At 39.1% G+C, this 72,000-nt stretch overlaps 7 protein-coding genes across 7 annotated transcripts; 3 read left to right on the top strand and 4 right to left on the bottom strand.

Moving 5' to 3' along the window:
- The first annotated feature begins 476 nt into the window (after positions 1 to 476).
- On the top strand, positions 477 to 2,155 carry LOC129808607 (uncharacterized). Its single transcript, XM_055858391.1, has 2 exons — positions 477 to 2,040; positions 2,136 to 2,155. Exons 1-2 carry the CDS (start codon positions 477 to 479, stop codon positions 2,153 to 2,155), a joined length of 1,584 nt encoding a protein of 527 aa, XP_055714366.1.
- Positions 2,156 to 32,732: 30,577 nt separating this feature from the next.
- On the bottom strand, positions 32,733 to 36,872 carry LOC129808606 (uncharacterized). The gene has a single exon (XM_055858390.1). It carries the CDS (start codon positions 36,870 to 36,872, stop codon positions 32,733 to 32,735), a length of 4,140 nt encoding a protein of 1,379 aa, XP_055714365.1.
- A 60-nt stretch (positions 36,873 to 36,932) lies between these two features.
- Positions 36,933 to 38,093, bottom strand: LOC129808605 (uncharacterized). The gene has a single exon (XM_055858388.1). The coding sequence runs from the start codon at positions 38,091 to 38,093 to the stop codon at positions 36,933 to 36,935; it is 1,161 nt and encodes a 386-aa protein (XP_055714363.1).
- Positions 38,094 to 44,228: 6,135 nt separating this feature from the next.
- LOC129808604 (uncharacterized) lies at positions 44,229 to 45,602 on the top strand. Its single transcript, XM_055858387.1, has one exon. It carries the CDS (start codon positions 44,229 to 44,231, stop codon positions 45,600 to 45,602), a length of 1,374 nt encoding a protein of 457 aa, XP_055714362.1.
- A 224-nt stretch (positions 45,603 to 45,826) lies between these two features.
- Positions 45,827 to 47,002, top strand: LOC129808603 (uncharacterized). The gene is made up of 2 exons (XM_055858386.1): positions 45,827 to 46,509; positions 46,579 to 47,002. Exons 1-2 carry the CDS (start codon positions 45,827 to 45,829, stop codon positions 47,000 to 47,002), a joined length of 1,107 nt encoding a protein of 368 aa, XP_055714361.1.
- A 7,962-nt stretch (positions 47,003 to 54,964) lies between these two features.
- Positions 54,965 to 57,676, bottom strand: LOC129808602 (uncharacterized). Its single transcript, XM_055858385.1, has one exon. It carries the CDS (start codon positions 57,674 to 57,676, stop codon positions 54,965 to 54,967), a length of 2,712 nt encoding a protein of 903 aa, XP_055714360.1.
- Positions 57,677 to 60,452: 2,776 nt separating this feature from the next.
- LOC129808601 (uncharacterized protein K02A2.6-like) lies at positions 60,453 to 63,093 on the bottom strand. Its single transcript, XM_055858384.1, has 4 exons — positions 62,931 to 63,093; positions 62,142 to 62,334; positions 60,606 to 61,951; positions 60,453 to 60,490 (listed from the first exon to the last, which is right to left on the bottom strand). The coding sequence occupies exons 1-4, from the start codon at positions 63,091 to 63,093 to the stop codon at positions 60,453 to 60,455; spliced, it is 1,740 nt and encodes a 579-aa protein (XP_055714359.1).
- Positions 63,094 to 72,000: the final 8,907 nt, after the last annotated feature.

Here is a 72,000-nt window from a genome sequence, read left to right as displayed (position 1 = left end):
GTAATCTACCGAAAATTCAACGGTTACCGGAGAAAACCATGACGCATCCGGCAAGAGGTAGGGAAAACTTTTATGAGACAGTGGGAATTGAATATGGGACTGAAAATGCTTCTATGTTGAGGACATACGCGCAATCAATGGAAAAATTAGCAGGTTATGAGGCTAGAAGATGGTTTCTCACAGAATGCAGAAGAACAGGGATATTCCCTCGTCATATAGCCTCGAATGTTGAATGTGTTCTTAATTTGGTTCTTGAAGATAGTCCCTTCAGAGCCAAAGCATCTCGTCTCATGACTTCTTTTAAGTCACAGATCTTGAAATTAGAATTGAGCATAACATATTGGAGGCTCAAAAAGATGAGAAGAGAAAACCATCATAGAAAGCAAATTATCTTACGAAATTTTCATTATAACGACTTGTGTAGAGACTTTCTGCAAAGACAGGATCAGAAATATGTGAGAATTCTTGGGGAGAGAATGGGGGTTGTGCAAAGAAAACTATACCGATTGCAGGGTAGAGTACGTACTGAGGAGGGTGATAAATCGGGGTTTCTTACGAATATCAGTGGCGTAGAGATTCCTCCGGAAGTGGTGCAGTTGCTCCAGTTAGGGCCCAAATTTTCTCTTCCCCCTTGTGGACTCCCGCTTCTCCATCTCATTGCCGACATAGAAGAGGTGGTGGGTAGTGCTGAGTGTGTGGGGAGAAGGGATGTCCTGCGGGCTGATCTGGTAAATATTCTACAAAATGCCATTCACGGTACTTCTCCAGCTGATCCATTCGAAAGAAGACTTCGTGAATGGATGAAGAAAACGGCTGAATTTGGCCGGGAACAGGGGAGTGGCTTGGCAATCCTGCAATCCGACAAGGGTAATAGAACTGTGATCATGAGCAGGACTGAGTACGATGAAAAAATGAGAGTATTAGTACAGGACACTAGCACCTATGAAGAAATTAGCAGGGATCCAACTTCAAGATTCCAATTGAGAAATAATGATCTGGTGAGAGCTGTGTATAATAAGGAGAAGATAAATAGTTATCAAAAATCACAATTAACTACTTACAAGGCAATTGCCCCTCGGATTTATGGTCTCCCAAAGGTCCATAAACCAGGAGTACCGCTGAGACCTGTCGTTTCCTATATAGGAAGCCCTAATTATGCTCTCGCCAAGTTTGTGGCCTCCCTGCTCTCACCCCTAACGGATAGTCCATATAATGTAAAGAATTCCCTGGAGGTTTCACGTTTTGTTACGGGGCAGGTCCTGCCTGAGGGATACATCGTGGTGAGTTTGGACGTTGTCTCCTTGTTCACAAATGTCCCCATTGACTTGGTTATGAGCGAGATTGAGGTACGATTCCACGAAATAGAACCCCACACGCCATTAGAAAAATCAGAGGTGCTGCAACTCGCGGAATTTTGCCTGAGATCAGGGTATTTTACCTATGCAGGTAAATTTTATCTTCAGAAGGATGGTGTGGCTATGGGATCCCCTATAGGCCCAATCGCGGCGGACATAGCAATGCAAAAGGCACTGAACACGATATTGGAGGACCCTCCGTTTCGCATAGGTTTCGTGAGAAAGTATGTGGATGACCTCCTGGTGTCGGTGCATGTGGATGATGTGGGCCCTCTGATGTCACAATTTAATGCTTTTCACCCTAAAATTCAATTTACGGTGGAGAAGGAATGTGAGGGTGTCCTGCCCTACCTTGACTTAACAATACATAGAGATGCGACAAATACCCTTAGCACTGTCTGGTATTGCAAGCCAAATTCCTCCCAAAGGATGCTAAACTATTATAGTGCACATCCACAAAGCACCATCATCAATGTGGGGAGGAACCTCATAGGCAGGGCACGTTTAGTCACCACGAAATCTGGAGTAAATTTGGATCCCGTCATGAGAGATATTCTCAAGAGAAATGATTTTCCTGAGAGAATTATTAGGAGACTACTCAGGGAGTCCTCACCACAATCGGGTAGATCATCCCCGGCTCAGATCCTACAGTCTGAGAGATTCTTCACTCTCACCTACATCAAAGGCATTTCTGAGCGCATGAAGACGAGGATCTCGAGGACTACTGGAGCCAAAGTGGCCTTCAAACCAGCTAAGAAAGTGAAGGAATACTTCACCAAGGTGAAAGACCCAGTTCCTAAGCTCCAGAGATCGGATGTGGTCTATTCAGTGCCTTGTGGAGATTGTGGACGTAGCTACATTGGGACTACGGGACAGCTCCTGCACAAAAGAATGCAACAACATAAAAATGATACGAAACCACCAATAAGAAATACCAATGCAACTTCACTGTGCGCCCATGTAGCCGACACCGGACACTCCTTCGACTTTGATGAAGTCAAAATCATTGACTCCCACAAATGCTATGCAAAGAGGATGATGTTAGAATCACTGCACATAAAAAGACATCTCCCGGACACTGTAAACAAACGCTCCGACATCTCTGGGGTACATAATGCATATGCAGGATTGCTCAGATGATTGCATGACAAGGAGAGAATGATTGCTAAGACGGTTGCCTATGATCTAGGGGAATTATAAAAATTGAAGAAGGTCAACAACTGCCACAAAGGCTTGAAAAATAGTTGTTAAATAATTTATACAGAAAACAGTTGGCCTCATATCAATGTCCAATAAGGAGTACCCGCGACGAATTCCCAATTTTCCCTGGTAATTATAGTGAAAAATTAGAGTAATTGTAGAAAGTCGTGCACATTATTGTTATTTATGTTATGTATATATTTTTAATGTTTAGTAAATCCTCATTTGGAGTAGTAGACAGACAGTGCGGACAAAATTTCAGAGACAAATCACAGATTTGAGTGAGTTATAAGACAAAGAAATGTAAGAACATTGTCTAAATAAAATTTCCCGCCTTTTTAGCCACTGAGGAAGACGCGTTGAAGCGTCGAAAGCTTTGGCAAAGAATTTTGTGTTTTCCTGTCCTGAAAGGATTGCACCCCCTGACGCATCCGGAGGGAGTTCATCTCCTTGACCTTCGTATATGAATTGCCGTCAGTAATCTACCGAAAATTAAGTATATATTGAAATTTAGGATGATGGAGGACGGAATTGGAAAATTTTAAATATTTTTTTCAACTGTGTATTTCCACATCCAAACAAATTATCTTAGGTCTTCACATTGTTACGAATATAGATAGGGAAGCTCTCACTCCTGTAACGTTTACACCCTGGAGGATTTACGACCCTTTCCTTATGACGGAGATAATTACTAGAATGACTATTTAGAAAAAGTACCTTTATTTCTAATAAGTGGTAAAGCTACAAAGAGGCTGGTGTTTAGGGGTGGGACTTCTCTTCTCCAGTGATCAGTAGGGCACTTCCTCACAATCAGTCCTATCATACACGTCTTCAGGCGCCCTAAAGATCTGATAAGCTTTTTCATTCCCACTACGGTTAAGGTATTCTGGCCCCTTCAATTTCCTGGCCACCACCATCTTCTCCTGTCACTCACTCACTTAAGGAAGACAGGCAATAACTTCACTTTCTCCAAGGTGATCTTCTGCTTCTGGTTCCTCAGCGCTTGCCTATAATAAGGGTAAAGACGAGGAGCTCCTTTCTGGCGATTTTTGTGAAGTTTTCAGATGGAAAGACAGGGTATTCAACGGGGAATTGTCCGTCACCAGTAGATCCTAACTTTTAGGTGATACTTCTCCATCTCTATCTTTCTTTCTGTCATATGAAAATTGAATCCCTAAGCGAGGTATAAAGGGTTATTGGCGTGATAAAAACCTTGTTATCTGAAATGATGGGAGGTACCTAATCTCTGAGTTGAATCGCTAGAGGGTCTACACCTTTCCTCTGACTCTCCAAACACTCTTTTCTTATGCTGGAAGGAACTGGAGGATTTCTCTCGTAGTACACGGTGCCTCAGATATCTCTTGAGTTCCTTGGACCGCCGGCAAAGATGAATTCCTAACCGTATGATCCTTTTCTGTTGCATGGATATCGTGTGCTTCAGGTAGAGTAATGCATTACATATCCGGGAACGGCTTAGGCTACCCTTACAGGCTATCAAGCTCTGTGATAGTTTCTTGGTCAGGCAGATTCGCTCTGTCTTTTTGTCTCTGGTGTACACAGTTCAGGGCTCCACTCGTCACCGGTTGTGACTTCCGCGTCGGGTTTTGAGGCTTCCAGTACTACTGCCCAAGCTTTTGATTTACCTTGACTCTCATCCATCCAGCTCGAGAAATTTTATGCCAAGTTCCGTATATACTCGCCCGAATTATAGAGCAAGACTGAACCATTCTACCATTCATCAGAAGCTCACCCACTGATGCTTCATAGATAATTTGCTATAGCACTAGTAGTAGTATGTATCGCGCACGGGAATAACAAGAACAAAACGAAGGTCAACAAACTATGTGGTGTGCGATCAGCATACTACCAACAACAACAACAACAGTGATTACGTCACCACGTCTTCGGGATGATTTTTGTTGATTCTTAGAATTTTACCCCACCTCCTCTTTCAGTTTTTTTTTGTTTTGTGGATGAAATATGATACTTTTCAAGCCCCCACCACCCGCCCAAGCGATGTAATTATCGTTTTTAGTTTTAAATACTTTATTGTTCAGAACCCTTTACAAGACTGGTCCTAAATTTTTATTAATTTAATATTTAACTTTTCATTTGACATTTCTCCACAAGTGTATTTCACAATTTTGAGCAATAGGAAATTTGATTCCTTTTAGTGTGTGTATTATAGTGCAAAAATAAGAGAATCTTCATGAGCAAGTGGAATTCTCATGCGCACTGGAATGCTTCATTCATAGTGTGAAGGAGGAATAGCAAAAAGGTGTCATATGTCCACTTGCATTTTTATGATGAATAATCAAGTTCGCACTCTATTTTGCAGTCACTAATTTCTACATTATAATTGTATAGGAAAAAGTGTTCTTATTGATGTTTTATTAGTGTACGATTTTATTATACTCACCAACTCTAGATCTCAATAAAATCCATTTTTTGTATTTAGAGAATGTCACGTCAAACACGATATTCAAGAAATGATGAAAAAACGGACAATCAATAACCAACCAAAATTGTGAAAAAAACAGAAATTGATTAAATAATTCAATGAGAGGACAAACCACAAGAATTAGTAAAAAGAAACATTTTTAAATGTTTTACATTTATTTTTTCATATAATTATATTAGCATTCTACATTACAATATATTGTAACGAACCTCGATTGCAAAGGGAAGAAAATAAATTCACCGCGTAGAAAAAATGAGCGCGTGCTTGTGACCGTTGAGTGCCTTAAAAATATGCGCCAAAAATTCCTAGTGTTTGCTACGCGAGGGCGCTGCGGAGAAGCAGATTTCCCACAATTTTAGTTTTTGGCGCCACATGTGCTTCAATCCTAGAGTGGGGACGTGTGAAAAAGGCACCGTTAGAATTTCAGTATAAAAAGAGCAGCGCAGCAATCGAGAGTTCAATTCGTCGGAGCCCCAGGAAGGAGCCAGCAGCAGAAAGAACCATCCAGCAGCAGAAAGGACCATCCAGTAGCAAGGAGGACCACCCATCTGAAAAGAGGACCATCGAGCAGCCAACGTCAGCGGACACCGAGGGGGAATTTATTCCACACCGGGAGGCTGCCGAATCATCCAGCGAGGAAATTTTATTCCACGCCGGAAGGCTGCTCAATCAACGTGGCGCACCGACAAGAGCTTCGCTGGAGAGAAGAGGACGGACGGAGGCTCCGGAGGAGTGAGGAGCGTTTCCGAGGTCGCCCAAGAGTAGAGAACTTTTCCCATGGAAGCGAAAGGAGGAACGATAGATCGCCCCGAGGAAGATTCGAGTGGGAAGAACGACGCCATCTCCAGCATTCCCCGGGAGGAAACGAGAAAGGAGCACCACAGTGCGTCTCCCCATCGCATACAGCAAGAGGAAGAGAGAGGAAAGGATCGCACTACGTCTCCCCATCACCTTCAGCGCGAGGAAGATAAAGGAAAGGATCGTACTACGTGTCTCCCTCACCACCAGCGCGAGGAAGCGAGAGGCGAACATCCCGCCGAATATCTCCCCCATCACCAGAGCGAGGAAGCAAGAGGCGATCATCACGCCACATATCTCCCTCACCAACAACGAGGAGAAACTCCACATCAGCTCCGTGGACTCCATCAACATGAGGAAGAGGATTGAGCTAGCGACGGGTATCCCGTTACACTCCTCTGTCTACTCCAACGAGAGAAAGAACTTCGTTGTCACCAAGAGCGGGAAGAGGACGACAGACTCAACAGCGGACGTCTGGCTATGCATCTCCTTCCCCCACAGTAGCGGATCAGGCGTCATTATCATCAGAAGAAAAGAGAGGAAATCGAGTTGAACGTCAGAGGATCTGCTACGCGTCCCTTTCCCCCCCAGCAAGCAGCCACTTTAAACAAGTGCCATCTCAGCTAGAGGAGAGGTCACGCCAGCCACTCATTGCTGAACCCAGCAGAAGTCAAGCCAGGAAAACATCTCCAACTGTCCAGGAGAGGAACTCCAGACCCAAGGAGGAAGCCCGGATAGAGCGCAACGGCCATCCGAAGACACCCCCGGCTGCAGTACCCCCAAGAGAATCAGCTGTAGAGATCCCGGCGAGAATTGCCACTAGGCCCAGAAGAGTGAGCGCGCAGTGTCCCCCGAAACGGCCTTCCAACTCAATTCCAGACGCCAACCAGTGTCTTCCCAGCAAGGCCTCTATTAAGCGCCCAGTAGAGCGATTGAAGACAGAGGAGTTCCCCCAGTCCTACCAGAAAAAGGAAGGCGTCCGGCTCCGTGCGACATACGCGGAAACACGAATTCCAGATCAACCGGCCGTTCTTCCCCAAGAAGTATCTCCCAGTTGGAGGGACTGGAAAAGGACACTCTCAGCACCTCCGGCCTTAATAAGTCCTTTGCCACCGACTCCACAACAGCGTAGTCGATTGGGACGAGCGAAGCAGGTGATAACACCTCCCCTGGGAAGCAACTGTGTGAATCACCGTGGCGGGGAAGCGTCAGCAACACAGGGAAAAGATATCAGCTGCACAGCGCGTCCGTGCTATCCGCCCTCCTTATACCGGCGCTCGGAGTGGCACCAAGTACTATTCAAGGCGCATTATCTTGCCCTTGAATACGCCATCGAGAACGGGTTCGAGCCCCGTGTGCCCCTCTGGCCCACCTTTGGACCGCCCGCCACACCGCCAAGTCGAAGCCTCGACACCCTCATCAAGGGTCTCACGATTGGCTACCAACAGACAGCCGGAACCCCGCGGACAATCGCCCAATCACCCCCGAAGAAGAAGACTCGGGCAGCCGCCCCACGCAGCAAAAAAGTCACCTTTTGCTGCCAACCCGCCAGCCAGAAGGGTGACTCTGGTGGAGGAGCACCCAAAACGAATAGTGCTGCCTCCCAGGTGTCCGGAAAGGCTCCCTAAGCCATCCCAGGAGGCAGAGAGGGAGGAAAGTCCCCCAGTTCTCTTTATTGTGAATTTAAAATAATTACTAAAAAGTTGAAATAAATGAAGTAAAAATTTGGACGTCTTTTTCTTAAGCTTTTCTGGACATCGTCGCAATTGTCTCCACTCGTTTTCTTGGGTCAGGGTGTTTTTCCACGAACCCGGGGTACCTTCTCCCCTAGTTTCGTAACAATATGAAATTAATTTCTCCCATTTCTCCCAACACTTTCGGAGGCGTGCACTTTTATGCACTTTTTCCCCAATTTTCTCCCACCTCAATTTGTATATTTTAGAACTAAGTACCTTTGTATAAATAAGCAATTATGCCGAATAAAGACACCTTTTGATCATAAAACCCCGAAGACTTCTCATTGCAGAGCTAAGCATAGAAACCCATATTTGGGCGATGCTGTAGGAGTTTTAAGAGAAAGAGGTCAAGACAAGCAGTTAAGTGAAGTTGAGAGAAGTAAGACGTCTAAAATCCCTAGCAGATGAACTCCAGAGGACTAAGAAGCCGAAGGAGTTACCAGAGACATCAAGATTTGAGTAAGATATTCCTCCCAAGAATAATTTTTGTGAGACGCTTTGCGCTCTTGAAATTATTCTCTTCCCCCCATTTCAAGTGTAGCGATACACGCTCCTTAAATTGGGTCCTAGCTCACGGGAGCACATCCCTACACTTTCCCTTTATTAGCTCTGCCACTGAACAAGTCTAGTACTCATAACCAAAAAACTTCACGAAAAAAATCAAAATTTTCATTCGCTTAAATGTATTTTAAGTATACTTTTGAGGTAATTATAAAGCCCTAAAACCTATACTTCAATGTCACATAACGCGTGGCATTTTAAAATGTTAAAAATATTTTGGATTGAGCTAAAAACCCGGAAATATTTATCAAGAAAACTATTTGAAATGGGGTGTAAGACCCTGTCACTTTCAGCATAAATGGTTAAAATTTTGTACAAAACTCGCATAGCGTAAACAAAAAATCGTTAAATTCGTGAATAAAACTCAAATGACATCAGCATAAGGCGGTAAAAATTTAGAGGATAACCCGCTAAGGTCTAGTATAAAACGATTAGGATTGTGCATAGAAATCGCGCAATTGAAACATAAAATGGCAAAATTATGCTTAAAACCCTCACAGGACCAGGATAAAACTTTCTAAAATTGTGAAAAACATATGCATATCGCAAAATTCACACCGCTTGAGCATGAATAAACGTTGTACGATTGAGCGTAAGTGTTTAAAGTGTTTTAAAAAGTGAATTAGTGAAATTGTGAACTCTCACACTATATTGCCCCTCTCCCTCTTACAATTTATTTTTCTTTTTACACATTGCTATTAATACATACGAAGTTCTCCTAAAACGCGCAGCTTTATCATATAACGGGTAATATAGTGCTCAAAACACGCACTGCTTCAGCAAAAACGGTTAAAATTATGCTAAAAACTTGCTCATCTCAATCACAAAACGGTTTGGATTGTGCTTGAAATTCACAATTCTCGAGCGTGAATCATTCTAAATACAGATTTTTGTGTGTTTTAAGCAATTGCTGAACATTTTCATGTTTAAAATGTTTCTGTAATGTTGTTGCGCTTTTAAACCATTGTCAATAAATAAAATATCTATCTATCTATTTTAAGAATAACGAGAATAGTTATTTTATGCTTATGCTGTGCGTCTTTTGAGCACAATATTATGCCCTAGACAGACTTGCGGCTTAAGCCGGGGACGGCTTATTGGAAAACTGATGGGAATACAGTGTAAACATTATTCTGATTATAATTACGTTAAATAGTTTTTCGACTTGAGCTGTGAATCTATCCAGCACATTAATCATTTTATGATGAAGTTCTGCGTGTTTATGCACAATAGTAAACCGTTTAATGGTGAAGCTGCGCGTCTGTACTTTGGAGCACTAAGGCCATTATATCCTCGACCCGAGCGGGTTTTGTACATAATTATATGCAGTTCTTACCTCAATCCAAAATATTTTTAACATTTTAAAATGCCACGCGTTATGAGACATTGAAGTATAGGTTTTAGGGCTTTATAATTACCTCAAAAGTTTACTTAAAATACATTTAAGCGAATGAAAATTCTGATTTTAAATTGTTTTAAATGGTCCTGCGTTGTATAATCAATTAGCAATATCAAAATATTTTACAAAACAAATCGAAATTATGCATAAAAATGTGATTTTTTTCATGAAGTTTTTTGGTTATGAGTATTAGACTCCTGGCTAAAGTGGTGGGAAACAGAAAATTTTATAAAAATTGGCTTTTTCTTGAGGAAATTCAACGCAAAATCCTCAAGAAAATATGAAAATCTGGAAAATCTTTTTAATATGTTTTTAGTATTAAGACTTCCATAAAAAAAACAACTCAAAATATCAAAATACGTTTTTTGTTGGGAAAATAAATTTACCAACATAAAAAAAAACATTTTCACTCAAGATATAGAAAAATAATTTTTGACAAAATTCATGAGGGAAATATTAACTGCTCGAACTCCAAGAGAGAGCAGTTTTCACAATCGACGTTTTTTCAACTTTGCAACATCCTAGCTGCTAAACGGTAAGAGATATTGACTTCCGGTCTTCGGTGACCCCCCCAGAAATCAATACATTCTATCTAACTAACTTACCCAAATTACCCCCCACCCCTTCATGTGCTCCCTATCCCACAAAAATTGGCAAAAAATTAGGTTTTTCCAATTTAGAAAAAAATTGGCCCTGACGATTTCCTTCATTTTTGGATATGAGTAGTTCCAATGGGGGAATGGATTATGCTACCGCAGAGTCCCGTATCCCATGTCACATGAGAAGTGTGACTATGCGCATGGGTTGATAGGTAAATGCACATATGTTTATGTGTATTTGTATGTATAGGTAAGGGAATCTATGCAAATAGAAAATTTATTGATGATATTTTTAATTATTATTTTATCAATAAGTGCAATGTATTGGTAAAAAGCATTTTTTAGGTAAAAAGTATAATGTGTCATTAAGTCAGAAAAATTCGTAGTGTTTTTGTTAAGTGAAGGTGGATACTTGATAGTATGCTTATGCACAATATATCCACCAATTCTCACAGCTGATTCAAATGCATTGCTTAGTGGAATATCTTCCTGCACTTAACATATGGATGAATGGACTATCGTCCTCTACTCTCATAAATAGAGAGAAATGGAGTATCTGCCTGCGTTTTATCATTTAGCTGACTAAGACACTTCTCATTGCAAAAGGTGTCATGTGTTTCTCCAGATGATTCAGATGAGGAAGCGAAATAAAATTATTCATGAAAAAATACAATTTTTTTTCTAATAATATCACCAAGTTTTATTTATTTGCTTTTTTTGTTACATTTTTCTGTTATGACAAAATAACATTTCTATTTTTGTCTATTTCAAGTTTCGTGTCATATTCAGCATATACTATACATGTTATAGTTTTTGCTAATGCTTGTGCAAATCGAGCTTCAATTCTTATTGAACCTTGTTCTAGAAGTGATAAGCATGAATCTGTGGAAGAATCTGGATCCAAATCAAATGCTAATAAGAAGAAACCATTTTTAAAATCTTCTTTGGAAATTTGATGTGATCGGAAATCATGTTGAATACCTGTGCCAGTAAATAGCGTTTGATAAGCTCGAGCATATTGATCGTTATCAAAATTCATTTGAAGTGGCTGTGAAGGGTACGGTATTCCATTCACAAGGAGAGAGAAGTCTGTCATATTAAAATGTTGAAAATTAAATGGATTTAGTGACTTTTTTCCATTATACGCCGAATTATCAACCATGCAAAATATAATTCTGCGTGGAAGAACACCGTGTATTATGTTATCTAAATTAATTGAGTTGTAACCAGAACTAATAGTAACTCTTTTGATCTCAACTTTTTTATAATGATAAACAGCATTTCTTTTAGCTAATACAGAATTATGTGCCATTAAAATATTTGGATTGATTGTAAGTTGCTTGATGTACATTGTTGCTTCCAATACTCTGTATATAGAGTTATCATCATAGTTAGAAGCCATTATAAAAAATGCTGGCTTCTCAAGTGTTAATACAACACGTAAATCTACAATATTAATTAAAAATACGGGTTGATTTAATAAATCACATTGTAATCGCCCCTTAACTTCAACAATCTTGCTATTTTTAAAAAGTTATGATCGTTTGGTCAAACCTGAATTTCCATTAGTATCATTAAGATTACCATTATCGCGAATCCATCCACTGTTTTGTAGAAATGTATTTGAAGCATCATTACCATATGATAAAACTGTTTCTATATAGCTACGGTAATGATAATCTCCTTCATTTTGGGAAATTGTAGTTCCATTTAAAGATAATGAACATGATCTAATTATTGAATGTAAAATATTATTAACGACCCCTGGCTGCACAGCATCCGTAGATCTAAATTTTTCTCCACTTTCATTTAACAGTTGAATTTTGAATCGTATTTGAATTGATGAGAGATCTCTATAACAATCACCATGTGCAACAGAAAGAAATTCTATCACTGAAGGGTTATCGAGACTGGCGAGAGGCTGGTAAGAGACCTCATCTGAACGCAAGATGGATGTTTGAATAGGAGGTGTATCAAAAATGTCTAGTTCTGATTTCATGCATTCCTTATATGCCATAATGAAAATATATCTAGAGTGCGTTCCTTATTTTTGCTTCTTCTTTTCTTTTTAAACTTAGTGGACTTGTGTTTACCAAATTTTTTTTCCTTTGAAATTGATGATACAAATTTTTTAAGTATTTTTTTCCTACTCTTGCTTACGTCAGGTTTGGCGTCCCTATGATGAATGATTTTATTTTGTCTTTTTCTTGAATTTAAACCTTTTCCTTTCATTGATTGAATTTTTTTCATTGCTCTGTCACGTATATTACCACGAGCTTCCATACCTCTTTGAAGTAATATACCTTTCAGAGGCTTTTTGTTAGCCGCAATATCTTGAAGAACACCAATTCCTGATTTTATAGCTTGATCTTTTACTGCATTTATACCTGATTTTAAAAGAGGTCTTAAAAATCTCATTAGTCCTCCAAATATCGATCCAAGTCCTCTTCCTCTTTGTATACGTATATTTGGTATTTGTAAATGTGTTCTATCAAACCTCCACCTGATTGGTTGAGGTAATACGATGTGTATGGGTTTGACATATTGTTAGTTATGACAATTTGTAATTCTATGACTGTGTATTTATATGTTTCTAGTGTTGTTTAAAATGAAGTACTACCATAGTTGGGGTAGCACTAGGTTCAAAAACATATGGCAATCCATCCTGTGTTTCATATCACACAAATCTATTTCCCAAAGTTCGTCAATAGAAAATACTCTATACATGTTCCTTTTAAATTTTTTTTATAACAGGATAATGTAATGTATAAACATCCTATTCTTTTAAAAAGTTTTGTACATCATTTTGAGTAATGTTATGTGCTGTAACAGATTTATATAACTGATCAGGTCGTTTATATAAATTTTTACTTTTCAAATTTAAATATTCGTTATCTAAGGTATTTCTTGCCATTTCAATTTTTTTACTGTTGGAAAATTAATCTGTGACTGTGTCTTTTTTACTGACCTTGTTACGTAAGTATGAGTTTTTTCGTTGGTTTCTTATCCTTTAAGGTCTTCCTCTTAGATTTGGATATTCCAGCTATATATTCTTCAGGAAAACTATAAACAACACCATCTGAACTTGTAATACTTTTTCTATTTAAATTTTCACCTTTGAGTAGTACCTGTTTAACATCATTTGGCAAAGATTCAAATTCTTTTTCAGGCAAAAGAATTTCATCTGATCCATCTTTATTTTCATCTTGACTTTCTACACTAGTATTTTCATAAACATCTTCATCATGCAGAAATAAGGGTTCAGACGGTTTCTCATTGGTAATGTTCAATTCTTCAATTGATTCATCAGGATATGTGTGTTGTTCATTAAAATTGTCCCAAAAAAGAGATTGATCACCAGTAGGTGTCTTGCTTCCAGTGTTTTTCTTAGGTGTCATACTTGTTGACTGATTTTCTTTAAATATCATTTTTGTTTGTGTTCCTATTTGAGAATGATATTTTTGTCTTTCAGCTTTTGGAATTTTATCAGGTTCTTTACGAGATCTCCGGTTTAGCTCTGCTTGTCTATGCAATACCTGACGGTATCTATACCATTTGTCAATGGAATTAAGATTTTTAATTTTCAATACATTAAACATCTCAGAGTCCAGACTGTTTTGTATATTTGTTAAATGCAATAAAGGTCGTATCTTTTCAAATATTTCTGGTGTAATTATTATCATTCGCTGTAACTTATTAGTTTTTTTTGCATTCATTGTGACAGAACTTTTCCTAACAAACCAGAGAAAACTGTACTCAAAAGTGTTGGTAGGAAACCTCCTTTCTGAATGAGGATTTTCCTCTTTGAACACAAAGATCCTTTTGAACAAGTTAAACTTCGAATCTTGTTTTTATACTTTCTTAACCCTTGAATTTCTTTTGAAGTCAACGGGTAGTTACCATTTAATACATTGAGAGCAATTTCACAAATAGACTTAATAGTTGAAGGCTCACAATATTTCAGAATTATATTTCTTAATTTTGAATTAGAATTTTTAATCGTATATAAAATATATTTGTTGCTCTTTATTCGCTTTAACCCACCACCCATTGATCTTGTAATATGTCTCTGCTTCTTCGTCATTTTTTAATTTTCCTATTTCGTCTGTAGGCGCAAAACAGATTGTACAATTTTCATCAAAAATATTTGTGCAAAATCTGGCTATCTCAGGTATTTTCTGCTTAAGATCAACAAATAAATAACCAAAAGGTTTATTTGTAACTTCTTTATATACTCTCAATAATTCGGATGGATTTTCTGAAAATAATTGTCGTGCTAAAGGCATAAATTGGGATTTGTCACGAATGTTTTTAAATATAGCCATATATTTTGTATTTAAAGATATAGTTCTCGAAAAACGTGACTGATAAAAAACATTTTGGCACATAAAAATTACCGAAATATTTCTGTGGTGTGATTCCTTAATGAATAAATCACATATCCTTCCTTCACTTCCTTTATCAGCCATCAAGTCATCAATTATAACTAGTTTAGGTAATTTATCATATTCACCTTTTCCTATTATCTCAGGAATGCCTTTAGAAATGTGTAAATTCTTAATTTTTGGAAATTTTCCAATACTTCCTGTTTCAGAGAAACACCACAATATTGCATCGAAATTCGTTTTAGTTATATTGTTGAGATTTTTCAGTAATTCAAGAGCAAATGTAGTTTTTCCGCAACCTGATGGACCTGCCAGAATTAGAGTAAATGGAACGCATAATTGTAGCATTTTTCTGTCGAATACTTCGCCACTCGAAGAAAAGTAAATTGGAACTCCAAACAACAACTCCTATTTATAATATTTTTTAAAAAAATAAAACAAATTATTATATTTTTAAAATACACTTTTATTTTAAACATATTTTACAATTTTATTTTAAATTATTTAACTTAATTGCAAGTATTATTATTCATGTCCAAACGGAAGTCTGTCATAATTATCAACAACTTTGCGTTTATTAATCGTAAATTGTAACCTTTTTGTTACATCCTTACAAACTATTGCAAAATTATTTGTCCTTATAATTTTATTTTCACGGGTAATGTCTCTATATCCAATATCTTGAGAATCACTAACCATATTTTTCATTGTTTCAAAATTTACAATATCAGATGCTAATTTATTCAAAGTTATTCCTTTACAAATCGTTTTATAGAAATATTTTTGTGTAGTTGGTGCATATATTTTAAGAGAATAAGTTTTAGGACCTAATGATACATATTCTTCAATATATGCGTTTTCTCCATATATAGTTAATTCGTCAGTTAGGTCCCCTAAAAATGATCCAGTTTTTAATGGAATTTCTTCGTCTTTAGGTACAATAAATATTACAGAGTCAGTATCGCAGTATAACAAATTTTTGGCCTAGTTTAGACATTGTCTCATATAATTTGATTCTGGCACTTGTTGTTGTGCGTATACCTACGCCAATACTGACATGTTTTACATATGGTGCGGCTTCAGATATGTATGAGTATTGTATCAACATTTGCTCTTTGCCACATGGATGAATATCACTTATAATAATCCCGGGGGAGTGCATATAGTAAATAAATTCCTCTGTTGAATTAACAATAACAGTTTTCGTCATATTGTCTCTCTGCACAAATTTGCCCCATAGACTATTGAGCATGATTTTTGCCAAACTACGTAAACCCTTATTTTCCGTTATTTGTTCTTCATTTAATTTAATTCCTTCTCTTTTCAAATAATCTTCAATATAAGATGCTTTATCTTCTTCTGTGGAGCAATTATTTGGCCATCCATTCGATTCTTGTTTTATTTTTAAAAATGTATCAACATATTCGGCAAAAAGTCCCTTTTCCCCTGTTTCTCTATTGTACGTCGTAGTTTCGTATGACCAAATTTCTTGACAATTTATAATTTTATAACCGTGTTTTACTGCCAATTTAATTTCTTTAATGCACCAATATCCGGTCAAAACCCTTTCTTCATCATTGTGAGTGCAATGAAATACATTCATCAATTCAGCACATTTTGCGCATAATGGAAATGACAATTTTGCTCCACATCTATAAGGAAGACAAGGGATGTACAATTTTTTTGGAGGAAGCACAGAACATTTTGCAATTCCATTATACATCAAAAGATCATGAGGATTTTCTATATCTTTTACTATTTTTGGGTGACCTTTAAAATATGTTGAATACTTATTTGCCCACGGGTAAAGACTTGTAAAATCGTAGTACATGATCTTTTCACCCTCCTTTATTTTATGTTAAAGACGAAAAACTTCCGTTCTTCCACCATAAACTGCTGACCGTAAATTAAATGTTTCATTTTCAATATCTGGATGATTTTCTAAATTTGATGAAATGTCTTTATCTTTTAAAACTTCATTAAATTTACATTCCCAAATATAATTATATGAATATCCCATTTTCTCAATTTGCTTCTTCCTGAAATTTCTGCGTTTAAGTCTGTTATCGAAGGTATCTTGTGGATCGGAACTGCATTGGTGTAATCTGTTTAAAATACAATAATGTCCGTGGGTGTAACACCCTTCAAATTCATAGACAGTATTGTTTTTTTCATCATACCCATCTACAATAATGTTTGAATGTGGTAGTTTATATTCAAATTGAAGTTGAATTCCGTAAAAATCATTTAAGGCAGTCAACCATTTTCTACCAATTTTGCTTTGTAATTTTAAATAAGAAGACTTATAATTGTTTTTTGGAAGTATCGGTAAAGTTTCAGGTATCAAATAATTCTGTCGATAGACTTTCATAACCGCATCAGCTATCGTAATAGCTTGCAGGAAAGGATTGATTCCTGTTATCTTTTGGAAATCAATCATGAATTTTAAGCACCCATCTCTTAAAATATGAACATCTTGAATACAATATTTTTGTAATTCTTTTTTGTTATCAAACGTCTTTCCGTATTGGTTTCTGTACCACTCAACAAAATCATTGTATCTTTCAATATTCATACTTTCAATAGGATAAACTTCCAAAGGTGGGTAAGGCCCAATATAATTGGCATTTTCCTTTGTATTAAATTTAGATGGATATTCTCCTTTATTTAAATTAATAAGACCAAAACATGAGCCAAATTTTGATAGAGCAAACGGGATAAAACTTATAGAATCAATAAATTGGACATTTTCCACTTTAATACTTAATATTTTTCTACCCACTAAAAGTGGATAAATTTTGAGAGATCTGGAACATAATTCATCTAAGATGAATTGTGCATCATAAGCTTTTGCGTTATGTGCAATAGCAAAAACTTTCCACTTTCTGAACGTAAAAATGTAATCTACAAATTTTTGTACACAGTCATTTCCATCAAAATTTTTTTGAAAATCTACGCAATTTGGATATACAGCTGGGAAATCTTTTGATTTGTGGAGAATTACCTATAAATATATTGTGGTGTTATAAATCTGTCAGGAACTGTGTTTCTTGGGCTTCCTTCTACCGTTTGTGATATTCACGTACCTGTGGTAAACAATAATTTCTCTGTGATAGGATTCTGTGATATCTAATACCCTCTTCTTCCTGCCCAGTTTACCTGGAAATATATATTCCTTTATTAAATATCTTCAACAGTGATCCGGAACGTAGGCGGCTGGATTTTCCAGAAGACGTTTCCTCGATGACCGCCAAATGCCCTTCTCCAAATCCACTGAGGCAGTGAAACACACTTTTCACCTTCACCAATTATTTTACTTACAAGTATTCTCCTCTTAGATTTCACTGAACACGTTTAACTCTACGTCACGTAAATTTTTCTGTAGTTTGAACTAATATTTAATTTATAATTCACAAAATAAACTAATAACTTTTCTCCTCACGTCTCTTTGCAAATATCAAGTCTTACGTAATGCCCAGACTGGTTCCCGCTCATTCCCCTACTTTCTTTCCAGCTGATCTTTTTCACCACTTTTTCCTTCTTCTCTCTCCCTCCATACATGTTCAAAATCCAACCGTCTTTTGTCTCTTATTTTTAAGAGATCTCCAATCAATGGAAATTCTATACATGATTGATAACACAAATGGCATACAATATTTGAAATACATAAGTTAGGTTCATGCTTCGTGTAGCCATTATCCATTCTGATGAATTCTGATTCAAAATCGTAAAATATAATAGAAAATTGTTTTTGTGGACGTGTGACGTATGATTGAATATAACAATAATGTGGCGCCTCCACAATTTTTTTACAAATTTCACATTTTATTTTATTACAATTATGTGGTTCTTTTGTGTAGTTATAATCAATCAATTTAAAACAATTTTCGCAAAAAATAATTTCAGAACAATTATTGTTTCTCTTATGATTTTCAAAACATTTTTTCCCTCTGAACTTTTTATTACATTCTGTGCAACAAAATAAATTTGGTGTAGTTTCACATGGTGGAAAGTCACGGTAAAATTTACATTGCCCACTGCACCTGTGGGTCTTATTATTATGTAGTTGGTCGCAATAGCTGCATTGATAACACTGTGCGACACGTTGTGGGTGTCTTTGACGAGAGTGCCAAAACTTGTTAGAGGGTCATTTAAGGACTTCAAATCTGCAATCTGTATGTTCGGGTCACCTCTAGATTTTTTTGGAAAAGCATTTTTTGTTTTTTGCTGTTTTATAAAATTCAAAAATTCATATCTCCGGTTCTAATTATCCGGTGGTAGTCACATAAAGCTAAACTGACGCGTAATTTCATCCTCTATAGCTCTTGTGAACATATCAAGCATCTACGATGAAAATGAGGTATATTTTTTAAAGATTTTTTGAAAAAGGGCACCTAAAATGGTGCATTTTTCTGTGTTTTTTCCATCTTCTAGTAATTTTCCTACTTTAATAGAGCATTTTATATGTCAACCAACTATGCCTAAAAGTTAGAGAATTTAATATTCTTTCATTTTCTTTTGGTTTAAATTTTCTGTCATAATTCGTTTATTCACAATAATTTCTTGAAAATAAAGTGCATTAAAATCTCTTATTATATATAATTATATTAGTATCTTTGTCTAACCTACTGAAGAGCATTCTCTTTTGCACTCTCACTTACAAATTTCATATAAAAAGAGGTGAAATGAAAGAAAAGAGACATATTTAGAAATAGAGAGAGAAGAATAGCTGTTATGAGTGCCAAAAAACTATTCTTCTCTCTTTATTTCTATATACGTCTCTTTTTTTCATTTCGCCTCTTTTTATATGAAATGTGTAAGTGAGAGTGCAAAAGAGAATGCTCTTCAGTAGGTTAGACAAAGATACTAATATAATTATATATAATAAGAGATTTTAATGCACTTTATTTTCAAGAAATTATTGTGAATAAACGAATTAGGATAGAAAATTTAAACCAAGAAGATATGAAAGAATATTAAATTCTCTAAATTTTAGGCATAGTTATTTGACATATAAAATGCTCTATTAAAGTGGGAAAATTACTAGAAGATGGAAAAAACACAGAAAAATGCACTGTTTTAGGTGCCCTTTTTCAAAAAATCTTTAAAAAATATACTTCATTTTCATCGTAGATGCTTGATATGTTCACAAGAGTTATAGAGGATGAAATTACGCGTCAGTTTAGCTTTATGTGACTACCACCGGATAATTAGAACCGGAGATATGAATTTTTGAATTTTATAAAACAGCAAAAAACAAAAAATACTTTTCCAAAAAAATCTAGAGGTGACCCGGACAAACGGATTGCAGATTTGAGGTCCTTAAATGACCCTCTAACAAGTTTTGGCACTCTCGTCAAAGACACCCACAAAAAGGTAAATTTTGTCGCACCGTCTAATTATATGAAAAAAATCCTCTAGGTGATTTTATACAAAAAAAATGATTATCTTCTACTGAATAAAATAAATTTATAATTTTGTTGAAATTTCTGGCCGTTTTTTGGCCACAGAAGGCCATATTTCTGAAATCTTGTTTGTCACAATATACGCAAATTCTATATTCTGGAAATTTTTCTTGGATTGCTACTAAATCCTCAATGCCATGTTTTCCAGTTAAATTTAAATTACATTTTTTTTTATTATTTTGTCCACTTCAGCATTTAATTTATTTTCATGCCTCTTATATGAGCGTATGGTCTGCGTCCTTTTTTTGGAATCAGGCTCCAAAAGTGCCATTCCGAATATCACCGCAACAGGAAGGCAATTTTTCTCCACTTGTAGGTCAATTGCTGATTTGTTTTTTAATACAGCAATTTCTGACGAAGTCATTCGGGCAGGTTTGTGAACTGAACGTCCTCCTCCTATTGTTTTAAATATTTAACATAATATTCAATTTAAATTCAATAATACGTAAATAACTATGTAAATAAAATATCTTTATCAAACTTACCCAAATACTTGTGAACAATTTCAGCTGTAACTTCCATTATTTCACTGGAAAAAAATGACGAATTACTTTGGTTCACCATCTCAAGTCTCTCGAATATGCTGTCAGCTGATATATTGACGATAGGTGTTAGCCCAATGTATATAGGTTCCACCTCAGGTAATTCAGGAAGTGCGAAGCGAAGTACAGCTCTGTCATTAGGTCCTGCTTCAATTTTAATTTCATTTATTATTTCATCAAATGCTTCTATAAGCCAGTCAAATCCATTAGCACTTTCTGGTTGGTTTATTTTAAAAAGAATTTTTAATTCAGTCACATTAAATTTTTTATTAAATGCTTGCATTTTTTCAACAACGTCGACGAGTGGTTTTTTGGTGTTTACAGTAGTTTCCGTGTCACTTCCATCAAAATTGTCTTCTTCGCGATCATTCTCATTATTTTCTGTGATTTCCGTATTACTATCAGCACCACCTTCCTGACATTTTTTTTCATTATCCAATGTTTCTGCACTGCGTGCTCTTTTATTGAAATGTTCACAGGAATCACTTTCATTTTTTCTTTTTTGTCCTTGAATCACAGATTTACACAATTTTTGCAAAATCTGTGCACACAAATCATGATATTGAGTTTTTTCACCATTAGTGGCAATCCACTCGAATAACTTCACTTTATCATGCGTTTTGTCCAGTTTAATTTGTTCTTTCAATATGTCATTTAAAATTTGATAATGAATTGACTCAAATTCATCATTATTTAACAAATTTAAAATTTCGATGACACTGTACTTTTTATAAATCATTTGAAGAAGGAAGCGTTCCATTTTCCTGGCTTCCATCATAAAACTCTTAAGAAATCACTGATCACAAGTACAAAATTATTCAGGAGACGCTTTAACGCGAATGATAGAAAATGGAAAAATTGAATTATTTATATGCACCTTTGTGTCTCAAAGTGAGAAAAAACATATACATGCACTCTTTTATCTTCTAGTAAATTTCAGCGGATTGGAATTTCGAGAAAACAAGATAGATCAACAGAAAAATGATGCTTCTCAAGAATAAAAGAATCATAAGTGTGTGAAAATTTACCTCGTCCCTCAGCTTACATACATGTAGTATATTTCAGAAGATTTAAAATGTTTCATGTGCATTTTTTCATTATTCAATCTATTTCAGAAAATTTATAATGTGTAGAAAAAAGATGTCTAAGGAGTGACATTCAACCAGATAAGAATGAAGTTTTTTTTTATATAAAAATACTCAGTTTGCATACTGTACCCTTTTGCTGAGTAAGGTTTTTTCTTTGATATATAAAAAAAATTCTTGATCTCAAACTTCATTCTGAAAGAATAATTTGACGAAGAAAGACGTAAAATGGTAAGTACTTATTTATCATAAATTCAAAGTCATTTTTACTTTTTATAAAATTTAGATACAATTTTAATATAATTTGGTTATTTTGTTCTATTACAGGCATCATTCAGTCTACAAAATCTTTTTGAAGAGATAGCTGAGGGAGCGCCGGCTACTCGAAAAAGTTTTTCGGTAACTCAGTTGCCACGGTACCAATGGTTTAAAATAGGGGCAATTGAGAAGAGAAGGCACCCACAAAGTTCGGCAGGCGAAGAGCCACGCTTCTGGGTGAATCTTCCGGAAAACGATTTCGATGTGTGGCTTACCCCAGCCTATTCGAAAATGGACGGACCTACAGTTACTCAGGGGTGCAGGGATGCTCCACACGAGTTGGCTTTCTTTGACCTAAAGAAAGTCAATATTTATTCGAGGGCAGATGTAAAGATCAGATTAGTCGGATCAAATGTCTACGATGAGGTAAAAAAAATGACTAGAATTTATATATTTACTGTCAAAATTTGTTGTTATTTATAATCTCTCTATATTTTACAATTATTAAATGGAGGAACTAATCCAAGACAATCTGGTGTTGGAGGACAACCTGGAGCTGAAGGATCAGGACATATTGTTCAAGAACAAGCGGGTGGTTCGTTTACCTGTGCTTATTCCTACCCTTCTGAGGGTGTAACAATCAATCACCCTAATGTTCCTGTTCGATATGACTCAAAAACTCCAGGAATGGACTACGAGGACTCAGAAGTGCAAATTTTGGAACCATTATATAATTACCAAAAGCCTGTGGAATTGGCAATTGAGCCACCCCAGAAAGAAAAAAGACATAAGCGTAATGCCAATATTACTACAGGTGAATATTCACCTCAACAAAAGAAAAAAATGTTAATTGATTCAGGAAAAATTCCACTTTTTGAAACTATGGTAAAACATAAGAAATAAAGAAGACAGTTTCAAAATAATTTTTAGTGTTTTTTCCATTTTTTCTTGGATTTTTCAACGTTGGTTGTCTTATGCAACTTTACTCGTTTGTCATTCTCGTCGCTTATAAGTTTTCTCATTTCAATCCTTGGTTGTTTGCAACTTTTGGTTGCTTGCAAGTATGGTTGCTTGCAATCATGCTTATTTGTGAGATTATCTCTTGCAATTATTGCACAACTATCACATTATCACGAATTTCTTCACCAAGAGAAACTTTGTGACTTTAGTTGAGTTGGAACTCCGTATTGCACCGTGTGAATGTCAAATAAATCACTTTAAGAAAAAAAGGTTGATAAAGGCAAAACACCACCCAAATACATTGTTAATAAATATAGACAACATATACAATGTATTTGATGAAGACGATGAAGACATCGCACATTGCATAAATGTTGTAGAACATAAAAAAAATTGCTTTTCTTAGCACAAAAGTCAATGATATTATGAGAAATTTTTGAAAAAATGACAAGAAGGAAAAAAAACCAAATTGATAAGTTTTAATAAATTTATTTCTCAATGATATTTATAAAAATTTCAATAAATATTATAGCTTTTAAACATAAATTTAATTTTCTAGTCTATAAAATATTATTTCATTAAATAAACGAAAATAATTGATTGGAGGGCGTACATCTCTTGGTTGAGTAAACCATGTACAATCTAACTCACCACGAGAATATTTTTTACATACATTGTTGTGAAACACTTCTTCCTATTTGTAAAATCATTAAATCATTCATTCCTTAGTTCCTATTTATATTTACTATTTATATTTTACCACACTTCTTAAATATTGTATAATTAGGTCATTAAAATGTAATAAAAATTGTATGAACCGCTCGATTCAGCGGAATTGTCTTGGAACTGTCGCACAATAAACAACAGTGAATACTTAAAAGTATTTTAATTTGTGTGTCCACAACATATTTGGTGTCAGAAGTGGTTAAACACATCGTGAAAACCCAAGTGGAAATCAATTGAAAAGTGCAATTTAAAATATAAATGAATAATAGAACAAGTTTCCACTTGCGTGAAAAAGTGATAAAAGTGAACACTGTAAAGAAGATACGCCCAAAATCAGCATCGGATTTGCCAAAAGCTACTGAGACAGTCACCAGAAACAAACAAGAAGAAGAAGACCAGCTTGCAGAATCATCCAGTATCCAGACTTTCCCAAATGATTTACAACTAGACGACTCAGTATTCAAGAAAAGCAGTAAAATCCAGTATTCACCAGTTGGACCACGCAAAATTCTTTTTTCATCAACTACACCTGATAGATCATCAGCATCTCTTCTCGGAGTAACACCTATAATAGAGCAGATTAACGCACTGCCTCTAGCTCCTATTACTCCAGAAGCAGTACAGAATACTTCTCAGCAGAAAAGCCAATCAACGAGTTCGGAAACTTCTTGCAACTCTTCAGGCTCCAATTCTTCAGTCATCAAAGCTCCTGCATTTCAGCGAAAGACATCACCAGCATCCAAACGCAGCCTTATTAAACCTCCGACAACTCCACCACCACCTCCACCGTCGAACACTACAAAGAGTCCTACATCGCCAACTCAGCCACCAAAATCTGACAACATGAGCGTCGTTTCATTCAGTGACATCTTCAAAGATGTACCAAAGTGTACATGTGAGTACAACACAGCTTCCCAATTTATATCCCTGGCCGATAATTTATATGAGGAATTTTTTAAGACAGAAGATTTTTCTAAAGATCGGGAATTCATAAGACTTTTGTCATTTAAATTAAGTCCTGAAATGTATTCGTATATAAGAGGGCAAACATTTAACACATTTTATGAATTCAAAGATGCTCTTCTATCTGTAATTACCCCAGAAGTATCTCTTAGTGATGCTATTCTTGCACTACAGAAAATTTCTATGCGCCCTAAAGAAAATATTAAAGAATTTGGGAAGAGAGTTGAAGAAGGACTTCAAATTTTAAATAGTGCATATGCATCTCAGTTTAGTGGTAGTCTTCCCACATCCCTTAAGGACAATAATACTAGAATGGCTATAGATGTATTTGCCAATTCGATTAGAAACAATGATACAAGAATTTTACTCATGGCAAAGACTTTCCCTAATATTACATCTGCTGTCCTGTTTGCTGAAAATAGACTGAAATCATTTACTTTTTATAACGATGACAGAAGTGCAAATCAATCGAGTAATGATAGAAATACCACGAATGCAACACAATCTAACAATACGTCCAACAGATTTAACAATACAAACAATCAAACTTTTAATCGAGGACATAATTCGTTTAATAACAGTAATAATACTACTTCCACGAATATCCAACAAAACGCTAATCGAAACAATTCACAATACATTCCGCCCAGACAAAATTCGTTTGGAAATCGATCATTCAATAATACAAATCAGAGTTCTAATAACACGAATCGCAACAATTCCTTCAACCGATCATCTAACCAAACCCTTAACCATAATGAAACTACGATCTTTAATCCACGGGGTGGGGATTTCAATTCCACTGCAATGTTTACTACAGACGAAGGAAGGCCTGAAAATATCGAACAGGATCAGGAAAACGAGATGAGGTCGGCAGGACAACTTTAAAGTATTCTGCCGACCCTGAAGAGATGGTCACGGTACCAAGCTACTTTATCACACAACCAGAAAACCCTCAAATAATAAATGTGTACTGTAGGGTTGAAGGCCTACAAACTCAATTGAGATTTCTCATTGATAGCGGATCTCCTTATTCGTTTGTTAAAGTAAAATCCCTGCATCCTGATTCACCTGTAATTGTCTCCAAAACTATTTCAATAGGTGGAATCATAGAGGGACAAGTAAGAACTCTAGGAATTGTAAAAATGCAAATGGGATTTACATCTTTTAGAAAAATTGATGTAGATACAAAACTTCACGTTCTCCCAAGTAATCACGTACCATTTGACGGAATTATTGGTAGGGACTTAATGTACCTACTAGACGCAGTAATACACGTAAAAGCAGGTCATGTTTTATTTAATGAGTTGAGACTATCTGTACCTTTCTTACGCTACCCATTTGATCAAATGCAATTAACACGAACAGAAACCTCAAACGAAGGTCAGTCAGAAAATACAACACAAGAATCTACTTCTACATCCTCTTCTTCATCTCAAGCTCGAGATATAAATCATTCACTTATTGGGGACAGCGTTCAAGAAAATCAGGAAAATAGCTCAGCAAATTCCAAAAGCATTGACACAGAAACAAATGATTGCAAAATTAAGCAAAAATTAGGTCACATATTTTGCTTACAACCCAATTCTGAAACATTTATTGAATTCACATTTCCAGAAAACAAACCTTTGCTATGTAAGCAATTTTTTTGTGATGACAATAAGGAAATATTTTCACGGGAGTGCATTGTACACCCAACAAAGCATAAAGCAAGAATACCTGTTGTCAACACAACAAAATTTGAAGTTCAAGTGCACCAATTCGTACCAGATATAGAGTCATTATCGGAATTCAATGTTTATAATTTAATGCCTACAGACGCATATTCTCCCTCAAATAACCAAATAAGAACTGAAGGAATAATGCAGAAAATTAACATCGATCAAAATCTAACTAAAGAGCAATACGACAAACTACGCGAAATGTGTGAGAAATTTAACAAAATTTTTCATCTCGAACATGATAAGTTATCTCACGTTACATGCGCGGAATACAAGATTGAAACAATGCCAGGAAGCGGAATAATTAACGAAAAACCTTACCGGATTCCGTTCCATCAACGGGACGATATAAAGAAAGAAATAACCAAAATGCTAAACAGTGGAATTATCAGACATAGCTTTAGTCCGTACAATTCACCTTTGTTATTGGTACCAAAGAAATCGGATTTAAGCGGTAAGAAGCGTTGGCGTGTGGTCATAGATTTCCGAAAACTCAATCAAATTACTATAAAAGACCAACACCCAATTGCCAATATCGATGACATCTTTGACAGATTAGGTAATTGTAAATATTTTTCCACATTAGATCTGGCATCTGGTTATTTCCAGATGAAAATTTCGGAAGACAGTAAACCAAAAACGGCTTTTAACGCAATTGGCTCACATTTTGAATTCGAGCGCCTTCCCCAAGGGTTGACTAGCGCACCGGCTGCATTTTCAAGAATGATTAAGAATGTGTTGGGAGATTTGTTGGAAGATTGTTGTATGGCCTACTTAGACGATATAATAATTTATTCCAGCTCAGTTGAACAACACTTCCTTAAATTACATAAAGTTTTCGAAAGACTCCAGCAATTTAATCTCCAAATACAACCTGAAAAATGCGAATTTTTTAAAAATGAATTATTATACCTGGGATACCGCATATCGTCTGATGGATTGCGCCCAGATGCTTCAAAAACGCGAGCAGTAGCTGAATATCCTATTCCACTCAATCTACGCGAATTAAAATCATTTTTAGGACTAGCATCCTACTATAGACGCTTTATTCCCAATTTCTCTGCAATCGCCAAACCTCTTACAAAATTAACGAAGAAAGACACACCATATTTTTGGACTTCTTCTTGTCAGGATAGTTTTACAACCCTGAAAAATAAATTAATATCAGACCCCATCTTAACATATCCCGATTTTACCCAACCTTTCGTACTTTATACCGATGCAAGTCAGTTTGCAATCGGAGGTGTTCTCTCCCAAAATGATAAAGTCATTTCATATGGGAGCAGAATACTAAATAAGGCAGAAATAAGATATGCTACAATTGAAAAAGAGGCTCTAGAAAAAAAGAGGTTCACGGTTGTAACTGATCACAAGCCTTTGGTATCTATTAGCAAAATTAAGGATCCGGGTTGCCGAATCCTCAGGTGGCGGTTGAAACTAGAAGGTTATGACTATAAAATTATTCATACTTCAGGCGTATTAAACGTAGTAGCGGATGCCTTATCCCGTATTCCGATTCGCGAGGACATTCAAGCACACGACAATAATAAAGATAATTTGTCCCATAAAAACATTGAATCAAAAATTTTCGCAGTCACAAGGGCGCAAACGAGAGCAATCAACAAAGAACTGAACAATCAATAAAATAATAAAATTTCTGCTGTCAATGATTCATTGGAACTGAATGAACAACAAATTTTACATGATGAACCCCAAAATACGCATGATCTTAATATTACGCCATATGAAGAATTCGTGAATCTACGAGAAATTGATCTTCCACAAGTATACGAAGAGATAAGTGACGAGTACTTTGGAAACAATCCGAAAGGATTCCAATTTCTCTTTGTGAGTTCCAGCAATACTCCGGAAGACTTTCCAGAAATTCAGAAAACATTAATTCTCCATGTTTTATCCTCCATACAAACCGGCGAAATATTCGCGAAGGAATTAAATATCATTACGTACATATTTGCAAAATTACCCAATATCCCTTACGTTCGTTATCAAACAATGTTTTGTCTTTTTGAAAAACTTTATGCCTTTTGCGAAACCCAAAACATTTCAACTATAAAAATGGAAAAGCAAAACCTGTTCATTCCTACTCTTAAATACCCGGTAATCAAACGAATGCTTAACTTCATTTTTAAAGAAGGAAAAACGAAGGTACTTATTTACAAGAACAAGATTAGTAGGTTACGTGACGCTGAGAAAATAACTACAATCGTCAAAGAATTTCATGAATCACCTCTTTGTGGACACAAGGGAGTGACAGCAAGTTGCGCCAGAATTCGCCAAAAATATTATTTTAAAAACATGCGTCGTATAGTATCAAAAATTATTAACAGATGTGAAAAGTGCCAGAAAAACAAGGTATCCCCAAACACTCGAATGCCCATGATGATAACACCTACACCACCTTTCCCATTTTATCGTGTTACTATAGACGTAGTAGGTCCCCTTATGCTTACAGAGAGAGGTAATAAATATATTTTAACTATCTATGATGAGCTATCAAAATATCTTGTAGCAATTGCAATGGCAGATCAAACTACAGAAACAGTTGCTAGAGTTTTTGTAGACAAGTTTATATGCCTATTTGGGACACCTATCGAAGTCTGTAGTGATCAAGGACCATGTTTTTCCGCTGGCCTATTCAAAAAGATATGTACACTGTTAGGAATTTCAAAGACTCAGGCATCACCTTTTCACCCACAGACCTCTGGAGGGGTTGAGAGGAGTCATCGTACTATCGCTGAATATCTGCGAATTTTCACAAACAATGGGAACCAAGACTGGGATCTTTATTTAAGCTCAGCCGTAGCTTCTTATAATTCAGCAAAACACAGTGCGCATAATTTCACCCCTCATGAATTAATCTTTGGTAACAAACTAGACATTTCTTCATTTTCACAACCCCAAAATAACCCTGTATATACCTTTGACGACTATTACACCGAACTGAGACGAATATTGCATTCAACCCAACAAACTGCCGCGGAATTACTCAAAGTCAATAAACACAAATCAAAAGAATATTATGATTCAAAACTAAATATTGCGGAATTTCAAGTTGGAGACAAAGTTCTGTTAATTAATAAGTCACTGCCAAAAATTGGAGAATGTTCAAAATTTTTAGAAAAGAGGAAGGGACCCTTTTTGGTAACAAAAATAAATTCTCCTGTGACAACAACAATTCAAATTGGGCACAAGGAGAAAACATATCACAACAATTTGCTAAAACTGTATTACGAAGAAACTCCTTAACGACCATTATCCTAACAATCTCTTTCATCATTTCCTTGCAGACACGATCATTATCGTATTAACCTTACTATTCGTCTTGCCAACTGCTTGTTCCGAAACAGAAGGATTCCGATTAATTCCATTGGAAGATGCTACTAATGCATATATTCTTGACCTTGGACCTGTATGTTTGACCGACTCGCATTGGACTATTGCAGCATCCCTAGAACTTCCGAAGTTTGAAGATATACTCCATACATTAGAAACTTACATTAATGAAATAGATGAAGCCTGCAAGTTGCTTTATAATGATACAAACTCTCAAATTTATCAAAAATGCAAAGAAAATATCATGAGAATCAGTGCAAATTTTAGAACCAGTCAAAGAACCTTCAATATTGTTAAACAATTATTACATCCTGAATATACTCCTCCCATTAAACGGCAAAAACGTGGATGGTTTAATATCGTTGGTTATGCTTCTAAATTCTTATTCGGAACAGCAACAGAAGAAGATCTTTCAAGTCTATCTGATAAACTAGATTTTATCGAAGGCAAAAATGATCAAGTAATGAGACTAATGGAACTCCATACAAGCCTAATAAACTCAACATTAGCGGAATCTGATGAAATTAGACAAGATTTATCAATAACACAGTTAAAAGTAAATAGTATTGTGAAAATGGTAAATGACTTAAAGAATACTGAATTTCATCAGGTTAACATTGATCTCTGGAGACACATAGAACATGCTGTTTCATTAGAAATTGAAAAGGTACAACATGACCTTGATCAAGTCCTAACCATTACTCAAGCTGCAATCGGTGGAAAATGTCATCCACTTCTTCTCCCTCCTGATAATTTTAAGTCTCAAATCAACGAACTAAAATTAAAATTGCCCGAAATGACTACATTCCCAGCAATGTCACTATTTCAATTATACAATGTAGCCAAATTAAGAATTATTGGATCCTTATCAAGAATAACAGCTTTCGTTGATATACCCTTATGCAAAACACCTCCCTACACTTTATACCATATTATTCCCTTACCATATATGCGTAATGAATCTTTTAAAACAATCAATATACATTACCCATTCATAGCTATTGATAACAATTACGATTCGTACGCTCTTTTTGATTATAATAAATTTAATGAATGCACACGGACCATTCAACCTCCTATTTGTCCTATAAATATTATAAGAAGCTCTTCTGTAGCTACTTGCGAATTTTCTGTAAGTAAAGGACTCTCAGATAAATGTACGCTTTTACCACATAAATTCCAATTCAATATGTGGATGAGTCTTAAAGAGAGTATTTTCCTGTTTATTCTGAATACAGCTTCCAAAGTCCAAATTAAATGCGCAGAAAGAAAAGCTCAATTTGTGGAACTGCCATCTAAAGGAATAATTCAATTGAGTAAAAGCTGTCGACTAAATAGTGACGGTATTTATATATTTTCCGAAAATTCCTTTAATTCAAGCTATATCCTAGCACCTTTTGAACAGATGGGTGAGATGAAAAGCATAGATTTCAAACATGAACCGGAAAAAGAATTAGGCTTACTAACTATAACATCCAATACTCATAGGAAATATATCGATGCGCTCTTACAAGAAAGTCACTACCTTACGAAAACACAAAATTCGAATGATAAAATCCCTATTATCGAAAAGCACGTCCTCCCTAATATTTCAGGAATAACTGCGTTAATCATAATATTTATTCTCATAATTTATTTTAAATGCTTCAGAACAACAGGAATTTCCTATGGAACGAATACAAGTGTCCAACCACCACAAACTAACATAAGCATTACGCCACAACCCCCTACAGTTTCCAATCCTATACCCATGACAATCCCTCAAAACTTAATTTTAAGATCCCAAGATGTATTAAGAGATGATTTGATAAACTCGATTGAATTGCATTCTAGCAGAAGTATTACTTTTAACTAACAAAAAAAAAATGAATAAATTAATTAATTAATGATTTAATAAAAGCACTTATTATAAACACTCAAAAAAAAGGGAAATTTGTAATTTTTAGCTGTAAATTTAAGAGTATTATCTGTATACTTTAATAGTTCAAAAAAAAAAGCAATGTAGCAACTAAGATTATACTAAATATACTTTATAACTTTAATATAATCATGCAAAGCACTTATTCTAAGGGGATAGGAGTGTTGTGAAACACTTCTTCCTATTTGTAAAAACATTAAATCATTCATTCCTTAGTTCCTATTTATATTTACTATTTATATTTTACCTCAATTCTTAAATATTGTATAATTAGGTCATTAAAATGTAATAAAAATTGTATGAACCGCTCGATTCAGCGGAATTGTCTTGGAACTGTCGCACAATAAACAACAGTGAATACTTAAAAGTATTTTAATTTGTGTGTCCACAACAACATCTTCATACATATTACAATATTCAGCTACATAATATTTAACAGAATGATTATATATAAATGTGTACTTAAAAAAATCATTCAATGATACCAATTTTAAAAATTCTGATTTTGTTAGAACAATTGTAGAAGATTTTTGCGTCAATACAATACACACGTTATTATTAAACATCATAAAATGAACTGAAATTGACAATTCTTTATCATCATTGTCAGTGTAAAGTATTACATTAGTGATTGGAGAATGCTTTGTGGTCGCGAGACAAACCTGTGTGTATGGCGTGAGAAAGAATGTGTGAGAATGAATGATGTATGAATGTTCCCAGGCTGGATCCTGTGGGATCTGTACGAACCTGTGAGTGAATAAGGAGTGAATAAGGATTATATATCTGGCGAAAAAGGACCAATTTATGGTCGCGAGACAAACCTGTGTGTATGGCGTGAGAAAGAATGTGTGAGAATGGATGATACGAATGAATATTCCCAGGCTGGATCCTGTGGGATCTGTACGAACCTGCGTGTATGATAAGGTGTGAGAATGAATGATGTATGAATGTTCCCAGGCTGGATCCTGTGGGATCTGTACGAACCTGTGAGTGAATAAGGAGTGAATAAGGATTATATATCTGGCGAAAAAGAAAATTTTCTCTTTGCCCGATAAACAATCTTCACTCGTCCTTTGATGCCTCGAATCTTTGGGAATATGATGAAAAGATGATTGTAATAATAAAGCGTAAGATTACTTTAAGAAACTTGGATTTATTTCTCTAAGTCAAAATGGCGAGTCTTCGCGACCGTGATGATGATGCAAGAGAGTTAATTTTTTTAGGTTAGGGTGAAAAAGATGACATTTCAATTTTGTAAAGGAAAAAAATGACTAACTTCAGGATATAAATGAAATTTAAACTTAACGCTTTTCTCATGGAGCTCGTCTCCATTTTCCCCCGGCAGAACCTCCGGGTTCTGAACGTCTTCTGGTAGGCGAGCCAGTTTGGTGATCGCTCTGACGTATTCGCCATACTGCGTCCGGATTTTGGCCACCCGTACATGTCCATCTCGTCCGACATGAATTTCCGTGACACGGCCGAGAATCCATGAGAGGGGCGGTAGATTGTCCTCGATGATTACGACCAGATCTCCAGTTCTCAACTCTGGTTGCTTGTCCTTCCACTTCTTGCGCTGCTGTAGCTGTGAAAACACTTCCTGTTTGAATCGCTTCCAGAAGTGCTGGACAATCTGCTGGTTCCTCTGCCACTTATCTAGACGATTTGAAGGCAGTTCGGTCAAGTCGTGATCGGGTACGGCATTGAGTGCACGTCCAATAAGAAAATGTCCAGGACTCAATGCTGTAAAGTCTGTAGGACATGATGACATAGGTGCCAATGGTCTCGAATTCAAGCACATCTCAATTTCCGCAAGAATTGTCAGCATGGATTCCTGAGTAAGAGAACTGGTGCCTACGATGCGGTAGAAATGTTTTTTGAAACTTTTTACGGATGACTCCCACATTCCTCCGAAGTGCGGACTTCTTGGCGGGATGAAGTGAAAGTTGACTTGAGCTTCTGCAGCGATCTGCGTGATGAACTCCTGATCCTTTTTGTTGCATAATGTTTCACGTACCTCTTGAAGATGACGATTTGCCCCTACAAAGTTCTTGGCATTATCGCAGAAAACATCTGATGGTTTGCCACGACGTGAGATAAATCGCCGGAAGGCCGCCAAAAATGCGTCTCTGGATAAATCCGTGACGAGTTCTAGGTGCACTGCATGTGTGACCATGCATACGAAAATTGTGACGTACATTTTGGTGCTCGCATTCCTTCTGAGTGTGGCTTTAATAAGAAAGTAGCTACAAAGATCCACTCCTACTTTGTCGAAAGCCTTGGTGAAATGTAGACGATAGGGTGGCAAGTCCCCCATGAGCTGGTGCATGGGATGAGGTTGACACCGGAAACATCTAACACATCTGCGCCGGGCTGCCTTCATGACATCCAATCCTCTGAGGGTCCAATATTCCTGTCGGGAAGTGTACAACATCAGTTGAGGGCCCCCATGGCACGTTTCGAGGTGAATTTTGTCGGCAATAAGTTGCGTAAAAGGGTGTTTGTCAGGAATAAGAGCAGGATGCTTTTGTGTTGATGACACTGGTGCATTTGCAATCCTTCCCCCCACTCGGAGTATTTTCTGATTGTCAAGATAGGGGTTTAAGTCTCTAATTCTCGAACTATTGGCAAGCTTCTCACGGGCACTGAGACGATTGATATCGTCTGAAAAATAACCACTTTGCACTGCACGAATCACAAGGGTATTTGTTGCCCTGAGCTCCCTGACGGTCAGTGGGCCACTGTTGATGTTTTTCTTTTCAATGAGGCATTTGAGATTGTCGAAATATCGCCTCCAATAGGCCAAACACTTGATCAATTTTGAATGGGATGAAAATCGCTCGATAATTTCCCAGAAATCGTTTTTTGTTGACACTACACACGACACTTTTTGCTCAAGTTCGTCTTGAGTCAAATTTGGCACTGGAAAATCTGCACTGTTTGGAATTTTCTTCATGTCTGGGCCGTTGAACCACAATTTGTTGTCTTTGAGTAATGGTGGGCTGACTCCTCGTGACGCAAGATCAGCAGGGTTCATCGCAGATGGCACATGAGCCCAAGATTCTCGACCCAAAACACTTTGAATTTGTGAAACACGATTCGCGACAAACGTTTTCCACTTTGTAGGTTCTGCTGAGAGCCAACACAGCACAATTGTGGAGTCTGTGAAGGCTTTGATGGAATGAATTTTCACTGTAATTGCTGAGAGAACACTCTGGAGAAGTCTCATGGCGAGAACAGCTCCACAAAGCTCCAATCTTGGCAAAGAAACTTGTTTCAGGGGAGCAACACGAGTTTTCGCGCACAAAAGTTGACTTGTAAACACGTCACCTGTCACTCGATCGATAGTTTGAAGATAGCAACAAGCTCCATAGGCCTTTTCAGAGGCGTCACAAAACACAGCAAGCTGCACAAATGTTGTGTCCAGGGACTGTAAATGTGAGGTTAGGTGTCGTGGAATGCGAAAATCTGTCAACATCGTAAGATTCCTCTGGTACTCTCGCCAAGTCTCTGCAACTGAATTCTCCTCAAGACTGTCGTCCCAATCTGCTCCTAATTGCCACAGAGACTGCATCAATATCTTCGCTTGGATTGTGACCGGTGCCAAAAACCCAAGGGGATCGTATGTTTTGGACATCTCAGAAAGTATGCTCCTCTTGCTGATTGACTGTGAGTTGTTTTGGACATCAAACGAGAATTCATCGGTCACTGGATTTAATTGCAGGCCTAAAGTACTAATTGTTTCCGTAGAGGTGAAATCCAATGGTTCCTTTATCTCCCTCTCACTGTATGGAACATCCCTGAGAGCCTCTGGACAATTTGACATCCATTTGGAGAGCTGAAAGCCACCTTTCAGCATGAGTGCTTCGATTTGTGATTGTAGTTTTTGTGCCTGAGAGACTGTCGGGGCACCAGATAGAAAATCATCCACGTAAAAATCACGAGATGCTGCTACTTTGGCCAATGGGTAGGTGTCTCCCTCATCCTCCAGAAGCTGTTTGATACACCTGGTGCTGAGGTAACTTGCGCTCCCCGTGCCGTACGTGACCGTGGACAATAAGTATGTCTGAATTGGATGTTGAGGCGATTCTCTCCAGAAGATGCGCTGCATGTTTTGGTCGTCTGGGTGCACGAGCACCTGGCGAAACATCTTCTTCACATCAGCTTTAATGATTATGTTGTGCTCTCTGAATCTGAGTAAAATGTTGAAAAGATCGTCTTGTGTTTTCGGTCCTACCATTAGCACATCATTCAGGGCTACTCCGGTGCTTGTTTTCGCCGACGCGTCAAACACTACCCGGACGGGTGTTGAACTGGATGATGCCTTGATGACTGGATGATGTGGCAAATAGACTGCGGGTCTGTCGGATTGGTAGGTCACCGGGAGTGGACGCATGTGTCCTAGACTCTCGTATTCTCGCATGAAGGCAATGTATTTCTCTCGCAAATCAGAATTCCGTTGAAGCTTTCTTTCAGTGCAAAGAAATCTCTTTCTTGCCAGCATTTCCGAATCCCCAAGAGTGTGAATGTTTTCCCGGACAGGGAGCCTGACGGAATAGCGACCCTCAGTGTCTCGTGTGGTGTTTTGTATGAAGTGCTCTTCACACAATTGCTCTTCTTTGCTCATGATCTGACCAGTCGAAGGTGGCTCCTCCACCAACCAGAAATTCTCCATTTGCTTGTGAAGTGGATCTTGTTTATTGAGTGAGCAAAGACACGTAGAAATGCAAGAACTGAAGCTTGTAGCTGGGGTTTCAGGTGCTACATTCCCGACAGCAATGTAGCCAAATGCTGTGTCTTGAAGAATCGGTGAACCTTCAATGCGTTCCGGACGGAGTGATCGAATGAATACCTCTGCTCCGAGAAGTATATCAATTCCAGACTTGACATTGAACTCCATATCAGCCAACTGAATCCCTGGTGGAATGTGCCAAGAAATTGCAAAGGATGATCTTGGCTGATCTTCGACGATGTTCTCAAGGATCATGAAGTCCTCTGTCATCATGAATTGCCCATCTTGAGAGGTGAATGTGAAACGTGTGGCATTGGAAATTGATGTGGTGTTTTTCCCAATACCAGATACTCCCTGACCACCCTGATTGAATATGGGTAGCCAAGACTTCCGGGCAAAGGAAGCTGTGACGAAATTTGACTGACTACAAGAGTCTATGAGGGCTCTTCCCTTGTGGATGCGACCATCGCCTCCTCTCACTAGGATGATTGCCGTAGGAAGAAGAATCTGCTTGGACACAGTCCGGATCTCCTTACTGCTGACACAGGAACTCGGCTGAGTTCCCCCGGTTGACTGGGAATCTGATGCCACTGGTGTGGAAGTTACTGGTGTAACCTGTGAGCCCCCAGACTGTGGGAAAAGCGCCTCATGTAACATTGTGTTGTGTTTTAATTGACATTTACGACAATTTGAACTTTGACAAGTATCAATTGTATGTCAATTTCGCAAGCAGTTGAAGCACAACTTGCACTGCCTGGCCAGCTGAAGTCTCTGAGGCGGTGTTGCAGCCACAAACTTGGGGCATTGATAGCTGAAATGTGCTCCTTGCTCACACATTTCACAAACTTGTACTGCTACTGCCAATGTTGTCCTGGGAGGCTTGGAAGTCTTAGAGCTCTTGGAATTTCCCTCTTGATGTTGAGATGATGGATTGTTTGACCTGGATGCTTCCAGTGCGTCACATCTGCGTTCGAGAAAATCCAAAAAGTCACTCCAGGAAGGAACATCTGTTTGTGGAAACTTCGCTGTCCATAGATCGTGAGTATTTTTGTCCACTTTGCGAAGAATGAAGTTCATCAGCCACACATCCCTTTCCTTGTAGCCCAGAGCATCGACAGCGTTGATTGACTCCAGAACTGAATTCAGGAGGCCTCTGAGGCCGATTGGGTGGCTGTCAGGGACATTCTTCAGTCCGAAAAATGCATCGATGTGAGAGAAAAGAATGCATTGCTTCTTGTCAAATCTTTTCTCCAGGCTTTGCCAGGCATCCTCATAGTTCTCATCCGTGGCCGGAATGTGTTTGATGACAGCCTTAGCTTTACCCTCGACGAGCCCTTGTAGGTATTGGAACTTTTGAGCTGCCGAAAGATCTGCATTCTGGTGAATGCTGCGTTTGTAAAGATCCCTGAAAGACCGCCAATCAGTATATTCCCCTGAGAATTTAGGAATATCTAATTGAGGAAGCTTCATGTGTTGAGGTCGAGGACCCTGATTGCCATCCCTGATTGCCTGTGCCAATGTCATGGCCATTTTAGTGAGATTGTCCTCATCTACGTCGGAAGCTTCTGACTGATTTGAGGTTATGATGAATGTTTTAAGCAAAGAATTGATTCTCGTCTCAAGTACAACAACCCTCTCCTCAAAATTGGCAACTTCCGCTTCTTCGTTGTCGAGGGCAGTCTGACCATCGTCCAGTAACTCGTAGATGTTGCTCTGGATAACCTCAAACTTTTCCGCTGCGCGCCGAAGTGAGACAAGACGACATTTCAGGGCCTCTTCCGAGAGGGCTTCCGTAGTGTTCAGGAAAGATTCGATTTTTGTGATTGTGGCCTTGCATGTACCACGCTCACTGCGAAGTCTGGCTAGCGATGGAGCCATGATTGTGATGGAGAGCTTCCCCCGGATGCTCGGTTCTCAAATCTGCTGCGTCTTCGGACACCGGCGCAAACGTTTTGGACGATCAGATGCTGTGCTGATGCTGGCCCAAGACTTCCGGAAGTGTACTGTTCTCCAGTGTCTGTGTTCAAACCGAGAAGGACCAATTTATGGTCGCGAGACAAACCTGTGTGTATGGCGTGAGAAAGAATGTGTGAGAATGGATGATACGAATGAATGTTCCCAGGCTGGATCCTGTGGGATCTGTACGAACCTGTGAGTGAATAAGGAGTGAATAAGGATTATATATCTGGCGAAAAAGAAAATTTTCTCTTTGCCCGATAAACAATCTTCACTCGTCCTTTGATGCCTCGAATCTTTGGGAATATGATGAAAAGATGATTGTAATAATAAAGCGTAAGATTACTTTAAGAAACTTGGATTTATTTCTCTAAGTCAAAATGGCGAGTCTTCGCGACCGTGATGATGATGCAAGAGAGTTAATTTTTTTAGGTTAGGGTGAAAAAGATGACATTTCAATTTTGTAAAGGAAAAAAATGACTAACTTCAGGATATAAATGAAATTTAAACTTAACGCTTTTCTCATGGAGCTCGTCTCCACTTTGAATCAAAACAATCAATTATATAATTTTTATTTTCAATTCATAAATTCCATAAGTGATGAGTGAAATCCACTGAATCCACAGCTTGAAAATGTATAACTGATGTCCGCACTATAGGTGTAAAATCAGCTGCAGAAAATCCAATTGTAACATGCGTAGTTTGTTGGTTGTTTATAAAGTATGTGTATCCACACAAAATATTTTTTTGGTGATATGTAAATAATGTCGTCTCCAGATTCATCTTTCCTATTTGACTTCTATGATGATTCTTCCTTTTATTTAAACAAGTTGAACTCTAGTGTCACTTAATGTATGCTTATTAATTTTACAGAAGATTTTTCATGAAAATGGAGTGAAAATCCTCTCGATTTATGTTACCTGCAAGCCGAACTGATGGCAACTAAGAGATGTTCTACATTTACAGTTCTAATATTTGAAATAGATATCATAAAGTTGTCTAATGAGTTTATCATTTTTAACATAATCATTTGTAAATTGATCAATAAATTTCTTCATAGATAATCCAAACGATTTGTACAGTGCATATACACAGCAATAATAACCACACATAGAAGAAAATTCATGCTGTATTTGTTTATTGTTATACTGAATTTTTCCATTAGAATTAATTTTTACAAATCTTTTTATATAATTGTTCCTCAATTTTCGTCCAAAAGAATCAAAAATTTCAGCAGGATAATTCTGCGCACGAATAAATATTACAAACCAATGTGTACCTGGGAGATAGCTTGGGTCTGTATTAACAATTATTATGCCAGGTGCCAATATTTTTTTGTTAGAAATTTTATCAATTGGAAAAACACCGCGGAAATATTTTTTGGTAAATTTATTTTCTTTTAATATTTTTTCTATTCTATCACTGTGTAACATGTTCATTTTTCCTTATGTTAAAGAATAAAATATGACTATATATCGTTAGGTCTATATATAGTCTTATTTTTTTACATAATTCAGACATGTTCAAACATGTTTATTATATGTAAGCATCTTTTAATGAAGAACTTGCGTATAAAAGACTATTTTATTTCACTAAATTCAAAATTGTGTAGTGAAGACTAATAAATTGAGTTGACTCGTGAATAATTCACTCAGTTCTAAACTTGACTTCGTAGAACATTTTACTGATATGGATTCATTCATCAAAAATAAACTGGCAAAGGTCTTTGCCAGTGGTAAAACCGAAAGTGAAATTATTGATCTTATCATATTGAATAAATCAGTTAGTGAGTTGATAGGACTATTGCAAGGAAACGATATTGACATTCTTAAAAGTGCCATTGTGAAGAAACTGGGAGACAAAGTGAGAAGTGGACATATCCTTACGTTTCTGGAAAAGAAACAAGTGTTACTAAACATTATGAACTTGAACAACGCAAATGATATGAATTTTTTGGATGACCTCTGTGACATTTTCTTTGATGATTTCGATGACGCAAATGCAGACGAACAGGATTTAAGCAGGCCTTGTAAAATCTGTTATGCAAAGGATTACAATATGGCATTTTTACCATGTGGACATGTTGTAGCATGTGAAGAATGTGCTGCCCGAGCCACGAACTGTCCATTATGTATGGAGCCACATGTGTCTACAAAAAAAAAAATATTTCCCATAAAAAGTAAAATTGTAGTTAATATACATCAAATAAAAAATTTAAATTGTAAAAGAATATACTAACTTTTATTGTTCCTGTTATCATTATGCACTTCCAATTCACAGACATTCCTCGATTATTTGAAAAATGCAAAACTAATCATAAAAATAAGTGTGTTTCATTTTCTAGTGTCAGTGTATTATTTTTCCTCGCTTCCTCATTTAAATCATCTGGAGAAACACATGACACCTTTTGCAATGAGAAGTGTCTTAGTCAGCTAAATGATAAAACGCAGGCAGATACTCCATTTCTCTCTATTTATGAGAGTAGAGGACGATAGTCCATTCATCCATATGTTAAGTGCAGGAAGATATTCCACTAAGCAATGCATTTGAATCAGCTGTGAGAATTGGTGGATATATTGTGCATAAGCATACTATCAAGTATCCACCTTCACTTAACAAAAACACTATGACTTCTTCTGACTTAATGACACATTATACTTTTTACCTAAAAAATGCTTTTTACCAATACATTGCACTTATTGATAAAATAATAATTAAAAATATCATCAATAAATTTTCTATTTGCATAGATTCCCTTACCTATACATACAAATACACATAAACATATGTGCATTTACCTATCAACCCATGCGCATAGTCACACTTCTCATGTGACATGGGATACGGGACTCTGCGGTAGCATAATCCATTCTCCCATTGGAACTACTGATATGTTATGGAGGTAGTCCAGCTGAACATTTCGTCCTTAGACACCTATCACCGGAAAAATCGCCATCTTGAATTATTCAAGGTCAAAGGTCAACTACCCTAGAGGGCCTAATTTTCAACGGATTTCGACAAATTTGGACATTTTTGAAAGATCTTTTAATTCTGAACCCGACTGCATCGGTCACAATCGGTAATGGAACGGGAAAGTAACGGTAATAGATTTATTTTAAAAATACTGTTTTTCGCACTTTTTCAGTCTTTTGACCCATATAAAATTCAAACGGTAAGAGATATCAACTTCCGGTCTTCCGTGACCCCTCCTCAAATTACATTATCTCAACAGTAATTTCTTTGTTTTTACCCCCTCCCCCTTCATGCGCTCCCTATCCCCCAAAAATAGGCAAAAAAATGAGGTTTTTCTAATTTAAAAAAAATTGGCCCTGACGATTTCCTTCATTTTTGGATATGTTATGGAGGTAGTCCAGCTAAACATTTCTTCCTTAGACACCTAGCACCGGAAAATTCGCCATCTTGAATTATTCAAGGTTGAAGCTTAATTTTCACCCGATTTGTTCAATTAATTTATTAAGAGATTAATGATTTTTTGAAGCCCTCTTCTTGAACAATTTTCAACTTCAAGATGGTTTTGTGGTGATTTATAGTCAAATTTAATTCGACAATAATTTTCTATACATCAGAATGCTTGCGAAAAGGTATGTAAGGCAGAGCTCTTTCTCGGGAGTTCGAGCAGCTCGCAAAGCCTCGGACGCCTTGCCACACCTTTTTTGATAAGAATATGCAAATTGAGAATTTCTCAATATTTTCATGCGTCTGTGAAAAAATATACATATAAATATATATTTATTATTTGTTTTATTATTATTTTTATTAATTTGTTTCTTTTGGGTGTTTTTTATAAAATAAAAAAAAGAAAGAAAAAATATTTAGAAATACTTTTGGATAAATAAATACCAGTATTAAAATAAATATTAAGAAATAAATATTTTAGAAATATTGAAAAAATATATTTTGTGGGACACCATTTTACCTAAAAATTGGTGAAATTTGCATTAATATACAATTATTACGATTTTCAGCGATTTTTTAAAATGTGGCATAAAAACTACGATCACCTTTAATTTGGAAAAATTGTAAAAAGCGAGAAAATGCAAAATATTAAAAATATTGACCGCAAGCAGAAAGTGAAATTCAAAGAATTGATTTCGATCTATTTTTAGAATGAATGCAAAAAGACATCTGTCCCCATCCTTTTCACTCTTTTATAGTGCAAAGGGTGCAAAGCACAAGTATTTCCCCACGGTGTGTTTTTTCTACCCCTTTGATCGTGCTGGATCGCCTTAGCGAGGCAACTAATCGTCCAGCTCAGCGGTAGAGAAGGGAATGTACAGACTCACTAACACACACAAAAACGTTCAATTTTCTCGCTGACAAAATTCACCTCCAATTCTCTTTCTAGCACTTTTGATATTCATTTTTCATGATGAGCGCCTCATATGTGATAATATTTATGAAGATTACTACGGGGATGGGGATAGTGATGCAGAGTTCATTAGATCAATCAAATATAAAATCAGTAATAGTGTACATGAACAAATTCGCGACGCAACTTTTAACAGTTATGAGGAGTTCTAAAATGAAATTCTAAATCTCTTTGGTCAACAAATAAATTTGGCGGGCGCTTTTTAAAATCTTGAAAGACTTTCACCGAGACATCAAGAAAGTTTAGTGGACTTTGGCAGTCGCGTTAAATCAGCGCAAAAGACATTGAACCATGTACATGCATTATTGCTGAACGGAAATTTACCTACGTCAATCAAAGACGCACATACTGAATTGGCGATTTCTGTTGGAAATTGGTCCATGTTTTCAGCATGGACATATGTTTTGGAATGTATGAAATGTCACTTCGCAAGAGAGGGGAAAAAAGGGAAATTTTTATCCTGCGGCAAACTGGATAAAGCTCATCATGTTAAAGAAGAAACTTGGAGAAAAATCGTCATCGAGTAAGAACGCAATTAACTAAAAATTAAAATTTATTCTGAATTTCCATTTATTTATCAATTGTGAGACCGTTTGTAGAGTTAGAAGATATTAGAAATTGTCAAGAGGAGTAGTGATTAAAGAATTAGTGAATAGAGATCCTCCGGCCTTTCAATTTTGGAGCTTCAGGGAACTTCTTTTGAAGGAGTCAAAGTGGCACAAGGAAATCCGGTCAATCGACCCGGATTTAATCACTTTGTGTCTCTTCAACAGGTATTGCTGGAAGTGAGTTGCAGTAAGGTCAGGAATTAATCAGGCTGTAATTGCGACTCTTTTAGGTATCTATTCTGGATGTGGGTTTCTGTAGGAAGGCAGTCAACCTAACCTAATATTATTTATTGAATTGGGCAGGTAATCTTCCACACAAAAATTCTGGTCCTTCGATCGTCCTACAAGCAACCGCACCTGTGGACCATTCTGGTCCTTCAATCGTCCTACAAGCAACCGCACCTGTGGGCCATTCTGGTCCTTCGATCGTCCAACAAGCAACCGCACCTGTGGACGATTGCCGATCCGTTTGACGTGTCTGCAAGGTCATCAGTTCCTTCGGCGTCAAGACAGAATTACCACTGAACAATTCTTCAAGACAATTTCAACCAAGGACAGTCAATTCTGGGTGTTGCTATCTCCGACATCTCAAGTACATCAAGCTCGGCTAGACAAGCGGCAGAATGGCGTCAAATGTAACCCTCTCAACTCTACACAAGGATCGAGGCAATGTCAAAAGACTTCTCACCACGCTCGAGAAGAAATTCAATGCTCAAGAAGTCTCGATCGCTCTCGCAAATGTAATGATGCAAGAAGTGCAAGAGATTCAGAAGAAATTTGAGTCCATTGACCAACAGTTGATGGAGCTCACACTAGACGATGATGAGCAGGCGCTCAAGGAAGAGAAAGAATCAGAAGGTATTTACCAAAGATACATGGAAATCAAGCTTTCTCTTAGAGAGTTTCTTTTTGAGAACAATCCACAAGTGTCTGCACAACCAAGTACACAAAGAGATGACGCAAACTCCAACCTGGACTCTGTGTTCTCCAATCAGACGAACATTATGCGACAGATGCTGGAGCTTCAGAGAACATCGATGACATCATCATCATCAGGACATGGAAGCCTATGTTATGCATAAGGTGACATCTCTGCTGCCATCGGCAGCACTCGCAGAGAAGAAATGGCCACACATTGACTCCTTGCGTCTGGCTGATCCTCAGTTTAAGACGCCAAAAAAGATGGATGTTATTCTTGGAGCAGAGTACGCTCTGGCCATTACTCTTCCCCAGATATTGAAGGGCAGCGAGGGGGAACCTATCGCTCAACCCACTATCTTTGGCTGGATAGTGGGAGGAAAGGTCTCTGGAGAAGTGAAGTCTTTTACTTCTCTTCATACACAATGTGACCTGAATGAGACGCTCAAGCGATTCTCGGAAGTAGAAACTATCATGCCAAAGCAACCGCATCTCACCGAGGAGGAGCAGCTGTGTGAAACACATTTTGCTGAGACACATACTCGAGACAGGTCAGGCCGATATGTGGTAAAATTGCCATTCAAGCCTTCTCATGAAGACTTGGGTGACTCAACAACAACAGCCATGGCTCGTCTGCAGGCCATGGAAAGGCGCTTCGCAAGGAATCCAGTGCTTCAGCAAGGATACAAACAATTTATGGATGAATATCTGGCTTTGGATCACATGGAACTCGTTCAACCGGACGAGCTTGAGCAGCCAAACAGCATGAAGTATGTACTGCCCCATCAGGCAGTCATACGACCAACAAGTGAAACTACAAAGCTCAGGGTAGTGTTCGACGCATCCGCGGCGACTCGACCAAACAAACCATCTCTGAATGAAGTTCTAGCTGTAGGACCACCCCTACAAGATGACCTGCTGGTTCTACTTCAAAGGTTCAGGACTCATCAAGTGGCTCTATCAGCAGATGTAGAAAAAATGTACAGACAAGTTCTTGTGTCAGAAGCTGATAGAGACTTCCAGAGAGTCTTCTGGAGGCAAGCACCAACGGAGAAAATTCAAACCCATCGTCTCAAGACCGTGACCTATGGAACATCGTGTGCTCCATATCTCGCAAAGAAGGTTCTTCAACAAATTGCTCACGACTACAGGAGTGAGTTTCCGGAAGCATCACAAGCTATTCTGCCCAGTTTCTACATGGATGACTTGTTGTGCGGCGCAGCCACTGTTGAAGAAGGAAAGAAACTGAGACGAGAGATTCAAGAGGTTCTCAACCGAGGACATTTTTCCCTCCGGAAGTGGTCTTCGAACTCAGAGGAAATCCTGGAAGAAATACCATCAGACATGATAGCCATTACACCTGACGAAATCCGAACTCAGTCAAAATCCATTTCAGCTCTTGGATTGAAATGGAACCCAGGGAATGACACATTTTCGTTAATGATTGACACTCCACCACCAGTTACCACAAAGAGGGAGTTCAGCTCTGGAGTGGCCAAAACATTTGACCCTTAGTTATGGCTAAATCCCGTGTAGCACCGCTCAGCCCAATCACAATTCCAAGGATGGAATTAAATGGATGTGTTTTGCTCGCGCAAATCATGGAAAAACTGAAGGATGCGTTGTCCAACCGGAAGATTGAGGTACATGCTTGGACAGACTCCATGATTTGTCTCTAATGGCTCAAAGATGATCCCCGAAAACGGAACCGATATATCGGGGCAAGAACAAGTTTCATCATGGAAATCATCCCACCTGACAGATGGCGACATGTAGCATCTGGCGACAATCCTGCGGATTGTGCTTCAAGAGGGCTTCTACCAGAAGAACTGATGCAGCACCATTTGTGGTGGCACGGGCCAGATTGGCTCAAGAAGGATGAAACTCATTGGCCAGCTACCAAAGTCATCAAAAAAGCCAATCCTGATGAAGCAAAACCCAACAAGATGCAAGTATTCACGTCACAAAACACAGAGGAATTTCTGTTTGGTCTCCTTGAGAATCATTCGGACTATCTACGGACTGTAAGAGTGTTTGCCTTAACCTTGCGTTTCATCAAAAACACCCAAGTGACAGAAGACAAACGTGAGAAAGGATTTGTGACTGTGAATGAACAAAACAACGCAGCTGATCGTATATTTGCTTATATCCAGCAACAATACTTTCCTGAGGAGTACAAGTGTCTCAATTCCGGAAAACCCCTTCCCAAGTCAAGCAAATTGCGACATTTAGTGCCCTGTCTGGACGATTCAGGCGTGATGCGAGTTCTAGGAAGACTACGACGTGCTCAGGTGCCAGAGAGAATTCGCCATCCCATCATCTTGCCAAGCCAACATTCGATGGTTAGGAGCCTAGTGACTTTCACACACAAAACTCATCTTCATTCAAGTGCTCAGCTGACTCAGGGCATCCTACGCTCAAGGTATTGGATAGTGGGGATGAGAAATCTCGTGATGTCATCCGGAAGTGTGTGATTTGTGTGAAAGCCAAGCCAAGGACGGAGAGCCCACTCATGGGAGACTTGTCGGGCATTCTACAATTCTGGATGTGACTTTGCCGGGCCTTTCCGGATTCGTGCCTCTTATCTGAGGAAATCTGTGGTCACAAAAGGATACATCTGTGTATTCGTGTGTATGGTAACCAAGGCCATACACCTGGAAGTTGTCAGCGACTTGAGTACCGAGAAGTTTGTCGCTGCTTTGCGCCGTTTCACCGCCCGTAGAGGTCATTGCCAGACGGTCTACTGCGACAACGCGACGAACTTTGTGGGAGCCGCAGGAGCTACTCGAGAAGATCGACTGAAAGGCATTCGTGATCACCAAAACAAGGTAACAAAGTTCATGTCTAGTTACGGAACTCAGTTCCACTTTATTCCGGCTGTGCAGGAAAGTGCACAAACCAACCTGGGTAAATAAATCGGGGAATTAAATTATGATTGCTATAGGCTAGGGCTCTAGCTTTATCATGAATCACCAACCTTTAAAAATAAGAAAAAAAGAAATGTGCTTAAAACCTGCACTAGTTCCACCCACACCGGGAAAAAGGGGGCGTCTTCACGTACCTGGGAAAACACAAAGAAATTTGGTGAGAAGAGACCGAAAAAATTTTCTGGTCTTTGTCCCCAGAGTTCCTCGTGGTTTTGGGGTTCCACCGCGTGGTATCAATCCAGCTGCCCTTTTTGGGCCTTAAATCCACAATTCCTGGATGCACTCCTACCAAAAACCTCACTGAAACACATTGTCTTGTCCCAACACCTTTATTTTAAGTAACACTCAATTTCTTAACTAAATTCACAATTTTTCCAACTTCTTTTTTTTTCACAATGATTTTCTTGTACCGACACTTTGAGAGACTGATTAGCAAAGAGAGCGAGAAACGAGAATTTGCCCATTTTATCATCCAACAAAACAATAGGATTAATGATTCCCGATCAATTCAAATTTGCATATGCTCTAGATTAATGATAAAGATCAAATCTCCAAAATTCCTATTTATATTTAACGTATGTAATATTGTTTAGAATTTTTAATTTACTTTTTAAATAATTTTAGTTTTCAAATTTGAGTTCATTGAATTTTTAAATTCCCTTTTTTTTAATTACACTTTCGTGTACATTCCTCCCCCAGACTGAACTAGTTGAACCTATCGTGAAAGTAGTTCAGGAATATTGTTATCTACTTTGGGGACCCGCGATATTTTTGTAATTGGCCTTTTGTAAAGACCCTTGAAAGTTCTGACTGTGACAACTCCAACCTTTCCATCTGACCCGGGATGAATTGTTTCAATCCTCCCTAACACCCATTTTGACCCTTCAGGATTTGACTCATTCAAAAGAAGTACCACTTCTCCGACACTAAGGTTCTCCCTTGTGAATTTCCAACGATGTCGTTGTTGTAGTGTGTAGATAGTGGAGCCTCCACTTCTTGCCAAATTCCTGGACTCTCAATTGGCATAGCTGCCAATACGATTGCCGATTGATGGGGACTGCCGAAAGATCTGGGTCAGGTATTGCGTTAATTGGAGCTCCTACTAGAAAATGGCCCGGTGTTAAGAATTCCACATCATTAGGATCGTCGGACATTGTACAGATGGGCCGACTGTTGAGAACCTGTTCCACCTGGCAGAGAATTGTCTGTAGTTCCTCCAAAGACAACGTGGATGAGTTAGTGAGGCGAGTCAAATGGTATTTAGTACTTTTTACACAGGCCTCCCAAAGACCGCCGTGATGAGGAGAGGCCGGGGGATTAAAATGCCATAATATGCCTTCTTCATTTGTCCTTTCCACTATCTCCCGTTGCATAGATTCCTGAGTGAAGAGCCGCGATAGCTCATTTACAGCTCCTTCAAAATTTTTGCCGCAGTCCGAATGCATATGTCGTGGCGCTGACCGTCTCGCTGAGAAGCGGCGTAAAGAAGCAAGAAATGCATCTGTAGATAATGACGTTACTTATTCGAAATGGGCTGCCCGGGTTGCCATGCATACAAATATTTTTTTTTTTTTTTTTTATTGACTCCCATAATTATTACAATCTGTCACACTTAAGCAACAATAAGCAATAGGCATGAAAAATGAAATATTTGATTTTTCGACTCTACGTTCGCCAATGCGAACTCCGTCTACCAAAGGTCCTCAGGACCCTTTCTCCCTAATCTCACAAACACTTCCGGGTGAAGAAGCTTTACCACTAATTGGTTTGGGTGAGCCTCCAAGCGACTCCTGTATCTCGAACTAATTCTAGATATTTCGGTCTGGACGAAGGGTATCTCAAGGTCCCTATGAAGTGTCTCATTTGTGACATAGTTAGGTGCATCCACTATCGCTCTCAACACCTTTGACTGGAATCTCTGGATCATGAGGATATTGGTTTTAGCTGCAGAACCCCACAGCTCAATTCCATATTGCCATACTGGTTTCAGAATTGCATTGTAAATGAGGAGCTTGCAATCAACGCTGAGTTTGGAGTTACGACCCATCATCCAATACATTTTAGAGAATTGGAGACCCAGTTGTTTTCTTTTTGACCAAATATGATCTCTCCATGTGAGTCTTCGATCCAAGTGAATACCAAGGTATTTCGTTGAATCGCGTTGAGGAATAGGAAGACCATCCCAGACAACTGGAGGACATGTGTCCTTTCGCAGAGTATAGGTCACATGCACTGATTTTCCACTGTTGACGTTGATGCGCCATTTTTTCATCCATCCAGAGATCCGATCAACAGAGTCCTGTGTTCGTTTTGAAGCTTCCTCTGGAATAGTGTGTGATGCTATTGTGACGGTGTCATCGGCGAAAGTTGCTAGAGTAGCGTCATTTGTTGCAGGCAGGTCTGATGTGTAAATTAGATATAAGAGAGGGCCTAACACACTTCCCTGAGGCACCCCCGCCAAGATTGGCAAAACATCTGAGTGGGCATTGTCAATTCTTACTCTGAAGAATCTTCCGGTTAGATAAGCTCTGAGAATTTCATAGATGTTGTGAGGTAAGTTGTGTTTTAATTTGAAAAGGAGGCCATCATGCCATACTCTGTCGAACGCCTGCGTGACATCCAGAAATACTGCTGAGCAGTATTTTCGTTCTTCAAAGGCACCACGTATCGCATTAACCACTCTGTGAACCTGCTCCACAGTACTATGCTGAGTGCGGAAACCAAATTGATGTACTGGGATCAGATTTTTGCTGGATACAATTGGCTGCAGGCGGGCTAGCAATACTCTCTCAGCCAACTTGGATAAAACCGGGAGCAGGCTGATTGGTCGATACGATGATACTTCAACTTCAGGCTTGCCTGGTTTTGGGATGAGTATTATTTCCGCCATCTTCCATTGGCAAGGAAAGTGGCGTAGTCTGATTGTTGCATTGATGAGGATTGCAATAAATCTAATTGCCAAAGTTGGAAGCTTTTTTAAAATTTTACTCGTTATTGAATCATAGCCAGGGGCTTTCCTTGAATTCAGATTATCAATGAGACGCTTCACTTCACCAGGCTTAGCCTTTCTGATATATACTGGCTCAATAATATGCTGGTCAGATTCTATACAATCCCGGACTTCAGCCTCAAAGGCAAGATCAGCCGATGGTAAGTTAGGAGTAAAAACTTTGGCGAGATGATCAGCGAACAGTGCGGCCTTTTCACGTGGACTCTTCGCCCATCCACCCGATGCATCACGCACGGGCGGAATATGTCTTTGGGATCGATTAATTCGTTTGGTCGCTTTCCACAATGAATATTCTGTAGCCTCGGTAGCCGAGAGACTTCTGAGATGATCCTGAATACCCTCATTTCTATGAGCAAGTAAGAGCTTCTTCAAGGACTTGGCTGCCTTATTGAATCTTGTTTTGTCACTCGGCAATCTACTTATCTGCCACTCCCTACGTAGATTCCTTTTTTCAGCAATTTTTTCTCTGATATGTTTTGGGAAATTAAGTACAGCTTTCCGGGTTTTGGCAGGCGTATCAGAGGATGCAACATGAAGGGACTCGCATACCACAGTGTTGAAAATCTCCACAGCATTTTCAAGCTCCTCACCAGTCTTTAAACTTAAGTTCGTAGGCAAACTTTTATTAATCTCCTCAGAGAAAATATTCCATTTGACTTGGCCTTTGTACAATCTATGAGGTGCTTCGCGCTCAACAACATGGGTGCTGAGCCACATAATTACCGGTGAATGGTCAGATGACATTTCCGTACTGGACTCCACAAGAATTTGGGATTTACGTATGCCTCTCGTGACAAAGAAATCGAGTAAATCAGGAATACGAGACGGATCAGATGGCCAGTAGGTTGGTTCACCCGTGGATACTTGCTCAAGATTCATTGTGGTTATGACTCTGTACAACTCTCTCCCACGAGGTGTCGTTAGTCTAGAGCCCCAAAAAGGACTCTTAGCATTGTAATCTCCCCCTGCGACAAACCTCTGACCAAGGGATGAAAAGAAACTTACAAAATTCTCGTACATATTTTTATGCTTGGGTGGACAATAGACAGCCGAGAGAATCAGGGTGCCGCACCAGTCATCAATACTGATATTAGTAGCCTGGATCTCTGGGGAAGCGTAAGATCCCGAGAAGTGATGTTTAATTTTGTTGTTAATGATGACAGCCGAGCCACCATGAGCAGTGCCATCTGGGTGATCAGTTCGATAGACAGAATAATATGGGAGTCTAAGATTATTTCTCACAGTAAAATGAGTTTCAGTGACTAAAACCACATCAAGTTTGTTTAGACTAATGAAAGCTTTTAATTCTTCTGAATGGTTTGATAAGCCATTGGAGTTCCAAAGGGCCAGTTTTAAGTTCACGAATTTACTTTGATCCATGATTGTTGGAATTTTTGAGCAGTGTAGTCATGATAGACATGAGGTCTGACATCATCTTCATAAGATCATCCATTCTTTTCTGACTCGATTTAATAAATAACAACATGGTTGACTTCAAGTCAGAGTCAGACTCATCTGTATGAGTTATGTCACTCTGACGGGTAGCCTTCTGCTTAGGGGTAGTTCTTAGATTACCCCGGGTTGCATCCGCAAACGATACCTTTGGTAGTGTTCCTCGTAGCGGAGTGGCAGGAGTATTGTGTAAAACTGCAGTGTCAGATTGACTAGTTCCTGGAACAGCATCTGATTTATTTGACGATTCTCTTTTCTTCTCACGAAGTGGAGGGAACTTTTTCTTCTGTAACTCAAGAAAGACTTGACATCCCTTATAGTTTGCGGAATGATTTCCCTCACATAAGGCACATTTAACTCTATCACCATGGTTTTTCTTAACACATTTGAAACTCCAATGGGGTCCAGCACATTTAACACACTTAGGCTCCTTATTACAGTAATTTTTGGTATGGTTATAGTCCTGACAACGTACACATTGAGGAATGTGTCTCCTTCTTCGCTTCATCTCTTGGACGATGACACACATACACCCGAGACGCTTTACGTTGACAAAATCCTTATTATTTAATGAAGGCTTCAGCTCCACCACAATCATGGACAGAAGCGAATGAGATCTTTTTTCCCTCATAAAGCCAATGTACCAGACTTCATGTCCCAACAACTCAATCTCTTCCTTAACCCAGTTGACAGATGTCGCCTGGTGTATGCCTTTAATGACGTACTTAACCCCACGGTTTTTCTTCAAAGAATAGGTGTGAAAATTAAGCTTTTCAGCAGTGAATAACTTGACAAGTTGCGTATAAACAACTTCAGTTTTAGGCATAAACTTAATTGAGTTATCTCTGAGGACTCTAATAGTGTAGTTTTGATTACCAATTTCGTCATTGACTTTATCAATCAGGGCTTTAAAATCAGAAATATCTTTAGCAAAGAGTGGAGGGATCTTAAAGGTCTCCAAAGTCTCTTGGACCTGCTCCCCGCTGTTCTGAACACTGTTCGCACCCTCAACTTCCAAAACGTCATATCTGTTCGAAGATGAAATCCAATTGTCAATCCTCTGCTGCTTAACATAACTGGTATGGGATCTTGGGCTCAGGCTATTTTTCCTCTTCACACGTGTAAATCCATCCGCATCAGACAGTTGCCCATCAGCAGGAACATTGTGAGAATTGGTCTGATTTGTTCCCCAGATTTGCGTCAGGGTCGTTTGAATTCGTCCGGGAGTTGCCAGCATGTCAACATCTAGTGTATGGTCTACAGTCACGTCATTCGATATAGTTGATTCAGTTTGAATCTCAGGTATTCGTCTATGGGCGTTATTTGTCATCTCAGGATGACTGGTCAGGTTCCTAGCAGCACTATTGAGCGCTGGAGTCGCAGGATTTACCATCGTTTTACTGGAATTAAGCATCTTTCACAGACATGAACATTCCGGGGAACAGCCGCCAATGCCAGAATTGAGGTTAGTCCTCACGGAGAAAATTTTATGAGCGTTTTGTGGGCTCAAGAAACCACGGAAAAAGAACCCCACAGTATGTAGAGATGCCCGTGGTCCCTGTTTGCCACCTTTTGATCTGTAAATTTGTCTCGGGACAGGAAAAAATCCAAATTTAGACAAATAAAACGAGTTACAAAAGTAATGTGTATTGACACTTGCCTGAGCCCGGCTGAACTGCATACAAATATGGCTATGTAAATCTTTTGGGTTCCTGCCTTACGGGATCTAACTCCCCGGGTAGCAGCGGAGATCATTAACAGCGGACCGGCAAAATCTATGCCAGTTGAGTGGAAAGGTCTATGGTAGGTCACACGAGGTTCTGGCAGGTCTCCCATGAGCTGCTCTAGGGGTTTTGGCTTTACTCGAAAGCAAGTGTGACACTCATGCACCACCTTTTTAACTGTGTTGCGTCCTGCAACAGGCCAATATCTCTGGCGGAGGGAGGAGAGTAACAAAGTAGGACCCGCATGGAGTTGTTTGATGTGTTCTCTCCTTATAAGCATGAGTGATAGCAGAGATTTGGGCAATAGGACAGGGTGCCGAGCTGCAAATGGTTCATTGGAATGTTTGAGCCTACCACCTACCCTAACAAGACCATCTTGATCAACAAATGGGGCAAGTGCAGCGAGGTATTTCCATGGTTTTGGCAACGAGTGGGTTGTGATGTAGTCAGCTAGATTAGGCCAATATTGTTGCTGATTGAGTTTGACGAGAACCAACTCAGCCTTTTCGATTTCATCTGCACTTAATGCGTCATGAAGTGGTGGGCTCTTAGATTTGAGCTTGTGTATAAATCGAAGGCAATATGCCACTACTCTGATAATCCTTTGGATTGATGAGTATCGATCGAATACACGTTCAAATGGGAGTAATTTCTCAGTAGTAACTGCGGTTAGTACGTGTCGCGTTTCTTCTTGTGTCCGAGCAGAAGGGAAAAATGGAGGTGGCCAAAGGGTTTCATCAGAACAGAGCCACGGTGGACCCTTCCACCAAAGACTGGATTGGCAGAGCTGTTGTGGGGATGTTCCGCGAGAAATTATATCCGCAGGGTTTAATGCAGAAGGTACATGGCGCCACTGGTTAGCAGAAGAAAATTGAAGGATTCGTTTGATCCGCTTTGCTACAAACACCTTATATGAATCCGGAGGACTGTTTATCCAACTCAGTATAATTGTTGAATCACTCCAGAAGTGTACCGATTGGGGGTTTAAGAGACTTTCTAACTTGCTGACCGTTTCTACTCCTAAAAGGGCTCCACATAATTCTAGACGAGGTATAGTCAGAGTTTTTACAGGTGCGACCCTTGATTTTGAGAGTAGAAGGCTGCTATTGATAGTATTTCCGCAATGAGTGGTGAGGTAAATTGCTGTGCCGTATGCTCGAGTACTGGCATCGCAAAATACCTGAATTTCACAATGTGATGGGTTTGGGATGGAAGTAATCCAGCGTGGGGTATTAAAGTCACTGATATTCTCAAGAGCTGATGTGTAATTAGCCCAATGTTCAGAAACTTCCTTTGGCAAAGGTGTGTCCCAACCCAATTTTAATTTATGCAAATCCTGGAGTAGCATCTTCGCCTCCACGATGACAGGTCCGATTAATCCCATGGGATCAAAAAGTCTAGCTATTGCTGAAGCAATTTCACGTTTTGATTTGGCAATCATGGACGATTTAATGGGAGAGTCAAATTTAAACACATCTGCTTGTGAGTCCCATTTCAATCCAAGAGTGCTCACAGTTGAGTCTTCAATAGTAACTAGATCCGAGGATACGTCAGAGGATTGAGTGGGAATGAGACCGTTGTGGTTACTCGACCATTTAGTAAGTAGGAAACCTCCGAGGTTCAACACTTTGACTAACTGTTCTTGGGTTTCCTTGGCTTCCTCCAAAGAGTTTGCAGATAAAATACAATCGTCCACATAGAATGCTGTCCGCAAAGCTCGCGATGCCAGGGGTAATTTCTTTTCATGATTCATGGAAAGCTGAATCAAGGCTCGCGTTGCGAGAAATGGAGAAGAGGCTTGGCCAAAGCAGACTCGAGCAATTCGGAAATCTTTGATTGGTTCATCCTTGCTTTCCCGCCAAACCAAACGTTGATAAAATTGGTGTCCCTTGAATCGACTGTCAACTGCAGATACATTTTTGAGATATCTGCGGAAACTGCGAATTGGTGAAGCCTGAACTGGAGGAGAATAAAGAGCAGTTCAGGTTGGACAGTGGGGCCAGCCATAAGGATATCATTTAGGCTGTGACCCGAAGACGTTTTGGCGCTAGCGTTATAAACCACGCGAAGCTTTGTGGTGGCACTACTGTCTTTTACGACCCCATGATGTGGCATGTAGTATGCCAAAGCCTTATGATCTTCTCTAGGGACACGCTCTATCCATCCTCTTTTGAGATAATCCTGCATGACTTCGACATACAATTTCTTCATTTCAGGCTTTTTATCGAACTGTCGTTCGAGAGAGAGCAATTGCCTAATAGCCTGAGGGCGAGATTCACCTAATACTTGAGGGTCTTGTTTAAAGGGCAGTTGAACAATGAAACGTCCTTCAGGGGTCCGTTTATGGGTAGTGGTAAAGTGATGTTCAGCTGCTTTGTGTTCATCAGTCAATGGGGCTTCATTGGGTAAATCCTCAACTTCCCAAAATTTTTGGAGCATATATTCCAAGGCCAAGGATTCGTTAAAGCATACATGGCGTACATTAGAGTCTGGTGATCGATCTTCTCCAACCATTACGTAACCGAAAACCGTCTCTCGGAGGTGTGGGAGTCCAGGTCCCAAGTTTATAACGCTAGAAAGGAAGCTTCCCCAATAACTATCACCACAAATTAGGAGGTCGACTGGTCGTTGGTCAGCCCAAAATGGATCTGCCATTTCGATATTAGGTGGATGGTTAAATGAAGTCTTATCTACAGGCCAGTTTGGAATATCATTCGCTATTTTAGGCATGACATAGCAATTGAAAGTAAATGGCTCTCCAGAAATTTGAGACAGGATTGTAGCAGAAACTTGATACTTGACTGTGTAGAGCTGGCTTCCTACACCCATAATGGACATATTGGCTGGAATTTTTGGCAACTTCAATTTTTGGCATAATGCGGTTGTCATTATACAGACTTGGGCTCCCCCATCAAGCAGAACACGGCAAGGAATTTTGGTATTGTTAGCAGTTAAAATATCCACCATTGTCGTGGCTAAAAACACCTTTGATGTTATAGGAGTGGGAGGAGCTTCACCTGAAGTTGGAGTGTTAAGCATAACGGAAGCGGGAGGATTTGAGGAGTCTTTCCGGTATGATGATGGTGGTTTAGAGTCAGACCCGGATGGAGGTTTTCCATTTTCAGGAGAAGGGTTTGAGTTATCAGACTCCGAAGCAAATTTCTCATGAAGCAGTATGTTATGCTTTGCATGGCACTTTCTGCATTTATGGAAAGTGCAGGTGCTCGTATTATGTGGTGACAGACAATTCCTGCACACGCTAAGCTTCTTAACCGTATCATATCTCTCATTTGGGGTTTGCGCAAGGAATTTAGCGCACTTATAGAGTGAATGAAAAGTGTCTTGACAACATCTGCAAGTTGATGTTCCAGAAGAATTGTGAAAAACACCTGACTGACGTTTGGAAGACGTAGATGAACTAGATTTTGAACTGGATGGGCGAGCATTGTCATTAGATTTGAAGGAGGATTCCTGGGCATTTAGAGCATCAACACATCGTTGATTTAGGAATTTTTTAAATTTATCTAGGTCTGGCACTGTATCTCCACAGTGACGTCCCCACAGAACGCGTGACTCGCTGTCGAGCTTATCTAGAGTGAATTGAATGAGCCAGGGATCCCTACTTGTCATATTCATAACATCCAACGCCATAACTGATTCTGAGAGGGTGTTATATATTTTGCGAAAGGCCAGTGGATCGGAAGGGTTAAATTGCGGCATTTTAAAAAAGTTTCTTACATGATCAGCAATTATTTCGTTTTTACGCTCAAAATTCTCAATTAACACCTCCCATGCAACAGAAAAATTATCATCTGTTACAGCAAGCCTCTTAATAGTGGATGCGGCAACTCCTGTGAGAGCCGATTGCAAATAATCTAGCTTTTGAACCCCGGTAAGATTAGGATGATTAATTACAACAGATGTAAATCTATCTTTAAACGTGGTCCATTCTGAATATTTTCCACTGAAGGTGGGTAGTGACATATTAGGAAGTTTTAAACTCGAATTATGGGCACAGTTAGTATTATTTGAGGTACTTCTACCCGCCGAATTTGAGAGCGTTGCAATCAATTGCTGAACCTGCTGCTGGCTCTGCTGAAGCTGTTGGTTATTTTGCGTTAGCATCTCCTGCATCATCAAGTAGAATTCATATGGAATGCCTGGTGGAGCTTTAGAGTGACTGGGAGAGGGTGGCAATTTGCTTAAGATGGTGGATATCTTCTTGATGAGGCTGTCGCATTTCTGGAGGAAGATCTCCTTATTGGTGACTTGTGCAGAAATTGCAACTGCATTCTCCTGAGCTGCAATGTATTCATCCTGGATCGGGATAAATTCTTCTCGTATTTGATGCGCCTGACGGAGTTGACCTTCTATCATGTCCCTGTTGAGGTGTTGTATCTCAGCCTCGCTCCATCCTGAGAAATAGTTCTCTACCCTCGTTAGGGAAGAGTGCATGGCCTCCCGTTTACTGCTCATGTTGGCTGAATAAGTCTGGATGACTTAGGCGCTGAAGACTTGAAGCGGTGTGGTGGCTCGAAGCCGACCAAAAAATGTGCGGGAAAGTGCACAAACCAACCTGGGTAAATAAATCGGGGAATTAAATTATGATTGCTATAGGCTAGGGCTCTAGCTTTATCATGAATCACCAACCTTTAAAAATAAGAAAAAAGAAATGTGCTTAAAACCTGCACTAGTTCCACCCACACCGGGAAAAAGGGGGCGTCTTCACGTACCTGGGAAAACACAAAGAAATTTGGTGAGAAGAGACCGAAAAAATTTTCTGGTCTTTGTCCCCAGAGTTCCTCGTGGTTTTGGGGTTCCACCGCGTGGTATCAATCCAGCTGCCCTTTTTGGGCCTCAAATCCACAATTCCTGGATGCACTCCTACCAAAAACCTCACTGAAACACCTTGTCTTGTCCCAACACCTTTATTTTAAGTAACACTCAATTTCTTAACTAAATTCACAATTTTTCCAACTTCTTTTTTTTTCACAATGATTTTCTTGTACCGACACTTTGAGAGACTGATTAGCAAAGAGAGCGAGAAACGAGAATTTGCCCATTTTATCATCCTACAAAACAATAGGATTAATGATTCCCGATCAATTCAGATTTGCATATGCTCTAGATTAATGATAAAGATCAAATCTCCAAAATTCATATTTAAATTTAACGTATATAATATTGTTTAGAATTTTTAATTTACTTTTTAAATAATTTTAGTTTTTAAATTTGAGTTCATTGAATTTTTAAATTCCCTTTTTTTTAATTACACTTTCGTGTACACCGGCATATTCTCCAACCTTTGGGGGATTGTGGGAGAGAGGTGTGGGAAATGTCAAAACCCATCTCAAGAGAGTCTTGGGGGACTCCATCCTAACTTTTGAGGAGTTTGCCACTGTATTGACTCAAATAGAGGCGTGTGTGAATTCACGTCCGCTCTGTGGAATGTCTCTGGAAATAGAGGATTTAGAGCCATTGACACCAGCCCACTTTCTGGTGGGACATGCATTAACACTTGAAGCCACAGACGAAGATTTCACCGAAGCAAATCCCAACCGCCTCACCCGCTGGACGCTACTACAGAGATTTGTCCAGCATTTCTGGAAGAGATGGAATCAAGAATACATCACTTCACTTCAACAGAGGCCCAAGTGGTGTACATCGACCAGAAATCTCGAGATTGGTGATTTAGTTCTTCTCCGGGAGAACACGATGAAGCCAGCAGCATGGAAAATGGGACGTGTGACAGCCACTCATCCTGGAAAGGATCTTGCCGTACGGGTTGTCACAATCAGGACGAAGGATGGACTGCAGAAGAGAGCAGTCAACACTCTTGCGAAGTTGCCAGTGGAGTAACTTTGTTGAGGTTCCCTCAAAAGGGGGAATATGTTGGAAATTGGTCCATGTTTTCAGCATGGACATATGTTTTGGAATGTATGAAATGTCACTTCGCAAGAGAGGGGAAAAAGGGAAATTTTTATCCCGCGGCAAACTGGATAAAGCTCTTCTTGTTAAAAAAGATACTTGGAGAAAAATCATCGTCAAGAAGGGAAGCCATTTTTAGTGAGAAAAGAATTCTTTGATTTATTGCATTTAGTAGATAATTAAAGCATTAGTGAGAATATTATAAAGTACAGTTGTGAATTTGAAATTGTCAAGAGAGTGAATATAAAAGATCCCGTGAACAAAGATCCTCCGGCGTTTCAAATTGAAGATTCAGGGAGCGTCTTCAAAGGAGTCCACGAGGCACAAAGGAATCCGGTCAATCGACCCGGATTTAATCATTTTGTGTCTCTTCAACAGGTATCTATTCTGGATGTGGGTTTCTGTAGGAAGGCAGTCAACCTAACCTAATATTATTTCATTGAATTGTGCAGGTAATCCTCCACAATGACATTTTTCAAGATCAAATGTATTTAAAGCTTAAAAAATTACTTTCTTCGTCAAATTTTATTAAAGTATTATTTTTCAATGACACCAATCGTTTATTTAATGATTATAAACCACTGTAAGCCACTTTAATGCCATAGACACGTTTTTGGCATTTATATATTCTTTTTATTTTAACATATTAGATGAGCACATATATTCTGTCAGTAGAAGAGGTCAAAAGTTTGGAGTGGTATATCTCAGCACCTCATGAACATAATTGAATGTGTTAACTATTGTTGGAAACTTGGCTCATTAGCTCTCAAGAATAGATGTTACATATGGATATGTTATATTATTAACAGTTTTCTGGAGATTGCAGCAAAATTTTCCAGAACTTCCGCTGTTACCCCTTCCCACTTTTCTTTGAATGAATTGCGATGAACACTCATCAGACTCAATTCCAACAATCTCTCCTGTCCCATTGTGCTTCGCAGCCAGATTTTGACCCTTCGAAGGGTACTGAAAGACCTTTCAACAGATGCTGTGGTCGATGGAAAGGCGCATAAAATTAATAAAGCGTGCCTTATTGCAGGAAAAAGCACGTTGGCCTCCTCCAACAATGAGGCCAATTCTATATCTTTTAACTTATCCTGTGACAAACCTTTCTTTCTCCACAGGTTTCCCCACAATTCCATTTCTGCTGCAATGTCCCCCAGTTTATAAAAATCTTGAGAAACTTTCATGTCTGTCCCTAAATTCTTAGAGGAGAGTATGTGAGAGGGATGTATGTGTGGTACTCACGCCACAAGGTGATATCCTCTTTGCCGGGAAAATGATTAAAAATAAACGTAATAAACCAATATTATCTTGTAACTATTTATTCCTTTGCTCTCGTTCTGTCACATTCATAAACCTCTTCAAATGTTCAATCATATACATATAAACCTGTCAAGGTACCACATCCTCTTCCTTTTTTTCTATATTTAACTCCTTACAAAATCTTTAAATTTCTCTGGCTCACGAACAGTACGTTTGTTTCGTGTTTGAGTATTCATTCGATCTGTTGCTTCGATGTTGTCCTCCGTCTCCTGATCATAATCCTGCTCACAAAGCATGTCGTCATTGTACTGAGTTACCTCCTGATCTCGCATGTCCTGTTGTCCTTCATCAGCTTCCTTCCCACTTTGAGCATCCTCAGGTTCATACACTTTCTTCAAATGCGTAGAATTTCGACAGAAGATCTTTCTGCATTTTATGTCCTTCACCGTTACACTCGCTCCTGCTTTCCCAGTAACAATAAATCGGTTACGTCCAAATGTGATGGTAAGCTTATTTCCTGGCAGTACATTCTTTATTAAAACCACATCTCCAATAATGATGTCTGATTCTTTGGCGCCCCTTTTCTTGTCTTCCTTGTCTTTCCCTTTTTCTTTCAACATTTTGTCTCTTTCACGGTACTCAGTTTTTAGTGGTGGTTGTGTCTCAATGTCTCGCAAAGATGGAATTTTGCCTCTGATTGTCCGTCCCAGACAAAGTTCAGTCGGTGTCTTTCCCGTTGTGGAGTGAGGTGTTGTATAGTACATGACCATATACTCTAACAAATCCTTCTTCCAGTCTCGGTTGAGTTCGTTGCTGAATCTCAGTCTTTTCAGTAGCGACCTATTCTGGCGCTCAACTTCTCCGTTTTGCTGTAGCCAATAAGAAGTCGTTTTATTGAGAGTTATTCCACGTTGCTTGCAGAAATAATCAAACTGCGCACTGACAAATTGTCTACCATTGTCGACAGTAAGCGTTCGTGGATAGCCCAGCCGTGCGAATATCTTATCCAAACGATTTACTGTTTCTTTAGCAGTTATTTTGCTCATAATTTCTACCTCCTTATAGCGATTAAAGTAGTCCACAACAACTAGAAGGTATTTCCCTGAAGGGAGTGGCCCCAAGAAATCAAGGGCTATATCGATCCACGGCCCTGATGGTAATTCACGTCTTACCATGGGTTCTGGTCTGTTGGGAGTTGTAACCAAGCTGCAACCTTCACAAACTTTTACAAATTTAGTGACATCGTTATCAAGTCCTGGCCACCACACTCGATCCCTTAAGCGTCTCTTCATTGCTGACTCGCCAGGATGGCCTTCATGGGCTAGATTCAACATCCGAGAACGAATCTTTCCAGGAACCACCAACTTATTTCCCCTAATAAGAATATTCCCTGTCACGGTTAGTTCATCCCTAAATGGTTGGTATGCTTTGACTTCCTCTGTCCACCTACCTGTCATTACTGATTCACGCAATTTGCCAAATTCCGGGTCCAAAGCTGAAGCTTCTTCGATTTCAGTCACATCAACAGCGGCAGACTCCACGACGATGTATGTGGCTCTAAATCGGAAAGACTGAAGTCGGAGGACCCACCTTTCAAAATCTAGCGCATGGGCGTGACCGTGGTTTAAAAATTATTTCCAAAGGTTTATGATCTGTTTCCAACTCGAATTCGCGTCCAACGAGATAAATAGAAAACTTTTCTACAGCCCACACCAATGCCAATGCCTCCCTTTCTGTTTGACAATACCTCTGTTCCGTTTTAGACAGACTCTTGCTGGCATAAGCAATGACCTGTGGTGTGGTGTTATCTCCATCAAACTGGACTAATACAGCCCCAATTCCGACAGGTGAGGCGTCAGCAATAACTCGTGTACGTCTTCCGTTATCAAAATAACTCAAAGTCTCAGGGGTTGATATGATGTCTTTCAAAGTCTCGAATGCTTTACGATGTTTTTCTTCCCATAGGAAATCTACACCCTGATGTGTTCAGTGAAATGAACAGGAGAAGGAGAGAAGAGGTTTAATTAGTTTGGTTTATATGTTAGATTTATTTAGTATTAAAGAAATAGTCTATAAAATCATAAAATGTTAAAAAAAAAAAAATTGTAACAAAGAAGTCATTTCATTAGCCATGGTGAGGCATTTATTAGGTTTAGCAGGGTTAACATACTGCAAATGCAAATGCAGCACATTGCCGAATGTGTGCAATGCATTTTTTCCATTTTTCTTTCTATCATATTCTCCCACCTTCCAATTTCCCCTATTTTTAATTATTGATTGATAAGCAAAATTATAATGTATATAAAGAGACTGATTTTAATAAACGGCCAGTCTTCTCTTCGAGGACTCAGGCGAAAGACCAAATTCTCGTCTTTTCAACTGGTCCTTCGAGGCAACGAACAAGGTTAGTTGGGCCCTGGTTCTAAACTGGCTTAACCTTCTAACTTTGCAACAAATTAGCTTAAAAGAAGCTTTTTGGGGCCCTGGTCTGAGACTGGCTCAACCCAAACAGTGAAAATTAAGTTATTTGAGTTACCTGCGACTCCTGTCCGGAGGTTCTTGTGGATAAGCCTCGTCTCTGCTTGTGGACGTTTTCCGGCGGCATCTAGGCCTGGACGCTCCGGGACAACAGAGGGAGACGAGCCCTCCAGCGAATAATTTCCAGACGGTGGCAGATCAGTCCATTGGCGGTGGGCCATTCTCCCAGGTTACGGCGGAGAATTGAGGCTTCTGAAGTTGACAGCACCCCAGTGAGACGAAGGACAGCGGTGTCAGATAGTGCCCAGAGCGGCCAAGGACGACCCAAGGCTTAACAGGCAGCACCCCAAAGAAACGGCGGTGTAACTTGCCCAGTGCTGAACTACGGCGGCCCAGACAGCGGCTGCAATCTTCACCAGCCCCCTTGTACAGAAGGAGGCGCCCGTAAGCGGCAATTCGGCAGCCCAGCAGCGGCTGCAATCTTCATCAGCCCCCTTGTGCAGAAGGAGGCGCCCGTAAGCGGCAATTCGGCAGCCCAGCAGCGGCTGCAATCTTCATTAGCCCCCTTGTGTGGAAGGAGGCGCCCGTGAGCGGCAAACGGCGGCCCAGACAGCGGCTGCAATCTTCATTAGCCCCCTTGTGTGGAAGGAGGCGCCCGTGAGCGGCAAACGGCGGCCCAGACAGCGGCTGCAATCTTCATTAGCCCCCTTGTGTGGAAGGAGGCGCCCGTGAGCGGCAAACGGCGGCCCAGACAGCGGCTGCAATCTTCATTAGCCCCCTTGTGTGGAAGAAGGCGCCCGTGAGCGGCAAACGGCGGCCCAGACAGCGGCTGCAATCTTCACCAGCCCCCTTGTGCAGAAGGAGGCGCCCGTAAGCGGCAATTCGGCAGCCCAGCAGCGGCTGCGCTCTTCATTAGCCCCCTTGTGTGGAAGGAGGCGCCCTCTAAGCGGCAATTCGGCGGCCCAGACTGCGGCTGCATTCATTGGCCAGGCAGGCCAATAGTCTGTGTAGAAAGAAGCTCCCGGAAGCGGCAGATCGGCGGCTCAGACGAGCAGCGGTGAAATTTCGGCAAGATACAGCGGAAGAGATATCCAGCCAGGACCGCAGCTCTTATCACTGGAAATCAGCATCAACAGCCGGAGGAGGTTTCCGGCACTCAACAGTGATCCAAGAGTAGGCGAAATCCCAAATTTTCTTCCTTCCCAATATCCAGCTCTTATCTCTTTGCGCCATAAACTGCCTTCGGGCAAAACGTCACCTAGCGCAAGAATAAGAGCGAGAAAAAAAAATCCTTACATCCTTTCCTTTAAATTACATTAAACATTTTCCGGAATGTTTTAAGAAGGTTAGGTTTATTTTTATTATAGTGAAGCCTCAGCCAGAAAAATTCTCTTATTTTACTCCAAAACCTTTGGGGGAGACGGAGGAGCAAAAGCGTAGGCTAGAAGAATTGAAAGAATTCCTCCAAGACGCGGCGCGATCCTCGTCACTGAAGCACGCTCCCAAGGATTTGGGGCTCACATTTGAAACCACTGAGGCTCCTGAACTAATTAAAATCGGTCCGGCAAGGCTCACAGTCCAAGAGTGGAAAGAGAGGCAGAGCCTGAGAAAAGAAAAGGCTCTAACGAAGATCCCAGAAATCCCAAATCAACCGCGATTATTCCCGTTGAAGAAAAAAACTAATCGGGGTGGTAGACAAGCGCGGGAAAAAAGATTGGCAAACGCACTTGCCACATTAAGACATTATAAAATTACACTTTGCGATAATTGTAACTCAAAAATTTGTAGCAAATAAATATACAATTTTTCCCCGTCACTTTTCACTTGCAATTTATTTGGGTGTTCTTATTATCCCACTCGCGCAGATCATTTTGCCGTCGGCACTTTCTTGGCAAATTTTGTTTTTCTTTCTATCACTTTGAGTTGTGTGGTTTTATCACTTTCACTACACTTTGGTTCTTCCACAAAATGCCACAAGACAATCCAACCGCGAATGTCCTCATAGAAGGAGTGGTGGATGAACAAAAAGACTACATTAATTACTTTGAACGCACTATTCGCAATATTCCGAGATGGCCACGGGAAAGACGCACCATCGAAAAATATGAGTCTCAAGGCTACTCAGTGGATAATATTTTTGCTCAGTTTTGCGATAATCACACGGCACTTATTAAACACCTAGATGCTCAAGACAGATATTTCACTGAGAATACATTCAAAAAAGCAAAACAACTGTTTGACGAAATAAAAAAGGTAATTAATAATAAAATTGAAGATTTAAGAAAGTCACCACAGTCAGAGAACGATCGCGATGAAACTAAAACTGATTCCTCTGGAGAAGAATCTAATGAAGACTCTGACTCCGAGAGTGAGGAATGTGATGAGCCAGCAAGAAATAGAAGGCACACAAGAGCAAAATTGCCAAAGCTACCAGCCATAACAATAAAAACATTCAATGGGGAGCCCAAGGGTTGGAAAACATTTATTCAACTTTTCACCAATATTATTGATAAAAATAAAAGAATTTCGAAAATAGAAAAGTTTGAATACTTGTTACAATATCTTGGAGATGAGCCTACGAGGGTGATATCAAACTTGGAACTCACGGAAGAAAATTATGATATTGCACTCGAAAAAATAAAAAAGAGGTACAATAATGATCGTAAAATTGTTGCATCCTATATTAATGCGATCCTTGATATTAAGAATGTGGAATTCAGGAACGGGAATGATATCCGTAAATTGCATGATACTCTCGATGAGTGTGTTACAGCTTTAGGGAAAATGGAGGATATATGTCCTCATTCATTTATTACGGCATTTGCTCTCAGGAAACTCGATTCAGAGAGCTCCAGAATCTTTGAACAAAATATTAAAAATGCGAGAAAAATGCCAACCATAGCAGAGTTTCTGGAATTCTTGGAGGCACGATATCATTGCCTCTCGGAAGAAAAAAAACTTGAACACAAAGGCAACAGCAAAAAATCTAAGAGTCAGCGAAAATCCTCATTTCACTCGACGGCGAGTGCGGACTTTGTTTGCCTTTGGTGCAATGAAAATCATACAATTTCGAAATGCGAGAAGTTCAAGGCCCTTTCAGTAGCTGAAAGGAATAATGCCGCAAAGAAGAAATCACTGTGTTTTAATTGTCTTAATAAACACAATGTAAAAGATTGCACGAGTAAATATAAGTGCAAAATTTGCTCCAAAAAACACCATTATTTGCTTCATAAGGATGAAGTTAAGCAAAAGACCACGGCAGGGTCAAATGTTGTTTCTCAGGCTACGGTAGCCAACACAGATGAAGCTATTGTCCACCCGGAAAATGTACAGTCTCTCCACGAACGAAGTGTGGAATCAATCTTTCCCACGGCATCAGTTAGGGTGCTAGCCAGTAACGGAAAATGGCAAATTTTCCGGGCATTAATAGATTCCGGGGCAGGGGATAACTTCATAACGACGAAAGCAGCCCAATCACTTAGGCTCAATAAAGAGAAAGTGAGAGCATCAATCAGAGGTGTGGGGGACCAAATAAATAATATCTCTAATCACAGAGTTAAATTTTCCATAAAGCCACATTTTGATGATGCATTTAATGCTCAAGTTGAAGCTTTCGTCCTGCCAAAGCTTACTGGAATGTTGCCGTCACGGAATATTTTGTTGCACGAAGACGTAATTCCGTCCAACATGACCTTGGCGGATCCATCATTCCATGAGCGGGGCAAAATTGATATCATATTTGGCGTTGGTGTATATCGCCAAATTATAGCGAAGGGCATTAAAAAACTCACCAATAATGAATTTGCTCTGCAAAAAACTCGTTTAGGGTGGATAGCCTTTGGTGAGCAAAGCAACAACAGCTCAAAAATTCCACAACCTTCGGTAATAAGCATGGTCAGCATGACAGAAATAGATGCGAACCTGAGACGTTTTTGGGAGCTCGATGCACAGCCTGAAGAAAGGGGTCTCACAGATGATTTTTGTGAGAAGCATTTTAAAAGAACTGTCCAGAGACAAGCAGATGGAAGGTACATAGTAGCCCTACCATTCAAGGACGAAAATCCCAATCTTGGGGATTCAAGGAAAGCCGCAATGGCGCGATTTTTGAGCATGGAACGAAAGTTCAAGCGTGATCCTGACCTTAAGAAGGATTACCATGATTTTATGAGAGAATATATTACTCTTGGACATATGTGCCTAGCAACGAGTGGAAAGGGATTGTACTATCTCCCTCATCACGCGGTGATGAAGGAGGAAAGCACAACCACTAAAACGAGAGTCGTGTTCGACGGATCATGTAAGTCCTCAAATGGAAAATCGCTGAATGAGCTTCTCTGTGTTGGACCAAAACTTCAAGAAGACATTTCTCAAATACTAACGCGTTGGAGAAAACATAAGATTGCGTTCACAGCCGACATTGAGAAAATGTTTCGGCAGATTTTGGTCAGGGAAGAGGATAGAGATTATCAGAGAATTCTGTGGCGTTTCGATGAAGATTTACCAGTGCAAGAATATGTGCTTAACACAGTTACGTACGGAACAGCAGCGGCCACTTATTTGTCAGTCAGGGTATTGCATCAGCTGGCTGAAGATGAAGGTGCAGCATTCCAAGTGGCTCAGAGGATATTGACACATGATTTTTATGTTGATGATCTTTTGAGTGGGGCTGATACTCTAGAAGAAGCAATAGAAGCACGAGAGCAGCTCAGTGGGCTCCTCAATCGTGGTGGTTTTAATTTACGAAAATGGGCCACCAATGAGCACAGAATGTTGCAGGGTATGCCAAACCAGATGTTCAATCTCACGTACGTGGAATTATCAAATAATGATTTCATTCTTGCCTTAGGTATTCGTTGGAATCCGAGGTCTGACGAATTATCTTACAAAACTAACGTTACGAAAGTCAATAGTATAACCAAACGTTATGTGCTTTCTTCTACAGCATCCATATATGATCCCACAGGCAATTTGGCTCCCGTTACCATAAATGCCAAGATGTTTATTCAAAGATTATGGAAAGAAGGCATCACATGGGACCAAAAGGCTCCTACGGACATGGAAAAAGAATGGATGAAATTTAATAATGACTTGAACAGTCTCAGTGCGATAAAAATACCGCGTTGGATTGGAACAAGAAATCATGATAAAATTCAATATCATGGATTTGCAGATGCATCTCAGAGAGCATATGCCGCGGTAGTCTATGTTCGGCTAGAAAAGGATGGAGATGTTCAAGTTCATATGCTAGCTGCAAAAACAAGAGTAAAACCACTCAAAAGCACAGTATCATTGCCGCGCTTAGAATTGTGTGCGGCAACTTTGCTAGCTGAATTAATAAATTCGCTAGATATGGGAATCGCTGACAATGAAATATATGCGTGGACAGACTCGGAGATAGTCTTGGCATGGCTGAAGAAAGACCCATCCAATTGGGATTCTTATGTTGGCAATCGGGTGGAAAAAATTAACCGTTTAATTCCATCAGCAAAATGGGAACATGTGCCTTCAGCGCAAAATCCAGCAGACCTGCCATCAAGAGGCATGTCTGGGGAAGATCTTAGGGATTCAAAAATGTGGTGGAACGGACCTGAATTTCTAACCGAGGCTAAGAATAACTGGCCAAGACAGTCGCAAATTTCCTCTGTGGCGGTTGAAGATGTGAATTTATCAGAAGTATTAGACAATGAGAGGGTTGAAGCAAACAGGAATCTGCAAGAAATGTACGAAGCTGTTCAAGTGCTATTCGCGGGCAATACTTCGGAAGAATCCGAGGTAACTAACGCATGTATCGACACAAAACGGCAGAAACATTCTACAGACAATGAACATCCTCTTGAATATGCTTTTACAAGGGTTTCGACGTTTGTGAAACTAAAAAGAATCGTTGCATACTGGAAAAGATATATTACCATATTAAGATGCAAAGTTAAGGACAACAATAATTACTCAACAGACAGGTTATCGGCTTCGGAATTATCTAACGCAGAAGATGCGATAATCAGTACATTGCAAGAGCATCATTTCAGGAAAGAGATACATAATATTGTAAATAAATGCAATCAAATGTTTAAGAAGATAGCAAACCTATTTCCAATATGGGACGATAATTCGAAGATTCTCCGTGTTGGCGGAAGGATAGGAGATGCTGGTCACATTTCCTATGAACAAAAACATCCAGCATTACTACCGGCAAAATCTCATGTCACACATTTAATAATCAAAGATGCTCACAATAGAGTAATGCATGGAGGACCTCAATTAACATTAAATCAAGTGCGTCAAAAATATTGGATCATTAACGGAAAAGGAGTAGTAAGGGCAGTACTAAGAAAATGTATTCCATGCTTTCGCTATAATAATCAAGCACAACAACAAGTAATGGCAAATATTCCTGAAGAAAGGGTCACTCCTTCACCACCGTTTACGATCTGTGGCGTTGATTATGCAGGACCTTTTCAAGTAAAGTGTTCCAATACTAGAGGAACAAAATCCATGAAAGGATATGTTGCGCTTTTCGTTTGCTTCACGACAAAGGCAATACATTTGGAATTCGTAAGTAGCCTGTCCACTGAGACATTTTTAGCTGCTCTCAAGCGGTTTATTGCACGTAGAGGGAAGCCTTACAAGATCTATAGTGATCAAGGAACCAATTTTGTAGGAGCAAACAATACACTTAATAAAGAATTAAGGAAAGCAATAAAACAGGCTGAAGAAGATGCGGCAAAGAGACTAGCCAATGAAGGAATAACCTGGGTATTTAATCCACCGGCCACACCCCATTTTGGTGGGCTCTGGGAGGCAGGGGTAAAATCACTCAAATGGCACTTGAAGCGCACACTTTCTAGCACCACTTTATCGTATGAAGAGTTTGCCACGGTGTTAACCGAGGTTGAGGCTGTATTGAACTCTCGGCCGTTAACCTCACTCTCTTCTGATCCGAGGGATTGCTCTGCTTTGTCGCCGGGACACTTCCTTATAGGAAGACAATTAACGGCACACCCAGAGCCTGAGATATCGAATCCCTCTCTAACAAACAGATGGGCAGCCGTGGAGAAAATGCATCAGACTCTTTGGAACAGGTGGTCTAGGGAGTATCTCAACGAATTACAGAAAAGGAACAAATGGCAACACGAATCAACAGGATTGAAAGAGGGTGATGTGGTACTGGTAAGAGAAGATAACATTCCTCCATTACAGTGGCCATTAGCCCGAGTAATAAAAGTGCATCCGGGAAGCGATGGAAATACCAGGGTGGTGACCTTAAAGACTCAAAATAATTCCGAAAAACAAAGACCAGTGGTCAAGTTAGCCAAATTGCCTATTGATTATAAAGATGAGTCTCCAGGAGTAGGCCTAACTAATGAAGTCACTACTGGGAATGATCCACCTGCTACAAACACAAGATCAAAAACCAAGGTTCAATCGCAAAATGTCCGCCTTGCAGTTATTGCTCAAGTCGTATTGCATGTATTCCTTATGATGACGACTGTTTTTGCTATTAATAACATGAACGCACCAATACGACATTTCCATGGATTGAATTATACAATTTCTCATCCACCGCCAGGATTCTATATTGAGAAGTTGGGTGTAGCATATACAAAGCGAGGTAACCTCAAGGTAGAAGCGTCATTCCTATCGGAGGATCCCCACAAGGATATAAGCGATATCGACAGAATTTACACCAACATAGCGGAATCTTGCAGCTTGGCACAAAACACAACAGAATACAATATGTGTCAAATCTTCGTAACCCATTTGGACCATATGAAGGGCATAATCCATGAGAAAATAGTTGAAGTTATTGGGCATAAACGAAGAAAAAAGAGGAATATCATTACAAGCTTGTGGACTTCTATCTTTGGTTCCGACGATGGAGCTGATCCGAATGCAGTAATGTCCAATCAGAGAGCTTTACTGCAGACCCTAAACCAGCATACGATAATGTTGAATGAAAGGATCAGCCAATCAAATAATATCATAGAGAACAAGCTCAAGATGGCTGACAAGGAAATCAACGAACTATCAGAAAGCCTAAGTTCAATTAAGGATTGGTTCTCCGACAAACAATTTAGAGATATGGAAACCAGTTTCCTCATTGCATATCTGATGGCAGAAGGCTATTATAACGAGTTAAATAGTCTTTATGATAAAGCAATTGATATTATACACAGAAAGATATCAATTGCGGAAGTTGTGCCAATGGCTAAACTCAAGGAAATGGTCCAAAATACGTTAAAGAGTTTGGGTCCAGAATTTAAAATCATTCAGATGGACAATCATCCCGTGGATTTCAAGAATAATGGAACGCAGCTCATTGCGACTGGGTATATTGACATTCTGGACTCAAGAGAGTTTGATATGTGGCATATAACTCCAGTTCCACATGATTTAGGTAATGCAACATTCGTAATACCTCATCTAAATTGGACCACACTGGCATTTCATTACAACAGTCAATCATATTTCAAGGCTGATATCGCAGGAAAGGTTTGCAAGTCAATTTATGAACACATGTTCATATGTGAACCAGAAACTATTAAAAATATACAAAAGAATCCTGACTGCATTATCAGCAAATTATTTAGCAAAAACACTGAAAAGCCTTGTGACACTTACCAAGTTCAAATTCATAATGTATTGTGGAAAGCTCTAGCCCAGGGAAATGCTTGGCTATACGCAATACATTCAAATACGCATATATCACTTATTTGTCACGGGCAACGCCAAGAAATCCTACTACGTGAGATTGGAATAATAAACATAAAGGATGGATGTACTTTAATCACTCCTAAGGTGACTTTAGTAACAAAAATACATCCAATCCTCCGCGTAACCGGCTCGTTTATAAGACCAGTAGATGTAAAACTGGGTTTGGGAAATGTTACAAACAAGCGTGTCCAGATTTTAGCTCCTGAGCCAATAGACACGTCAGAGCCTATCTTTTCGAAGGTTGTGCCAGTCCCAACTACGACGAGCCTAACATTAGTCACGGTTACGAAGCATCCTGTTTTTTCTATATCTATGACACTCCTAATCATAGCCATAGCAATAGTACTATGGAAAACGAGAAGTGTATGGAGACGAAAAGTACAGGATAATGACAATGAATTGATGGAAGTTCAGAG

The sequence above is a fragment of the Phlebotomus papatasi genome, chromosome 4 (genome assembly GCF_024763615.1).
Source record: "Phlebotomus papatasi isolate M1 chromosome 4, Ppap_2.1, whole genome shotgun sequence".
NCBI lineage: Eukaryota > Metazoa > Arthropoda > Insecta > Diptera > Psychodidae > Phlebotomus > Phlebotomus papatasi.
This window is presented reverse-complemented; position numbering and strand designations above follow the sequence as displayed.

Bases quoted from the DNA above. Each gene is read 5' to 3' on its own strand.
- LOC129808607 (XM_055858391.1), top strand. From the start codon at position 477: ATGGGGGTTGTGCAAAGAAAACTATACCGATTGCAGGGTAGAGTACGT. The intron at 2,041-2,135 runs GCATTTCTGAGC...TACTTCACCAAG, and splicing joins CACTCTCACCTACATCAAAG to GTGAAAGACCCAGTTCCTAA.
- LOC129808606 (XM_055858390.1), bottom strand. From the start codon at position 36,872: ATGTTACATGAGGCGCTTTTCCCACAGTCTGGGGGCTCACAGGTTACA.
- LOC129808605 (XM_055858388.1), bottom strand. From the start codon at position 38,093: ATGGCTCCATCGCTAGCCAGACTTCGCAGTGAGCGTGGTACATGCAAG.
- LOC129808604 (XM_055858387.1), top strand. From the start codon at position 44,229: ATGGAAGCCTATGTTATGCATAAGGTGACATCTCTGCTGCCATCGGCA.
- LOC129808603 (XM_055858386.1), top strand. From the start codon at position 45,827: ATGGAAATCATCCCACCTGACAGATGGCGACATGTAGCATCTGGCGAC. The intron at 46,510-46,578 runs GTATTGGATAGT...GTGAAAGCCAAG, and splicing joins CAGGGCATCCTACGCTCAAG to CCAAGGACGGAGAGCCCACT.
- LOC129808602 (XM_055858385.1), bottom strand. From the start codon at position 57,676: ATGAGCAGTAAACGGGAGGCCATGCACTCTTCCCTAACGAGGGTAGAG.
- LOC129808601 (XM_055858384.1), bottom strand. From the start codon at position 63,093: ATGGCCCACCGCCAATGGACTGATCTGCCACCGTCTGGAAATTATTCG. The intron at 62,335-62,930 runs GTAACTCAAATA...AACATCGTAAAG, and splicing joins CCTCCGGACAGGAGTCGCAG to CATTCGAGACTTTGAAAGAC. The intron at 60,491-60,605 runs GTACTGTTCGTG...GAACATTTGAAG, and splicing joins TACTCAAACACGAAACAAAC to AGGTTTATGAATGTGACAGA.